The sequence below is a fragment of the Athene cunicularia genome (genome assembly GCF_003259725.1).
Source record: "Athene cunicularia isolate RWA chromosome 20 unlocalized genomic scaffold, athCun1 chr20_part1, whole genome shotgun sequence".
Classification (NCBI taxonomy): Eukaryota; Metazoa; Chordata; class Aves; order Strigiformes; family Strigidae; genus Athene; species Athene cunicularia.
This window is the reverse complement of record NW_020799125.1, coordinates 1,811,470-1,883,558: the sequence shown is the minus strand read 5'-3', so window position 1 is coordinate 1,883,558 and position 72,089 is coordinate 1,811,470. Positions and strand designations below refer to the sequence as shown.

Sequence of the window (72,089 nt, the reverse complement as noted above, 5' to 3'; positions counted from 1 at the left end):
TTGCACTCAATTTAGTCCTAGGTGTTGACCACAGGGAACATCACCCCACCAAATGATGACATTTTTCAGTACTTTTGGCAGAGAGAGACATTAACTTGACATCCCAGATCCTTTATGACCTTCCTCACATCTTCAGCATTGGGAGGGCTCATTTTCTAAGGCCGCAGTCAGATCCCAACTGAATAGGTCACCCCTCTAACACCTTGGGGCTTCACTGCAAGGAGTCTCATTTCAACTGCAAGAGGTAAATAATATTACAAGTGAGTCCTTCATCCATTGTGAGGCATGATTTTGGAGGCAGAGAAAATATCTTTTCTTAAAATTGAACTGAACTAAACTGAACTGAACTGAACTGAACTGAAAAACAAGAAAGCAAACAAAAGATCTTGGTGAGTTCCAGGGCAAGCAGATCCTTTTTTGATCTCAGGAGCAGACACCTCAGTTACGTATCAGAAAATCAGAGTGTAACTTGCCTGTTAGGAGGTCAGCAAATGGGATGCAGTTTGGTCCCTGTGGTGCTAAGGTGCTGACACAAGGTAAGGACGCTGACACCCGTGGGTGCCTGGCAGCAGAGGTACATCTGGGGGGTACCCTGGTGTGCCATAAAAGCAGAATGTGTCGTGTTCCATCTTGTGTTAGTTAAAGCACGAGCAGTGGCTGTCTCAGAAGTAGGTGTTTATGCTTAAAATGAATTCCTTGGTTTGAGGGTAGGAGGGGTCACTGTGAATCTTGGGGTTTATTAGCCTTTTTGCAAACAGAAATGTTTTCGAGAAGTGAATAGTAATAGTGCTGGTTCTCCGTCCCTGCCTTATTGTTGGAGGAACAAAAAAGACTAGAGAAATTAATTGCATTTGAAAGGTATCAGATATAAAAAAAACCCAACCCTGAAGAAGTCATCAGTCACTGCGTTAAGGAGAATGTTTCATTAGGAAGTCAATTTGCCCTTTATTGAGACTGACATGTGCAGGGACTTGCCTGGCAGTACCTGTCAGCTCTTGGCTGTGAGGCTCTGAGCAGAGCCAGCCCTCTCCTCGATGTATGGGCTGATCCTGTCCCTCTTCCCATCCCACGCTGACTCACATTCTCAGGAAATTCCTCAGAGAAAAATGGAGTATCTCTGCAACATTTTGAGACAGAAATTGGCCACCAGAAAGACCCACACCAGCAACAGCAGGGGCTGGAGCATCTCACCTCTCCTGTTTCTCACCTGGGTGTCTGCCAGCGGCTGAACCTCTGCACGGGGAAGATGAACGGGGTTTGGCACATCACCCTTGAGAGGCTGCCAGTCCCCACATGAAGCAACGCAGCTCTCTCCTTCGTCACTGAAATGGTGCCAAGGAGACTGAATGAATGGGGTGGCTGAAGAAGAGCAGCAGGCGCACACCTTGCTGTGACTGCCAGAGGGCACGGGGATCCTTCCTTCACCCGGAGCCTGCTGGGTTTAACTGGGGTATTTGTGGGCAGCAAATTGTGGTATTTGCTTAGGCAGACACACCGTCACCCTGGGCACAAGCTTGGAGCCAGGGAAGGGTCAATACATACAAGTGAACTCACAGGGTAAAAGCCAGGATGTACCAAAAAGATGCTTTTTTCGCAAATCCTCGGGCAGGCATCTCTTTTTAGCAGGGATCTCGCCCGTGCCAAGCTGGGGTCTGCGCTCACAGGGACGGCATTCAGGGGGAGTCAAGCATCTTCTGTTTGTAAAACTGGGAAAGCCTAAATGCTCTGCCTGCCCGAGAGGAGAGACCAGACACAACGGTGCCGCTATGGCACAGAGCAGCGGTTTGTGCCAGCTGCCTGGAGAGCTGCTTTCATGGCTTTTGTGCTGACCTTTACTCACTTCATGCAGTAAAGGGCACGACACATGCTAAAACAATGGCAGTGCCGTCCAATAACTTCTACGTAAAAGTAGCTTTTTGCACATAGATGTGAGGAAAAAAATCAGAGGATGATTTCGCCAACAAATTTTGATCAACAGCAGCACCAAACAGAAACGTAACGTGTCAGTTCCCTGTTGGGGTAGCAAAGCCAGATGCTCTCTGTGCTCCGCATAAAAGGTGCTTAATTCCTCTGTGCTTGTTCTGGAACCAGTTTTTAGAAGTGAACTAAAAATTAAAAAAAAAAAAAAATTAAAGACTAAATACTCAATTCTTGGCTATGAATATTTATGACGATATTGGACTTGCAAATCTAAGGTAATTTAAATGTCAAAACTGGTGTAAAGTCTTTCCTTTGGAGGATAAGTCAGAGAAAATTAATCTTGATTACAAGTCATAACATTGGGAATTAGCATCTTAGGGCATCAGTGATAAACATTCCTGTACATCCCCTTTTTAAGTCATGTATTTTACAAAGATGAGAATTAATTTTAATAAAAAAATAGCCCCTTAATTAACCAGTTAGGTAATTAACAGGGAAATCCTGGTTGCACTCATGACACTGTGATTATTTAATCTTGCTAAATCACCTCCTCTTCTGTAAGGACTCTGCCTCCATTACTGTTTGGAGAGGAATGGTTTTTACCTGAGACTCAATCTTTTGTCTGGGAAGCCTGCCTGAGGGATAAAAGCAGTAATTTTTGCACTGAAATTCTTGTGCTTAAAGAAGGAAATTATTTTAGTTTAAGACATAGCAAAGGCCAGCATAAGCAAGCACCAGCAACGTCAGCTGCAATGTCTCTGTGAGCAGAGGGGGATGTTACCAGCAGCCCCACTCAGGTCCTTGAACAGGACCATGAATTACTGGGGACCCGCAGAGATTAGCTCCTGATTCTTGCATCGCAGAAGTCAGGGCATTGGAAGGTGGTTTCTGCTTCGGCTTCTTGGCCCAAGTTTTCAGCCATTCCTCCATGGACGCTTGTGGTTTTGAGAAAGGTTAAATCTGAAAAACAACCCTACTCTTAACAGGCTGCAAATTGCTATGCAGGAGTTTGAAGTGCCATGGGGAAATGGAGATTTTTCTAAACCTGCAATCAGAATCTTAATTTAAGGAATAGCAATTTATATCTTTGCGGGCAGCCACAGCTCCATACAGAATCCAGGGAGTTAATTAACCCAGCACCTCAGATTTGCCTCATCCATCAAACTTTTAGCCAATCTCAAATGCTGGCTACAGCCAGATGCTTTGGGGTGAGGTCCAAAGAAATTTATAACAGGAAAGAAACCACCCCACAGACAAAACATCTTCCTCATGCCAGTCATCTGGTAGCTGGACTGTGCCTTAAAGCAAAGTAGGTTACATAACGATTGTACTCTGTAATGTCTCCTCAGCAGCCACACCAGGAACAATTTGGCCTGACATTTGGCCTATTAGTCTCATTTGCAGTCTTATGCGATAGCGTTTGGTCCCACATGTTCACTTTGCACTTCAGTTTAAATAAAAAAAAAAAAAAAATCAAAAATTTTGAGAAATAGAAATGAGATCACGACTTGCCTTTGCTATGGTTTGCAGTAGAGAGCCATGACCTTCTTGATATGTTTTGCCTTGGGATCGTTTTCTGAAGGACTGCAGATTTGGGGTTATAGTGACTTTCCAGCTGTCCGGTTCAGCTTTGGACCTGCAGCTCACTGAGACCTGACCTGTTCAGTGCAGCGGGTTTTAACTAGCCAACGGAGACACTGTCACCAGGGTATGATGGCTCTCATAGCTGCTTCCCTCTCTATCTAGACTGGATTTGGGACTTCTCTCTCTGCCGTCACCTTCCCTTGCTCGTCACTTCAGACAAATTGTACTTTCATACTGTCCCTACTCCAGGTGTATTGACATGCAGGTTTACCTTGAGGGTTTTGTGAGGCAGCAGGTCAGCAGCCTGAAAGCAGTATATCCTCTGAGCTCCTTGGAGATGCAAATTCTCTGCCAAGCCCCTCTGTTGGTCTCATCTCCCTGGCAAAATGACTTTTCTCCAAAAACATGCCCTCCCTCCTCAGGTTGACACCTGTAATTCTACAGTAAGAGCAGCAGAGTGCATAGTATTACTGTAAAAAAAAATATTAAATAGGCCCTTTTAAGTAGTCTGGAAGTCTGTGCGTGAATAATCACCCCAGTTTCTCTTAGGGAGCTCATGGTTTCCCATCCGATAATGTTTTGAGACTGTAGGTGATGTCTGCACAGCAGCCCTGAGCGCCTCTCGCAGCAGAGGGAGACCCATCTCAGCCAGCTTTAACACCCCTGCTTGTGGAAGGTGGTACCGGCTGTGGATGGAGATGTCCAGAACGACTGTGTCCACCTCAGAACCTCTTGCAGCAGCTGCTCTTTTCCCTGAAAGCCCCACGACTGCAGTGCCAAACTAGCCAAGACAATGCTCGTTGCAGGTCTTGTGCCCATTGTGGCTCCAGCTCCTGCCTGGTTCAACCCCTGCGTCCATCTTGCGTGGAGAGTGACCTGTCAAAGCTTCAGGCGTTGAAATGGCTCACTCGAATGTAAACGCACAATTGCATCCAGTTCTCAAGGCTTCTTTGAAGAAAAAAATAGCTCCAAGCATCCCCAGCTATCATGCTTTCTTTTTTGTCTCTTTCTGCGTTTATCTGAGCCATTTGTATTTCATCCTTACAACACAGAAAAGGAAAAAAAAAAAAGTGATACACACATCGACTGAGAGTGAATGGGCTTTTTTTTTTTCCCACCCTCTGGACAGATTTCTTCCCTTTCCTTCTTGCTGTAAATATCCTTAGCAATGCATGGTCTCTGCATATGTACCAAGGAACAGAGAGTGCTGCAGAGAAACTCACAGCTACGCTCAGATCACACAGCCTGGGCTGAGACAACACCTAAAAACTGTGCAGATTGTTAAAGGTCCCACCCAGAATGAGAAGCTGTCCAAGATCTCCCAGAGGATGCTGGGGCAGGGGGGAGGACCGAGGAGCAGCCACCTTCCTGAGCAGGAGGTCTGGGAGGCGAAGAGGACACAGCTTCCTCCTGAACTCCCTGATTTTTCCCAGGACCAACCCCTTGGATTTGAACACAGCGACTACGATGGGCGCGAACAAATTTTCTGCTGGTCTCTTTATTCAGTAACAGCCACTGCAAGTAGCCTGCAGGAAAAAAGACCTTATTTCAGCTGCTCCCAAAGTCAGCGGGTACAGACCTGAAAAAAAATAATAGACTGTAATATAACGATATAATGACACATCTAGTAATTAAAGCTACCCCAGAAGGGTGGATGTACCAATGCACTCCCATCCACACTGGGAATGTGAGAGGACCAAGGTGCTCCCAATTCACGCTGCATTCCTATTTTTGTCCTGCTGGCATTCAGCTTATGAACTGGGCAATGAAATGTAATTAATGGGGGGGCACACAGCGTGGGATAAAGGAAGAAAGACAAATCTGGGTTTGCGTTCGATTTATGTCTTGCCCACAGCAAGAGTGGAAAAAAAAACCAACAGGATTTGGCCAGCATGAGAGAGGTGCTCTGTGAAATAGAAATGCGCTTTTCTCCTTCAAAAATAGAAAACTGCAGGGAAGCGATGGAAATTTTCTCAGGTTTAGTGAGATCATAGAGAACCTGAGACCTTCATGAATAGTCGCGTGACGATAAATCAGCAAAGCAAGTCTATAAACAAAAATATGCTTCATGATTTGCCTTGGTCCCGCTGCTCAAGCACGGCAGAGTGAGATAATTTTAGTCTTCCTTAAGACACTACCTAGTCAACATGTTTTCTTGGTGGCTCATCCAATCACCCTGATTAAGAGATGTGTAGTCAGGTCTCTCAGAGCAGCAGGAGAGAGATTCAGGGGAGATGAGCGCACACTCAGGGCTACTTGACCTTGCTTGTTTTCAAGGGGTCAGCTACATTTCCGAAGCAGAACATCTTGAAGAAGAGATGGAGATCTCTCCAGCCCACTTCAAAGCCTGATGAGAAGAGGGACGGGTACTGCCTCCTGGGCAGGACTGCCGTGGAAATAAGGACTTCAAAAGAGTCTTACAGCATTAACTTACTTGAGAGAAAGCTCAAACCTCGCACTGCTAAATATCACTGCTGCCCCAAGGTTCTTATGTCAGTCTACGATAGGTGCTGGTTGCTGCCCCTGGCTGTGGGGCACTACTTTGGGCTGCAATTAATTTGTGTAAATGGGGAAAAAATTAAGGACAGAAGATCCTCACTGCCACTGCTTAATAATGCAACTTGGGGAGGAACTGTAGCGTTTTCTCTGTAAATTAAGGAATGTTCCAAACTTCAGCTTTAAAGTTCAGACCCCCAGAGAGATTGTTAGATTTTAATTGCTACCTTAATCAACATTTATTAGTGCTAACCAAAGCTCCTCATAGATTTAAAATTCAATCCATTTGTCAACTACTAATTATTTTAAGCAGACAAGCTGTTATTTTACAGGCTGTATTAATGTGACTTCTCAGCATATGTGAGATATTACAAATAGCTTCAGAAAAATCTGATTGTGAAGCAGAATTCACTGGACAAATCATTCTTTGCATGATCTCACGTGTCTCTCGGACACCTGTAGCACCTCTTACCCTCATTTACCTCCACTTCACACGCCAGAACGTGCGAAACCAGAATGTGGTTTTCAACAGGAGAATGATTTGTTCTTTCCATTTGTTGTTTTGTTTGGTTTTGGTTTGGTTGTTTTTTGTTGGGTTGTTTTTTTTTTTTAAATTAACTCTCCTTTGAATCCTTCTGTAGTGTTCATGCATCAGGCTGAAGGCTTTAGTAGCTGGCTTGGTTTATAGCAAAGTCTCTATCTTAAATCTTCAGCATTGTCCTGGGGGATGGAGCTGATCTATTAATTACCCTGCACTCTAATGAGTGTGTGCTCGTCTGTCATCCAGCCGGTGGTTGCATCCCCATTTTTTGCCCCATGAGGAGCAGGAGGGGGAGGTCACTGCAGCTTTGCCCAGCCACGCTCTGGCCCCAGCGTGGGAGTCCCCCTGCCCAGACCCAGGCGGGACGCCGGCAGCAGAGGGGAGCCCAGCACCCCACTCCTGCACAGCCGGGCTTGGCTGCCATGTGGCCACGTGCCGAGAGTAAAACTGCAGTTTGATTGTCACCACGTGAGCAGAGCAGGCCCACATTTTTCTCTGTCATGATCCATCTACCAAGAGAGTGTGGGAAGAAAGAAAGCAAGCGCCACTTGTTTAACTGTTTACTGCTCTTCGCAGTTAGAAATCTTTGCTTATTATACTCCCATGCTTGTGCTTTTTGCTTTATTTTACTCCTAAAACACTGACTAGAAATCCTCACGCTGGTGTGCTCCCTGCAGGTGACTTCATACCCAAGCAGGCAAAAGCCATCCATTGCGATTATCAGGGATGAAACGATTCGGGATCACCAGAACAAGAAAAGTTGGGGAATAATTGACTGTCACCATGGTTTGATTCTTTTTTTTTGACATCATCTGTGAGAGAATATCCAAGTATAACACTCTCATTCATGACAACTATCCCAAGCATGACCCAAACTTGTACAGAATAACAAGCAGATGTTAGAGAAGCAAGGATCTGGGCACTGGCTCACAAAATCAGCTGCTGTGATTTATTTGCATGGCGATACACCCCTAAGACACACGGGTAGTCTGTGCTCTCATTAAGGCTGCGGTAGCTGCCACTCCTGCACCCGTTCCAGGCTGCAAAACCCACACAGTGGGAGCAGGAGCATAGGATATGCTGAGTGCTTGCAGTCGTGGATAACAGCGTAGGAAAGAGGTTGACTTCCTTGGTTTTGACAAGGATGTCATTATGTATCGTCAGCGGAGAGCATCAGGCTGTGCCAGGGAAAGCACCAAGCCATAAAGGCACTTTCTTTGGATGAATGTCCACCACGTGAACCCCCACAGCTTGTGCAATGCCCATGGAAGAGAAGATAGGCAAGAGGAGAGACACAAAAATACAGCAAAATCTGGATTAGGATTACTCAAATGTCAGGAGCATTAGGCACTGTATAAACATTTATTCAATTATTTAGAGAGCTGACAGGCAGCAGAACTGGAGAAAACTAAATATATTGTGATAGGCAATGGACAATATCCCTTTGGCAAAAACATGTATGAACCAAAATACCAGTAGATAGTGAGAACTATCTGCACTGGTGAATTATTTAACGCGTATTTCCAACCTGTCATTTGAAGCTGAAGTTTTATTTCCCCTTCAGTAAAATATAGCTGCCGGGGAGGGTGAGGGGGAAATAGTAACAAAAACCTGCACGTTCAAAGGGAAAATCAAGAACAATATTCACTGAGTTCTTGTTCAACCAAAAATATTGCCCTAAATAGTGCTATGATAACTAGATCTGAGGAGCAAAGCTGAGGCCAGTGAAGTGGCAGCATACAGATTGACTTTATTCTCGTTTGCAAGCAAAACCGGGTAAATTTAATTAATTTACCTTGTAGCTCAGTGTACCCAATTGCAGAAAAAAAAAAGATGGAAGATATCCTGAAGGAAAAATGGGGTAAGATTTGATGCTTTGGTTTAATGATGACAAGATGGAGGATCACCACAGTTTCTCTGTCACTTCTTCCTTCCTCCCTCACCAGGTGGAGGGAGGCAACAACCATCCAGGGCCAAAACTTTTCTATTTTAGCTTCCACATTTCCTTCTTAAATCAGTAGCAGGAGGCTCTAGATTAAGTGAGATGTACAAGACCCCAAAATCCATCATTTTCATCAAGCGTTATCCCCATGAGGATTTGGGTGTTTTGGGTTTGTTTTTTTTTTGTTTGGAGTTAGGGGGTTTTGGTAACAGGTTTACTCCTTTTTCTAAATAAACATTCTTTTATCCTTCAGTTTTATTGAGTGATAAAGCTGAATATCCAGGATGTACAACATGGCATTCTGCAACACAGTTTAAGGTGGCAAACCTTAAAATATTCCCATTTGCCCATTCTTCAGTCCATTATTTCCAGGGTTTCCTGAATTTCACAGCTTTGCTCTCTCTTTGGGCTTTGGAATCAGGTGAAGCATTCAGGTTTGAGACTTGTGCCCAAAGATCAGGAAAGGAGGAGATTTTTTTCTTCTGAATACTTATAATGAAGAATGTTCTCTGGCATTTAGCAGGGTAATGAAGAGCTCTGAGGTCCCCAGGGGGTTTGATACATAGGTGTTACCCTTACGTACAGTTACCAATCATAAGCTTTATATCAAACTCTTATGTATGAATCATACCTTTTTGCTGTTACTTATGATAAATCTGAAAATACGTCAGGCCACAGGATTGTAATTATGCACAGAAATGAGGTTAAATGATCTCTGCAAGTACCCAGTCAAGCCACCATTATTCAGTGCTCTGACATCTTTGCCAACCCATCATGAGCGAGGGACCTATTTCAGTTGTTCTGCATCAGATGTTGTTTTTTATGAACAAATGTTTTCTCCGTGGAGGGAGATTTATGAATGGGAAGGCTGGTGGAATGTTTTTGTTATAGAGATATGATGGATTTTTTTGTCAGTATGCGATTTATTTCCATCTGTTCTGTATCTGATTAAGTCCTGCAGAGTATGTGATTAACTTAACTTCTCAAGATCATTAGCTCCTCTGTGTTATAGTTCATCAATGTGGGACCACACACAGGCTTGAAAATGTTGCACATTGGTTATTCTTAATACACTAATCCGCACTGACCACTCGTTCTTTCGTGATGGTCACGGAGCTAAAGAGAGAAGGCAAGTTACCAGGAAAGCATCACTACATTGGAGCAAACACAAAATGCTAATGAAAACAGAGTTTAAGCAGATCTTCCTTCTGATCTCAGTGCTGGAGCTAAATTAAGCCTTTTGGAAGAGTTCGTGTCTGGTGTTAGCCAGTTGGAAACGACATTGGAGGCACCCAGCCAGCACAGAGGGAGGGGAGGACCACTAGCCCGCGAGTGGTCTCCGTGCATTACCAGGCTGGGCTGAACCAGTCCAGGTTTGCTGTAGGCTGCAGGTGCTCGCACCTTGCGGATGTCCAAGTACAGCGCAGACATGTAGCCCTGTAGCAACACGCATTTTCTTCTGACCGAAATATCTACCGATACAAAACCTGAAATGCTGGAATGGCAGCAAGCAGCCGGAGCTCATGCACAAGTCTTTTTAATTGTCCTCTGAGTTGCTTTTGAGGGGTTTTCCTTCAGTGAATAAGGCCAGTAAATGGATGTGTCAGTAACAGCTGCTCACATGCCATGCAATTATTTGAGTACCGGTCTCACTGGCATTAATGGCTGCAGGGCAGTGGCATCACGGGGACAGCACCTAGTCCGGCCACTTGGGAGCGTTCATCATCTCCAATCTGATAGTTTGTCTTCAGACCTGTGTGCTCTCTTTCTTCACCTAAGCAACAATACCTGCAGTCCCCTAGTCCCAGACCCTGTCCAAAACTTGAAATCTAGGACCCCTGCAGAGGTCTAAAAGACACAGGTTTGGCCAGTTCGAGCTCCTGTGACTAATGCCAGCTGAGATCAGCAAAACCTGCTGAGTTATTTAATCAGAGATGGATTGGGCAGGATGCGCCGGCGTTTGAGGCTTTTCTTTGTTTTCTTTTCCCCTGAATGACACACATTTGATGTCCTGCTTGTCTCCGTGTTTAGGTGAGGCTCACACCCGCATCACTGCCCTGACTCCCAGAGGTTTAGCTGTTGTGACTGCCGTCCATCCTCCCCGGCCCCACGCAGCTTCACCGTTTGCCTCTCTAATTCCTAACTGATCGCAACATTTTGACATCAGATACCTGTGCCTGTGAGCAATGTTTCACATCACTGTAACCTTTCCTTGAAATGTCTGGGTTTGATATTTAAGACTGAAAAGGCCTCGCTGGGCAGAGTGAAGGGGCTTCTGTCTCTCTGGTCTACCCTTATGGCTCCTAGAGGGGAACGGGGAGGCTGTTTGGGAGAGAGCAATTCCCACCACCACACTCTGTTACCTTGGATTAGATGTATGGAATCCATACTCACCTGTAGCTGGATGGAGGAGGTACAGGGCTTATAGTGTAATAACAACCAGAGGGTTTTGTTGTTATTTCTCAGAATATTTTAAAGCAAAAAAAAACACTAGTTGGGTTTTGATATCTTTTCTCTGGTTATTCATCTAGTTAATTATGAGATACAATGTCCCATCACCTGGTTCTCCATCAGATATTTACACACATGTCGTATACGGGGAGCGGCTGAGGGAACTGGGGGGGTTTAGTCTGGAGAAGAGGAGGCTGAGGGGAGACCTCATCGCCCTCTACAAATCCCTGACAGGAGGGTGCAGAGAGCTGGTTTGAGCCTCTTTAACCTAGTAGCAAGCAACAGGACAAGAGGGAATGGCCTCAAGTTGCGCCAGGGAAAGTTTAGTCTAGATGTCAGGAAGTATTTCTTTTCAGAAGGGGTTGTTGAGCTTTGGAATGGGCTGCCCAGGGAGGTGGTGGAGTCCCCACCCCTGGAGGTGTTCAAGAGTCGGGTCGATTTAGCACTTAAGGATATGCTGTAGGTGGGAACTCTCAGTGCTAGGAGAACGGTTGGACTAGATGATCTCCAGGGTCCTTTCCAACCTAGATGATTCTGTGATTCTGTGATACTGTTCCTGGTTACGAGGCAAGGCGAGGGTCGTTTGGGTCCATCAGCTGGGTGGAGTCCCAAGGCAGCATGTTTTGTGTCGTGCTGTGTGGTGGTGCAAGGGGACCCTGCGGGGATGCAGGATCCCACCATACCCACATGCAGCCGCGCAGCGAGCCTGCAGAGGACACCTAGTGCTGCCCATCCACGTCACTGCCGCCTCCATCCGAGGGTGACGGCCGTGTCACACCACGTCATGCTGTCAGGCCTGCCTAAGATAGCAGCCACCAGAAATAAAACATAACAGGCAAAGCTGCCTGAGTTAAAACTGGCGATGTGTAAAGTTTGAGCTCCGGCTCAAGTACACTGTTACAGCCCCAAATTCACACACAGGCTTACGCACTTGGCCCTATTCCTATTTATCCAGGATTTGTGTTCCTACACCAGGATGCCCTTACCTGAAAAAAAAGAACAAGCATCCATATCCTGCAGAACAGGTCCCCACTAGTTCTGGATACCCACTCGAGCATTTCAGATTCTAGTTTATTCTCCCACTTCCGTACACTTTTAAATTTCCTCCTGCACATTTGATCTAGATATTTATTAAATGAATCTGAGGGAGGAAAGTTTTTCTATTAGAATCTAATGCCAATACACTCTGAAATTAATAGAAGTCCTCAAAAATATCCAGAATTCCCTTTCTAGGCTTCAGTTTTTCAGTTTCCACGTTCCTCACTGTACCAGGTACTGGCTAACAAAACCAGTTGTTGCCTTCTTCCGTCACTCACAAACACAGACCTCTCCTGCCCTGTTGTATCTAAGGAATGGCATTTAGCTGATAACCGCTAGATACTTAGCACAGAAATTTAGAAAGCTATGCAAAACGAGGTTTAATTAGATGCTAATTTATTTTCTGGGGGGAAAAAAAAAACCTTTGGATTTCCGTCAGATACATCCTGTGAACATCAAACATGAGTGCCATTGCCAAGTGCTCCTTTTGGCATGCCGCTGACATGTGCCTTGCCCTGTCCTGCTTTGTCTTCCACAGGTTGCCATACCCAGGAATGCAGCATCATGCTTATTAAAGGTTGAAATTATCCACTGGGTGGTTAAAAAAAAATGCTAATTCCAGCTACTGAGCGAGATAACTGGTAATTTTGTAAAGTACATTTAGTCAAATAAGATTTTTTGGCAGCCGAATGTTGATGTAGCAGAATGTGCTTTTCTGATTGACATATGCTAACAATACCGCCTCCACAGTCAGGGGGAGGATAATTTACTTTTCATTTCCATTGGAAATGAGGTGAACCAGAATGTGGTAGATTGTTAAATCCCAGCTATGTGGTTTAATTGATTTGCTCAAAACCACAAATCAAACGATACCCTGCATCCTCAGTCCTTTCCGTCATCACTTCCAGGAAACCAGCAAGACTAATCTCCTCCTGAGATAGTTTTTGAGTCTCTCAACCATTTCCCCAGGCATGTCCTCAAGGGGTGGCTGGACTGGAGGAGAGTCTCTGCACTGAGAATCCTCCGTGCAGCAGAAAACGAAAAGGCTGACAGCCATTTCATCGCATTTCCCAGCCCACAGACAGGCCTGCCACGGAGAAATGAAGTATGAGAGAAGCTTAGTCGGTCCAGGTGAGGTTTTGCCGGCTCACCATCATCCACACTTCTCTCTGTTTTAACCATCCTTCTCACAATCCTGAAGAGGAAGGTGGAAAAATTGCTCTTGAGCATCCCAGCTCACTGCTGGAAGGGGCTGTGTCTCTGGAGACGTGGCACTGACAGACACCAGGAGTTTGACTCTGCTGTCACCTCAATTATCAGGGAACATCTCCGCAATGTGTCATAACCCAGGGCTAAAATTATCCCTATATCTTATCTGCTCCCCACACCCACTCTGAGGGTCTGGTTCCTGCTGCCAGGGGATTCCAGCTGCCGCTTTGTGGGACACGCCGGTGTGATGCAGCACAGGCCGTGAGGCTGTGACCGGCGTCTCATGCTTCATTTGCTTTGTGGGATTTTTCTACTTATTTAGAAAAAAAAGCGGCCTGAGGAAAAACACAATCAGCATGTTCAGAAATCTTTTACAATCGCAGTAAAGGAACATTTTCTCATCAAAACTCTTTCAATGAAAATATTATGAATAGTTCTGGTTCTTGGCTTTTTTTTTATTATAAATACTTCCAGTGGAGGTGTTCAACTTCCTACTGTACCTCCAGGAAGAGCCTTTAGCCTAATTTTTTTACTTTTAACCACTTGAGTGCTTCAAGACCTCCTAAAGCAACCTCAAACACTCAATAACAGCTCTGTACCCCTTCAGAGCCACGCACTGACCAGGGGAACAGTCAGCTGTAGGTTTTGCTGGCAGCAAAGGTGACCTGAAAATGCCTGTAACGGATGCAGTATTTCCCCTCCTCCCCTTCAGATACATAGAAGATAAAAGTCTGGGCTTGTAGGAGGGATTGAAAAACCATCTTCTTCCAAAGTGGCCTTTGAGTCTGTTGGTCCAGAAGTCACCTTGGAGCACAAAAGTATAAACCTTGGCAAACTTCTGATTTACAGGACGCATTTAAGCCCTCTGGGGAAACCCAAGGTGAAGTTTTATGCTCATCTCCTCCATCCCCGTTGCGAGCGAGCTGATGTCTGCTTTTAGTGGTAACCCAGGGAAACCACGGCAGCCCAATAACTGGAGGCACGAACTGGCAAAAGCAAATCACATCAGCATGAAGCTCAGCAGAGCTGGGGGAGCAGTTTTCCATACAGAAGATTTAGGAAGCATCGCAAGACCAAGAACTGGCTCCTGCTTTTGTGTCACTTGATTTTTCTGGTCCCTTCCCCCCGTGTCTCTCCCACGCTCCTGTTTGGAAGGAAGAAGAAAACTCACATCATGCTGAATTCTCTAGTCTCACGCAAAGTCTGATTTTTGTTGAGCTGACTGAGAGAGGCTGATAGCTGCTTTTTTTTTTTTTCCCTTCCAGAAGTGTGACTTCATTTACATAAATTTCCATTTGTCTCTCATGAGCTTGTGAAGCCCCATCCCTGCATTTGCTATGTCTTCTGTGTCCTGCAAAAACCCTGTGTGATTTTTAATGCTTCATGTTCTGGCTGGAATTAAAATCACCTTTGGCAACAGAGGGGTAAGAGAAAGCTGGGGTGAAAAGTGCATCATCTTTAGCGAGCCAGGAAGGTTTGGTGCCTGGGCAGGGCAGGACCCCCCATGGCCACCAAGATGGGGCTGGGAAGGTCAGTGTCACCCCCGTGGGGGACTGTGAAGGTGTGGTACCTCTGAGGACTGGGTGACTCACAGCGGGTGTCTCTGCCCCATCGTCCCATCCATCAGATGAGAGATATCTCAGGGATGCCCTCATGGCGATGGGGTCCAGGCAGAGATTTCTGATGGGAGCTCACGCTCCGACAGCACCTACATTGTCACCGTCCTGTACAGCACAGCCAGAGAAGAGCGATTCGGGACTCTGAGTGTTATTGCTCAGGTGGTACTGGACGGGAAGGTTGTTGTTCTGTACAAGAGGTGATTTGGCCCTGAGGACTAATCCCATCCCACAGATCCTGCCAGTCTGGTGCTTGAATGGCTTTTAGGACAGCACTGATTACAGGAGCATCAGCAGCATGGAAGTGGGTTAGTGTTTCATTCTCTCCTGCCAGTGGCAAACATTGTGGTATTGGATTTTCTTTTCTTTTTTTTTTTTTTTCATGAGGATTTAACACGCAGTCACAGGGTCTATGGTGCTGGGGTTTTTTTTTACACTAGAGAGCAGCCAGGGCTCAGCCTTTCCATGCACAGCTTTGTGCTTCTGCACTCGGCTCATGCTGCACGTCACTGTCCATCGTGGTGGGTTTACACTGATAAAACCGCATCAGTTTTAACAGAGAGGAGGATCAGACTGAACCATGCTTGGTGATAGCAGAGATGAGGCCAGACCACTTTGCTTGTGCATCCAAACAGCCCTGAATTAATTTAGACCCAGTATCACACAGGCTGTCCTTTCCACACTAAGCCAACATGAAGCCCAAGACTTTCATGTCAAAAATTAACCTGGAGACTGTCTAAATCCTCCTTCCCCAGGACAGAACGATCTGTAAAGATATATAAGGACCTAAAGGCTCCCATAGGTGTGCCCTGACAGCCGTAGCCGCTTTAGACCCGGTGATATTAGGAGTTTCAGGGATGTAAAAAATCCCATTAAACACCCTCTACCAGTCTTCCTGCTAAGATCTTTGCATATATAGTCCTGGGAGCCCAGAGCAGATCCTCTTGAAGCAGGTGGGAAACTTTCCGCTGGCTTTGAAGAGGTGTTTGTGGCATCAGCTCCAGCAGTGTGCGAAGTCACCTGTAAATAAAGTGCCGCTGAACCGACGTGCACAGTGTGCTGGGGTCTGGACTCGCACAACCCAGCAAGCAGCCGGCCAGGAAATACACCGAATACAGAGAGTTTGCGTTTTAGCTTTTCTAGCCTCGACGGTCCCCGAGAGTTTGTGTTTGCAAATAATTCTTTCCACAAATTAAAACCTTCTGCTTCTGGGGAAAATATTGACTTTATATTTTTTAAGTATATGAGAATTCTGGGATAAATCAAGACACGGGGGAAACAAAAATAATCTTTAAATATAGCCTTTCATAGAAAGCATGCAATTTTCACACTTTTACCATAACAATTCATAAAAGGGAAAGCCAGTGCTATTCTAGACAATTTCCCAAGTTCCTTAAAGACTTTGCAATACAATTATGGAATGAATCGAGGCTTTAAAGAAAGCTCAGAGAAGACTTTCTGAGTTCTGCGCAATTATATTAGGCGAGACTAATTTATAGCTAGAGTGAAGTTTTTGAACGAAAGCCAATAAACTCTGAAGCTCAGGTGACAGAGTGAAGCAGTTCCAGAGTCAAGCGTTTCCTTTTGCTGATGTGCAAACGTCGCTCAACAGCAGGCAACAAGGGCATTCAGCAGCTAAAGCCGTGGAAATGAGAGCGGGGGAACAACGGGGCTCATTTCTTAATCTGACCCAGTAAACCTGAGCAGGTCGTTTCACCCCTGTATGTGCCCGCTCAGCCCAGCTGCATCATGAAGGTTAAATAAATGAAGTCGGTTCATTACAAGCACAAATTACTCTCTCAGTGAAATGGTGTGGTTCTGCACCAGCTGAGAACTTGGGCCCTACTGCTTAATGATCTTTCTTAGCATCTCAAGACGCCTCCAAAAGATAACTCTTCTTTATATGCAGTAGCCGGTGAGATCTTTTAGAAGCTTAGAAAACTGCTATATATTTAACAAAAGAGGCCATTAACAGTTGTAACGGTGGGGCATATCTAGGAATATTTTTCGGTCCGCAGAGGAGCTCTATTATTATTACCAGCATAAACGAGAGATGTTCTCACCATGTGGGTTGCGAGAGACGAAACCCAGCTGGTACTTTCGCTAAACACATTGAGCTCTGGAGCGCAAAGCTGTACAGAGACTTGATCCATCTAAAGAAAACTTTGGCAACAACAACGCTGCCTGTCTTCACCAAAAGAGGAGTTGCATCTTTCTCAGATTTATTGAACAAAGAAACTTAAGTGCTTCTGATTGCCAGTGCACCTGTTCCCCATATGCTTTATGAGCTTCTTCTTTCTTTCTTTTATGGATCCTCTGTAGCATCTTGTGGGTGTGGTTGGATTCTGTCTTCAACTTTCCATTCATCTCTGGCAACTCTGAATCCCTCCAGAGCAAAGAGGCCACACATCTGCGCTAGATACTGGCTGTACAGCAAATACTTGTACGCTGAGGGGATGGTCCCGGGTGGGTGGGTGGGAGGGGAGGTCTCCATCCCAGCACCCCTTTGGAGATGAGGCTTCCCTGGTTGGGCGGTCTGCAGAGGGAAGCGAGGTTGGATTGGACTGCTGGGTTACTGCTGCGTTTGAGGGCACTGGGGTGTAAGATACGCGGCTATCTGAGGACAAAGTCAGCATGTCTTGTAACTCTACCGCGGGGCAGAGATCCCTACTGGCTTTAGTAGTCTGATCTTTTTGTTGTTTTAGCGCTTTTAATAAAATTGCTTCCACAGTGATTTGCAGCACACCATTTAATTCTTGTTAAAGTTATGAAATTTTTAAAATTTAAGGGGCTTCTGGTTTGTCCCACGTTCATCTCGGTGATGTGCTGAGCCTCCTCCTGAGCCGTACGGTGGAGAGGACAAGCCCCAGGGGTGCCCAGCCCCTCCGTGCTGCTCGCGCGGCGGCTTGCCACCCCACCATGGCCACAGACATGCAAGCAAATCCTACACATGCCTCTATTTCCCTAGGCTGCTCTTTGGTAAACTCAGCTCCAGCGGGGTTTCTAGACAGCCCACAAGGCCCTCACAAAGCCTTCCTGCATTTGTTTGACACAAACAGTGACTTCCACTTGATTCAATCACTGCTTAATTTGATCCTCCATTTAATTTTATCAAAACTGTAGTAATCAAATAATTTGTACTAAAACCATTACAACTTCCACTTGTTTATTCTGATCAATTTTAATCCTTTAAGGCACAAGGTTTATTGGATAATTTGGTTATGATAACAAAATGCTGTCATTAAATCGACAAGGAAAGGGCAGAACACAAAAAATAAAGTTAAAAAGATCTCAGGGAGTGCTCATAATAAAGAAAAAATACAATAACATACTGGTATTTAGAAGTCACGCTACGCACAATGAAAGGTAAGAAGCATCCTGCTGTTCACGAGATGAAAAGATCGATGGTATGTTTCGGCCAAGACATTTCTGGCAATGAACTGCACTGAAAAGGGGAAGACAACATAATTGGATGCGAATGAATTTGCCTTTTTTGAGTGTTGACCCATGTGAATGAACGTATGTCAGTGGCGGTTGAGTTTTTCCCTCCGTGCAATAAGCCTTCAAAAGCCCAAGGCAGCGGTGTAAAAAGAGGGAAAAGATTCCCGCTGCAGGCTGTTTCTCTGTTGCTTTGAGAAATAAAACACAATCTCCTGCTCCGCTGATCCATCTCATCCCTTGACCGTGCCACGTCTCTCCCCCTCCGCAGGTCAACACTTTCATCTCCTTCGTCTTCCCCATGGTCGTCATTTCTGTGCTCAACACCATCATCGCCAACCAGCTCATGGTCATGTTCAGGCAGGCTGCCCAAGAAAACCAGGTCTGCACCATCGGCGGGCAGCAGACGATGCTCAGCATGTCCATGGAGCCCAGCCGCGTGCAAGCCCTGAAGCACGGCGTCAGGGTCCTACGTAAGTATCCCCGTGTTTTGGCATGGAACCGTCTAGAGGTGTCTAAGTAAATACAATCTGAAGAGTAATAGGTTGAAATGGGTAAACGTTTTTCACTCAAAGCATACTTTAAATTAAAATTAGCTCTTTTTCGAAATGCAAATTGCCCCCAAACACTTGGACATTTGCCAACATTGTCCAGTTCTTGTCTCAAAGCTCCAGACTTTGGGAAATAAATTTGTTTGTTCTCTTGGTCTCTCTTCTTCTTGATCTATTTCTTGCTGAGTCACTAACAGTTTTGTAGGGAATTTTATCCTCTATTTCCCACCATCATCTTTTTCTCCCACTTTTCTGAGTCCTAAGCTTCCCTTCAGGTTGTTTTTTTTTTAAAAAATCTTATAGGGAAAGGAAACTAGAGGGAGATTTAAGTATTACTTAATTAATTGTGCACAATGGGATAGAAGTTGAGGAAAATAAAATTCACATTTAAATATATTTCCTATTCAGCAAAACAGAAACAACTCGATAACATCAAGCTTCCCTGATTCTTTTGACCCAGCTAATCACAATATTTAAAAAACAAAAAAAAGACATTTTTCCCCAAGACAACTTAGTATGTAGCAGAAATTTAAAAAAAAAAAAAAAAAAAAAAAAAAAAAAAAAACTAATTTTTGCGGCCCTTTGAGGGCTGGGTATCTAAGCATATTTCAGACAAATTCTCAAGCCCTGTTCTGGAAAATATCTTTGTCTATATTTCACACTCAATAAAGGGTTTATGTTTGCATGTCTCAAACAATACTGGTAGCTGGGAGGACAAGTGGCTATTTACCTTCACGGAGAAACTAGACAGAACTGTGATCTCCATGGATGAAGACAGAAAGAGATTCAATTCAGGTTTTATTGTCCCAAACTACCACATTTAGGGTAATCGCAAATAATCCTTTTTTTTTTTTTTTTTTTTTTTTCCTTTGCTTGTTGATATGTAAAGCTAAAGAACAGACCTGCTCACACAGAGAGACTCTCTGAAAAAGCAAAACTAGCCCAGCATTTTCATGATGTTTCAACAACAACTTAAGCCTTGCGTAATATCGCTCTATTCCTTTTCTTTTCCTGCAGAGCTTTGGTTCAGACAATGGTTAAATAAAAAGATACTGCACCCAGCAATTGTGCCGTACTGCAAAAATACTGGATGGCTTAATTAAATAAACTGAGGAAAAGACTAAAGAATCTGGTAGCTTAAACTGACAGATGATAAAGCAAAAGCTGATCAAAAATAGTACCTAAAAAAAAAAACCCATCTAACAAATATGGCGATGCTGGTTTTAAACTGTGAGAGTCCTCCTGCACGTTAGTGAGAGTTTGTTAGCAGCAAAGCTTTCTGACCGCTGCTTTTCATGGCAAAGCTCTTGGTCGCTGAAGCGCTTTGGCCAAGGCCCCGTTTGCAACAAGAAATCCCTAGAGGAGGCACCAAGAACCTCCATGAGATATTTTTTTTTTCCAGCTGTTTTTTTTTGGCCAGGGATGTGTCCCTCAGCGTGCTGTGCCCATGCCCTAGGCAAGCCACCACCTGCATCCCAGCTTCAAACACCACGTGGGGAAATCCCTACTGAGAAAAAGGAGAGAAAAACCTGGAAGACAAGAAATTCCCCATAATTACCTTGTTGGGGCTCCACAGGGGGATAAGGAGTGAGCCTTGTACCAGCACCGAGCCTGCGAGGATGGGGCCATGCACGTCCCTTGGTTCCCTGCTATCTTTTTCTGTTTCCTCACGCTTCTGCCCACTGCCATTAAGTGAGAAGCTGCCTTTTCTCACTTGCACTACAACATCTCACACCTCTCTCTCTCCTTTTAGTATTGTATGCTCTTTAGTAACATCAAGAAGAGAGAGTTCTTCATGAATAATAAGAGAGAGACCTAAATTTACCCTTGCCATTCCCCGGGCATTGCTTGGTGGTGGTGGAAGAGCACCCCGCACCGACATCTGCTCGGAGGCACTAAAAACCAGCCCTTCTTTCTCTGAACAATAAGCTTAATTTTCTTCTTCTACAGGCAATTTTTTTTTTTTTTCTTTTGCGATGCACTGCAAAAGCTGAGAAAAGTTAGCAAAAGTGAGGGAGCCCGAAACGGTGCAAAAGTGGGTCAGAAATGGCAGAGAATGGGCAGCAGCGCACAGATACTACGTGTAGCTCTGCGGCACCACCCCACAGCAGGACTGAGCTCCCTGCCCTGCTGGGAAGGCAGTGAGAGAGCAGCCGCTTGCTCCTTCTCTGGACTGGGGAAGATCCAGCAAATAAGAAATCCATCATCAGTTTTGTCTGTGATTCACCACATCGTGCAGAAAGGCTTTTTTATCTAGCACGTCTGAGTGAAATCTGCCTCGTTTCATTTTTCAGATGCACTTGATTACTGGAGGTGCTTGATTCACATTTACTTTTGTCACCTGTTCCTCACAACTTTTTTTTTTTTTAAACTTTTTTTTTTTTTTTTTTAAATAAGTCTGAAAAGTAGCAAAAATTAAGCAAGGATGCACATGATTTTTTTTCTGGGATCCATGGCAGCCAAAACCATGTACACGGTCTAGGCTGGTTTATGGAAGAGGATGGGAAAACAAAGATGATACTTGCCCACACTAATAAAAATGTTGGCAAAAAATCGGAGCTTCGTGGGGGGTCAAAGTATTTTCCATTTCCAAAAGTGAACTTTGGCCTGAAGTACAGAGAGCTTGATTTTGGTTTAAGGGTGAAATGTTTCAGAACTTGTAAAGCTAATGCTCAGAAAATAAATTTTTGCAGTTCATGGTGTGCAGAGCTGCTGGATGAGATCAGAGCAGCCAACACCTCCCTTCCTTCCCGCAGACCTACTGAGCTTATGTATTTATTTACACTGAAATAGGAGCTAAAAGTGGTCAGGCTAACAGCTTCATTCAAAAAATCCGCATCATTTTCCTCCTCTTTGGTAGCATTTATGTATTTTCTTGGCTCTGTCTGACTTTGGTCATGTGCAAAATAATTAGGGAGATCGGGATCAAGGAATGTGTCAGCCCTGCTGCCTGGGAGTCACCTTATTAATTCGTTAAGCATGTGATTTCTGATTGTAATTCCCTCTGCTGTCAGCGTTCACCAGGTGTGAGGATCCAAATTCTGAGTGCTCGAGGCGCTGGCATCTTCCCAGCTTTTTTTGCGAGGATAACAGGGCAACATCTGCATCAGTGCTGCTGTTAAAAATACCTCCTGCCAAGAGATTTCATACCCTCCTTCAGCCATCCAATATTCCATCCATTTCCCCAGTTATAAGCCACCTCTTTCTTTTTTTTTTCTTTTTTTTTTTTTTTTTTTTTTTTTTTTGGCTGAGTCTCTTGGGTGCTATTCTGGAAGCTGAGTCTCTTGGGCCTTGTGTGATGCTTCACAGAAGGGTGAAGCTTCTCTGAATGCATCGCCTGATATGCCAATCATTTGATAACATCCTAAATAGATCTTAAACACGCACATGCACACACCCCCCCTTCAGAATAAGCAGCCTTCAGCAGGTAAAACCTCACATAGAGCACCCAGACCATTACATACTGTATCCAGACATAGGCAGGAGAAATCTCCTCCACCTCAGTCTCACGTTTCCAGCTGCTCAAAAATCAGGGCATATTTGAGCTTGGCTCAGGCTGAAAGCACCGTTTGGCCAAAATGTCTTCTAGAAAGGGGACAGTTTTGTGACACCAGCCCCCTGAGCAGCCCTCAACACGTCCCCGACTGCCTGTCAGGATGAGTTCCCACCATGGATGGGAGTAAGGAGTTGTTGAATGACACATCGGAGCTCTGATAACAATGTTGAGACAAATTGATGGACATCAAGGGGAGGCCTTTCATGTCCCTGGGTGGACATTGGCCAAGGCTGTTAAAACATAATCAGTTCCAGGTGGCATTTGCTCATTACAGAAGTTTCTTAGTGAAAGCAATTATAAAGCACTTAGAGAGGTTTAACTAATTAAAAGAATGTCCTCCAGTGTCCCACAGCTGCCTGGATGATGCCTTGAGAAGATGCTCTTTAGGAGATGAAGTCTCCTATGTTTTTTACTGAACATCTAAGAATTTTTAAATTATTATTTTGGGCTCTCTGCATTTCTTCAAGTAATACTAGACAAAGGCCAAGTATTAATGAAGTATCCACGTGGCCTGCATTTCATTAATTTGTGCACTAACAACTTCTGAAGAGTTCATTCATTTCTCCCCATCGGTGTTCCAAGTCTGAGCTTTCTGTTTCAGGAGGAGAATATTGCGATGAGATTTAGTGTAACCAACCCACAAACAGGAATAACCAATAGCTAATAAGCTCATACTTTGCAACCACAATACACAGTAGATCACCAGTCTGAAAATCTGCTCCTTAAACAGCCGCATTTCATAATTCCTATAACCTAAGGAAATCAGATTTGTCCGTGAATCGTTTCTTTCGCAAGAAAGGGACTAAATCCACGGCAGTTGGCATTCCTAAGACAAAGTCTGAGCAACTCCAAGTGGAGTTCAGCAAAACCCCCGCGACATTAAGTGTGAGTGGAAGCCGAGTTTAACAGCTGAAGTGTCACACTGAAATCCAGGAGGATAAATTAGCTATATAACAGTTGTATATATTTCCCAGAGCTGTTTGTACGTGTAGGTTTACTTTACCGCCTGCCAAGTGACATAAAGAGAGCAGTGTCAGAGCGCTCTATAAACACCCTCAGAGGAGCAGAAAGGGATGATGGCTGCACCTCTTGGGACAGGGAGACTCTTTTTTCCTGTCTCTCAAGATGCTGTCACTTTGCTGTCACTGCAGCTCGGGCTGGCGAAGCCTTTCTGCTGGGATTCAGGCTCATGACTGCATCTCTGAAGACAACTCAAGGGCTGGTCATGCCCAGCAAGCAGATTTTCCAGGTGTTAAACCCTGTCAGTGTGAGTGTTTAAAAAAAGCTAACTGATGGGTTTTCAAACATAAAGTCTGGCCAGGGATTTAGTCACTGCAGAAGCATGTGGTAAATACAGGCCCAGGCAAGCAGAAACTGTTCCAGGAGGAACAAAGGACACGTGAAATTCAAAATCGGAGGGGAAAGAGAGGGGCTGCAGAGGATGCCAGTTTGGGCGATACCTGATTTTACCAAATAGAAAAAGCCTTGAACCTGGTGACGAGAAGATGGGAGCCTTTATTTATCCTTTAAAGGGAAAATTTTCTTTCTTTCTTCTTCCTCCTCCTCCAAACACCTGGACTCCCTAGAGGGAATGGCACGAATGAAGTTTAAATGGAATCAAGCAACTTTTTCTTTAATTTTCAAAAAAAAATAATTACCTTAGAAGGAAACTGGGGAAGAAACCCCCGTTTGCACTGAGTCAGCAGTGACGTGCTGCTTGTTGGAGCCTGTTCATGGGCTAGCTTCCACCCTCATTCTCTGCCTTGCTCCTTCTGGATGAAACCAATGCCAGTGGGTGATTTAACCACCAGCATGAGCAGGGGCAGGAATTCACATCCCTTTTCATATCTGTCAGCTGAAACCATTGAAAATCAGAACTGGAGAATATAGTCTGAGTAAAAATACATTGGTTTTGCATGCCAAAAGGTTTTTCTATTCACTCTACTGTCTCACTGCCATTAACAAAGAAGTATTTAGGGGAACATGGCTCCTTTCAAGCAAGATATCATCTCCTACCCCTTAATCCAAAAAAAAAGAGACAATCCTCCCACAGTAGTAAAAAAAAGAAGGAAAATTATACAGAAAGATAAAAAGCAGATCTCTGGCTGCTGGGAATGGAAATTAAGGAATCAAATCTAGTGTTTACACTGCTCAGTAATATGTGCAAGAGCACATGGGGATTGTATCCAGCAACCTCTGTGTGTTTTCAGTCTAAAGGAGCTCGGGGCTCCCTAAATCCATTGCTATTCCCAGTTTCTCCTCCGTTGCTCTCCTGAGTGCTACTGGTGCATACTGGTGGTCCCCAATCTCCACTGTCTGTTATTGACTTTTATGGAAATCCTGCAGCCTTGTGACCTAAATACCAGCAGAAGCAGTTTTGATTTTACTAGGCTCATACTCACCCTTGCAGCTCCTGTAAACCCTAGTTTGGGACCCGCTGGTATAAATATTGCCCGCAACCTGTCAGGTAGTGCATCGTGTTAATATAAACAGTGCCTTGAGGTTTAATGAGCGCCAGCTACAGCTGCACTTGGCCCAGCTTTTACCATCTCTCATATCAAATAATGGCACAGTGACACTTGCTCCCCTTTGTGAGAGATTCTCTTGTAAATGGCATCAACCAAATAAGTGTATAAAACCCAGGAGCTTTGAATAGACAAAACCTGTTTCTCCAGAAATCAGCATTAGTGCAAATCCCTGACAGAAGCCCCATCACACTGTCATATATGTTGTTGTTAGCAGCTGGAGGGTGTGTCCCTTGGGCAGCATTGGAGACACCTGGCTGCTGATGAGCTGAAACAGAAAAGGCTGAGAGATGTTGTTCAGATGGGTCAGTATATACTCAGACGGCTCTTGCCTTTGCTCAGAAATTATAACATGTTGCTTCCCCTGCTGTGTTTCGGTTTCCCTTGAAATGCAGAGGAAAAGAAATAAATTGGCCAAAATAATCTGAACAAAACTGTCGAGGAAGGATGGATCTGAACTTCTCTGGAAGTGTGAGCAGCAGCTGAGGTGGTTTGAAGAGGGAGTCAGAGAGGAACCTGGGGGTGTTGAGTGACAGCCGGCTGAATATGAGCCAGCAGTGTGCTCAGGTGGCCAAGAAAGCCAATGGCATCCTGGCTTGTATCAGGATTAGTGTGGCCAGCAGGGACAGGGAAGGGATCTTGCCCCTGTACTTGGCACTTGTGAGGCCGCACTTTGATTACTGTGTTCAGTTTTGGGGCCCTCACTACAAAAAGGACATAGAGTTACTTGAGCGTGTCCAGAGAAGGGCTACAAAGCTGGTGCAGGGTCTGGAGCACGTGTCCTGTGAGGAGCGGCTGAGGGAACTGGGGGTGTTTAGTCTGGAGAAGAGGAGGCTGAGGGGAGACCTCATCACCCTCTACAGCTACCTGACAGGAGGGTGCAGAGAACTGGTTTGAGCCTCTTAAGCCCAGTAGAAAGGAACAGGACAAGAGGGAATGGCCTCAAGTTGCACCAAGGAAGGTTTAGACTAGATATTAAGAAGCATTTCCTTCCAGAAGGGGCTGTTGGGCGTTGGAAGGGGCTGTTGGGCGTTGGAATGGGCTGCCCAGGGAGGTGGTGGAGTCCCCATCCCTGGAGGTGTTCAAGAGTCGGGTCGATTTGGAGCTTAAGGATATGCTGTAGGTGGGAACTGTGCTAGGAGAACGGTTGGACTAGATGACCTCCAGGGTCCTTTCCAACCTAGATGATTCTGTGATTCTTTTCTCCCTCTCCTGGAGAGAAAGGAAAGGATGGAGGGATACCCTCGCCAAGGGCCACCCCAGAGCCACAGGACTGTGACTTAGCGTGACCCCAGAGGGGATAGAAAAGCTAAAATGAGGAGGAAAATGCTTGTACTGCAGCAGATCCCCGAGGTCCCCTCTGAGCTGGCAGAAGTGGCACGTTACCCATCACTGTCCCAGTGCCCTGAGTCACTCCAAGCCTCAGAAGAGGGACAGGGGGGGCTGAAGATCCCTCCCGAGCATGGCTCTTGTGCTCAGTGAAACCAGCCACCGAGCGCTCGCTGTGGTCTTTTTACACATGATATATTGCTCCGTGCCCATGCTAACCCAACGTGAGTTTTTCGAGACGTTGGCCCTGGAGAAGGGCTGTCTCCCAGCCTCAGGCACAGGATACACACAAGGTAAAATAAAATACTCAGTGACATCTAATATAATTTAACTTCCAGGATTGCTTCCACATCCAGTTTAGTCTGAAAATCAAGACTGGCACACTTTAAATCTTCTTTTGCACAATGAAAAAGATGTCACTCAAAATTTATGTTTCCCTCTGCAGGACTTCCTGCGCGATAAACAAACAAGTGCTCGTCCTCTGCCACTCCTCCTCCCTCTCTCCCCTTCTTCCTTGGGACGCAGCTCAAACAGGCAGAGACCACAGCCCTTGTAAGACAAAATAGAAAGGCACAGGGTGCAAGAATTCAGGTTTTAATACATGTTTAAATTAAGAGTTTGGTTTAGAAGGGAAATGGAGACACAGCTTCATGGAAGGATCATTCCCCGGCATCCCTGGCACACCGGGGTGGGCTTGCTCGGGTCCCCTCTCCTCTCCTCAGCCCGGGGGTGATCTGCAGGTTTCAATCTGTTCAAATGTGGGAAATGTCAGAAATTCATGGAGCAGCCCCGCTCCTATTAAAACTGCATTGAATTAATTAGAAGTGAGGGATGGGTCTGGTTTATTTCTAGTTCAACAAATGGAGGCAGGAAATCTCCAACCTCACAAACACCATCCTGGACAGTCACCCCCCATCACGGGTTGGGTCAAATACTTCCCCTGCAGTGCTCAGCTCCAGGCTGACCTGTTCTATCTTCCCACCCCAAAGAAACCCCTGTGTGAAGCCTTTGATGATGTAGAACATGTCCTCGATGCTGATAATAATAACAAAAAAAAAAAAATTAATTTTGTCAGCCACTTTGACCAGCATTTATTTTATAATTTATCCATTTTGATAAGCATCTGCTCACAGAGGCACAAGGCAGCAGCAAAAGACACCAGGTATCTGGGAGAAAAGAACACTTGTATTCTGTATTAGACAAAATTTAACATATTCCTGCATTTCATGTTCATCCCCGGAATGCAGGATTATGTTAAATTCTGACCATGACCCAATGGGACGGGATTGCCACCCTAAATCTGCTTGATCTCTTGTATGATAAAATTGGAACATACGGATTAAGGGTGACAAATACAGGACAGGGTCTCCTAATCTGTGTGGCAGAGGCTGGCAGCACAGAGCTGCACAGCCTGCTACCCAGCTGGGTTTTCCAAATCAGACCATAAGTGTCTCCAATGCACTTAGCTATGTGTTTAATAGAGTTTTAATTGCAGAGTGATTGCATGTGATATTACAGAATTACCACAGATTACTTAATTGACTATTCGTTTGCTGAGGTTAAGCACATATTTCTCTCAATATGAGTTTTTGCTGCTGTAGATCCTTGCCTCCATACTATTTGACACAGCACTGTCTGAGCCACAGAAGCAGATATTCTTTACCAGGAGAAAACCACTTTCATTTAACCTGTTGCTAAATTTAAGAGCCGTATGTGTGAGATTTAAAATTGGCTGTAAAAATAATCCAGATCCTGCCATTCTCGAAGAGCTGCATGCAGGGGTAAGCAGCTGGGAAGTGCCAATGCATGACGGTTTCTGCAAAAATGACGATGTTCACAAATGAACTTGTGTTGGGAGCCATTTGGGAAGCTGCTTTCACAGCCGGAAAATCCAGCTAATCCTGTACAGGCACTGGGAAAGCAGATGGACTGTGATGTTGGCTCATTCCTGCTGGCCCAGTGCTGATGGATGGAGGGGGAGAGGCTGGAGAGCATCGCTTCTCCTGTGGCCGCTGGGAGGGATCTCCTGCGGAGTCATGGGTGGATGGCTTCCTCCAGGGCAAACCAAAGGTCCGTCCAAGAGAAATCAATTCCTGGAGGTGGCCAAAAGCAGGTGTTCCGAAATGTGAAAGAGCAAGGCAGGCCTCCAGCACTTCCTCCGAGCTTCCTGGGCGACCTCCCCACTTCTCCCGTGCCATGTGTCACGTAGGGGCTGTCCTCATCAAAGTCCCATCAAAGCTCCTCGGAACGGGGTCAGCCACAGGTCAAATTCATTCACTTGATGGTGTCTGAAGAGCTGCAGGCCGTCTAGTGACGCGTTACATCTGTGATCACCATGACCATGTAGCAGCCAAAAATATCCAGATTGAAATAGTGAATTCACTTGGACAAGAGAATAAAAACAGACTCTCTAGCCTTCTTTCCAAAAACATGTCCCTTCGGTTGCCTCAAACTTTATTGAATAAATGGTTTTTTTCAGCATTCCTGGAAGATGCTCTCATACACCATGCAGGCTGATGCTAGAAGAATATAACCACCTCCACTGTTAGTTGTGTGCTCAATAAAAGAGGTAACGCATGGAGTTGAAGTAAGGCCGTCAGTACAGAACTGGGCGCCAGGAATTATTTAATATCTGTACAAATTAGGCAGTGAGTCTGCTAGTGATGACATCTACAAAAACAGGGCACAGACACTTCCCTCCCCGTGATGTCACTGAAGTCTCCTCCGTGCCTCTTGGCTGAGTAACAGTGACGGGGAGATGCCACCGCAGCCAGACTTGCTCCTCCTGGACCGCGTTTTTCAAGAGAAACACATCTTCTGCATCTCTCCTCTATGAGCTATGGCATGGTCCCTGCGGGATGACAGCATCTGGGTTTGGGACATATCCACAGAAATATTTTCAATCCCAAGGCAGAAGGCAAAGCAGCCTTTGCCTCCACGTGCCAAATCTGCATTTCACAGGTGGTGCGTAGCTCGAGGAGAGCTTTGCTGCTTCCTAGCCCTTTACAGGTCACATAAAGGACAAGAGTGATGCAGCCCTTATTCTCTGTAGAACAAATTTGGGATAAAAAATTAACATAATTATTTTATTTAGCCTCGATTTTCTTCTTGTCTTTTATTGTGTTACGTTTTAACTGAGATTTCTTTATTTCCTGCTAGGATTCTGCCAGAATCCTGTCATTTCATACAGAGGTTGAAATGCGTATTACAAAAGGAAACAAATTTTTCCCTTGATTGCCTGATATATCGACTTTTTAATCTAGATTGACAAACCCACTGTACCAACGGCACTTTTATCCTTCGGAGTTGTTGCATTTTATTTTCCGTTGTTTGATCTCCCTCGGTAGGAATCTGGAAAGGAAAAAACATTGTCTTTCTCTGCTTCGCCTTTCATTAATCATTTTTATTATGCCAATATCCAGACCCAAACGTCTTGTAATGGCTGTCACAGGTATTGCACAAATGTAGAGCAAAAGGACGAGCCCTGGCACCAGAAAGCAGCTCCTGAGGCTGTTTAACAATCCCCAGCACCACAGGGACTGCGGGCAGCGGCTCCACAAACAAACGAACGGGATTAGAGTGTCCCTGGTTCCCTGCGTACCTGGATGAAAAACATACACTGACTGTCTCTGTGAGTACTTTGGACAACATACCCAGTGCCACAAGGGCACGAAACACAAGGACGGATGCAAATACAATTTAATTTAAGCCAGTGTCTGACCTAGGCATCAGCAGTCCTTTATCTGTATCACACCTTTTGTTCATGCCACTGCCCCCATGCTATTTTCTATTATTTCTGTTATGCTTGTTTTTACAGACATTTGCAGGCTAGTTGTCCCTCAGAGTTATTAATTCTTTGCATGACAGCAACAGAAGAACAAAGCGGGGATGTAGGAAAACAGTTTACAGTGATCAACACCACACAGGCAGGTCTCTGTTTCACCCCCAGTGAAGAATCGCTCACAAAAGTAATGGGCTTTTTTCATCCCTTGCAGGTGCTGTGGTGATCGCGTTCGTGGTCTGTTGGCTCCCTTATCACATACGGCGTCTCATGTTTTGCTACGTCCCCTCCAGTCACTGGACCGAGTGAGTCACGACACGGGGGACAAACTCTCCCCCATGCCAGGACGGGGTGTGGGGTCAGGCTGGAACTGGGGCTGCTGGGGCACCAGCACACTGCGGGGTGGAGGTGGGGATCTGGGATAAAAGGCACTCTCCACACAGGGAGTTAAAGCCTCAACCTCCTACTTGTTTGGGGTTTTTTTCTTTTGTATTTCTCACTGAGTCTGCCAGCAAAATTGAGAGTCCTAGTTTTATCATCTAAATCCCCCGGGCGTGGGTGAAGGAAGCATTAGCTTGAACCAAAATGCATCATCGTGCCCTTCCTCCTTCTGTGGCTGTGACCACAGAATTGCCCCCGTTAACAACAGCGATGGATATCCACCTCTGACAGCCCCTGATGAAATGACATTTGGACGAGGGGGGGTTTACACATCCGTAGGCATTTGCTGTCTCTGTGGCAGAGACATCGATCACCCGCCCCAAGATGGAGCAGCTCCTGTTAACACACCATTTAGCTCCACGATGCCACGTTTCCTTAATGACAGGAGAGATGGCACAGGTAGGGAAATAACTGTGCTGCTCATTGAGTCTGGGGCAGGGTAATTACTGGGTTTTGCAGGGAGTGGATCAAAATTAAATACTAGCAGTTGCCACTGATTAGAAAACGTCCAGCTTCTCGGAGAAATTAAGGATAATTGTACCCCTACACTGAATGCTTGCGGTTCACAGATGTGCAAGGGCACGCAGACAGCTCCATGCGGCTTTTCTGTCATGTCAGTCCAGGTTCCTCAGCAAAGCAGCCACAGAACCGATCATCCATTTTAAATACGCAATTAAGCATTAATGCCATCTCAGGATATACACGCAGGTAGCCCAAGACACTATGAGATGCGCTCAGTTCTCCCACAGTGTTACATCCCTCTTCTCTCTGGGATCAGGTCTGTTTCCTGCGATGAACAGGAAAAAAAAAAAAAAATCTACAATACCAAAACGCAGAGCAACTATGAGACATTAAAATTTCATTTGCAAGCACCAAAAAAATCGTCATTTACAATATAGCAGTCTACTGAATGGAACTGTACATCCACCCATAGTAAAAACCAAAACCTATCTTCACTCATAAAAACAGAGCTGTAGGCACATGCTGGGACAAACTGTTGTTTCTTGTTTGCTTTCCTATATGAAAAGCACTTAAAGCAGCAATCAATTATGTAACGACTGCGTTTGCTTTGAGCAAGAGGGGTAGAGAAGTCTGTCTGCAGTTAGTGTGAATTTATGCATTGTGGTTGCATTCACATATTTTTTTTCCTTCTTTTAAAAGCCATGAGGGATTTTAGGAAAACATTGAATTTACAGGCATGTTATGAATGGTGAACTATCAGTATGGTAGCTAATCAAGAGCTTGCAGCAGCTTGATGAGTTCATTTATTAATGCGTGTGCCTGCCCCTGAAGAAGAGAAATTTTTTTTTTTGCTATATTAATTCTTCACAACTATATAGAGAAATTCTGCTTGCAAGAGCTGGATGGGCCGTGCAGTCCTTGGCAGTGCTGAGGGGGTGTGGAGGGAATGGTGATGTACTCCAGAGCACGTCTATTTATCTTTTGTTAGACAGTGCTCAGACTAACAAAAAGGTCTGCAATTTCCACTGAGATAAATGATCCTGAGGAACATCTTCCTGAAAATGCGACCTACATTGTTTATAAACCCTTTACCAGACCAGAGCTGTCGATCTCAGTTGTCCAAAGGAAAGATATTTCCAAAAGAAAAAAAAATATATATAAATAACAACCTAAGCATTTTCAACCAATTCTAGTTGAAGATATGATATTGCGATGGTCAGGATATGTTTCAAAAGCATCACCTTGCCCCCAGAATAGAGACTGCTATCCCAGATTACAGACAAATCCCAACCCAGGGACACATGGAACGAGCTGATGCAGCTCTCACTGCCGGGGGGAGGAGAGAGCTGCATCTGTTACTGGATCTTGGCTCTTTTGCAGGCTCTGTAGACCAGAACTGCAGCCAGAAAGCCAAGCTAATGTATATGCATGACACAGAAACAAATTTCCATCTGGCTTCTCAGTTTCACGCATGTCTATTTTTGAAGACGAAATGAATGCACATGGTAAATATCACATCCAGACCCGGGACATACATACATTTCTAACTGCTAGTGGTTGGGGCAAGACCTTTGCAGAGGTATTCGACCTACGTTTGGCCAGTCTCAGTTGAAAACGTAGATGTTTTCCTGGTGGCTCATGCACTGACTCCCAAGAGTAAGCCCACATCCCCAGCCAAGAAAGGTTAGCTGAAAAAAACAGCTCATATTTTCTCACCCCCTTGTGACTTTGAATTCTATCAGTTCTCCACACTCTACTTAGATTTTTTTTTTTTCTTTCATCTGTTCTTCCAGTTTCCTTTTCAACTTCTACCACTACTTCTACATGTTGACAAACGTCCTCTTCTACGTCAGTTCGGCAATCAACCCCATCCTCTACAACTTGGTGTCTGCAAACTTCCGACAGATCTTCCTCTCTACACTCACACTCCTGTGCCTGCCATGGAGGAAGAAGAAGAAACGACTGGCCTTCACCAGGAAATCCAACAGCATCTCCAGCAACCACACATTTTCCAGCCAGGTCACAAGGGAAACTACATACTGAAGCCAAAGGAGGAAGGGAAATGCATTTCATCGTGGAGTCAAACCTTGAGAGAGGCCTCTGTGACTTTCATGCATGGTCTCCAAATTCACGTAACACAAATGTGTTTAGCAAAGTCGTTTTTGTTGGAAAAATAGGCTTCATTCTGCTGGTAACTTTGAGGTTATTTTAAAGCATTGGCTTTGCCTCTTGTGAGTAATGTCTACACGTTTTGTAACTTCAGTCTGGCGTAAATCCAGTTGCAGTGTTAATTGGGAAGCCAAAATATGTTAAACTTAGGCAAAATCATAGCGCATTTCATCCTTTTCTCAATGCAGAGATGCCATGTCCACATCCAAGGGTCTGAGATCATGTCTCTTGGTAGCACCAAGCAGAGAGTCTGATGAAGAGAAATCAATTTTGAACAGAAAGGGATGTTTTTTGGAGAATGGACATGCTCGTCTATGGGATGTTCTATGAACGAAGAGTGAAAACTCAGGGAGCCAGGTGGTCATCTTAGAAATATATCTAAATTATGATTAATATGACCTAGGTGCTCAAGAGAGCCACTCTGGCTTCTTGGAATTAAATGACAGATGATGCCTTACCTAGATTGGGGTGGCTGTGCCTGGGGGTGGGGTAGGGGGACATCTTTCACTTTAGGGCATATATAGTGCCTGGCACAGTGAACCCCCTCTCTCGCTGGTTTGGTACTGCCACACCAATAGATAACAAAGTCTCTGGCAGAGTCAAAAATGCAGAAACTGTGCCCAGCTGGAGTGCTGAAAGCAAACATAAGTGGAAGACCTTACTGTTGCCATACAGCCAAATCCTATTTTTTACCGCGGAGAACAGTTATCTGGCCTGCATTAAGAGGTGAGAAAACTCCAGGCTGATGAGGGCCCCAGGCTGCTGAGATAAGAGCAAACTGCCCCAATTCTGTGGGACCTTCAGATTTTCCCAATTCTTACTCCAGTTTTAATTTTCCCTCACCATTTTCACGAGGCTGACATAGGTTATATCAGTTGTAGGCAGCAGGGCCTCTAGTTCTACATTTTCCTTCATTTCTTTTTTGCTACCAGACCTTTTGGCACACTGATCTGCACACACAAATCTTCAGACAGTGCAAATGAAGAACACAAGAAGCTCTAAACTGGGGAGTCTTAGCTCTAAAACAACTTCCTTTTAACAAGCCAGAGGAACAGAAACAAGACCTGAAAAGTCTCTTTAAAGTTTCTCAGCTGGCCATGATAGGTAGCGTGAGCTTTTCTCCCACGTGGTTCCACCTCTAACAGCCCACTATGTGATGCAGTAAATTGCTTCAGAGCCTTCAGCACCAGAAATCACAGGCCTCTGGGACAATCTAAAGGACTTTCCCTGCTGTCACATCACCATATGGTGACCTGCATGAACCTGGAACCAGCCGAGCATCCTGTGCAACCTCTGCTGTGATTTTGGTGGTGGTGACCTTGCGTCCCCTTTCACACCGCACTTCATTAGAGCAGAAGTTGCCTGGTTTATGATGACAAACTAGAAGACTCACTTGTCTCAATTCAGCTTTCTGGGCTTTGCCCACACCCTGTCACTCTTCAACTAACGGGCACCCTTGGTACGTAACAGAAGTCTCAATGCTGGAGATGTGGATCTGGCCCCGGTGAACTGTCATACAACGATGGAGACCAGTTACTGATCCACTGGGTACCAGTGACTTCTCCTGCTACAGATGTGGCAACCCACGCGTTTGGTCCTGTTGGGCTCAGGACACAGAGAAAACACCTGTGGGGCATTTACTGCGAGTTGTGGGTGATGGCTAACTGCTTCCAAGGCGTTTGTAACCTGGCTGTTGTACAGAGCTAACTACCATGGTAGACCTGGCTACCATCAGCCATGACCTCCAACCACACCTACCAGGGTTTATTTTAGTGTGTAATACAGAACCACTGCAAAAGAAAGGGCTCAAAATAGAAATCAGTGGGGCTTTAGTTTCCCCCGATCCAGACAAACTGCAAGTTTTGTTCTGACACACCTTTTAATTTCTTGCCCTGGTTGTACCAGAGGGCAGAGATATATTTGACAAAGCGCTTCTGTTGTTCATGCACAGTTGATTCTTGATTCTCTTTGGCAAGCAAAACAGGTAATGGCTCACACACACACACACACACACATGATAAGAGAGACTGGTCTCTTTGGAAGGAAAGTGGTGAGAAACCAGCAAAAGTTATCTCTGTGTGTGTTAGAAATGGTTTGGGCATGTTGGAAGAGGAAGACTTGTAATAATGCCTTGTAGGAAAGTCCAGGTATGATGAGCAGAAGAAGAGGAGTTTTAATGTCACACACTTAACACTGGCCTTCCAAGCAAGACACTTTAAATGTTTCTAGAGAGGATCTAAAATTTTTAACTTCACCTCTAAATAGAGTCAACAGCTGGGAGGTGGTTTCTCGCACAGAAGCTGTAACTGTGTCATGCTTTGACTTTCATCTCCTGCGTGTCTCAGTTGCTTTTGAAATGTTAAACATTATTAATACACTTGTTCAACCCCAACCTGCTGAAATGCGCTTAATTACCTTAGAAACACTGTACAAAAAAAATTTGTTGTTTCACATAAAACGCTTGGCTTAGATTTTCATTACTGAGATACGCTGGCAGTTTACAGAGTATTTGATCACAGCTCAGAAAACCTGGTAGGTTTATTTTTGGTTTGACAGGAAAACGGGAACAAGCTGGAGTAAAAATGAATTTATCATAAACTCTTTCTGCAATGTTTGTTGGGCCACTGGAGTCCTGAAGATCTGGCTGTTTGAGCAGATTTATCCAAGTGGTTTGCTGGCTTCTACAGGTCTGTCCCTGCAGTTTAACATGGGAGACAACCTGAGTCTATGGCCTTAATCTGAGATTGCAGCTCAAAGCTACCTCTACCACTGGCCAAATCTGACTATCTTGAGCTGAGAAGTGTAAGTTACAGCTGATTTCATCCTCTCTCCCCTCCTCACCTAGTTTTACTATATTCAACCTAGAGATTTAGTTCCCTTGAGCTCAAAGAAGTGAGGATAACTCACTGCAAGACCTCACAGTTTTGTAAATGAAAGCATGATACCGTAGAGAAGAAAAAGAGAACAAACTGCCCAGTATATACCAGAAAAAATGGTTCTTTCCAAACCTTTTAATAAAGGTTGAACTACTAACCCAACAGGGTTTAACTTTAAACCTAATCAAGTATCAATAGCTTTTACGATTAGACAAAACACCTAGTCCCATCCTTGGTATTCGTCTTGTCTGAACTCTCCGCTGAGGCTGAGAGGTGAGCGTTGGTGCAGCATGCTGTTAATCTATGCAAATTTCCTACAAGTGTTTTGAATAGTTTGTCTCGACTGAAAAAAAAAAAAAAAAAAAAAAAAAAAAAATCTGTTGAACCCACAGATGTGAAGTGCTGCCAGATGGATTCTGAGAAATTCCCATCTGAAGAAAGTCTATCAAGTGACCTCTTCAAATACTATTTTGAGGTTTCGTTCCTCTTCACAGTGTTCTTGACAGGGCCATCCACTTGGCAGCGTGTGAAATCAAATTTACAAAGTCATTATGCTATGAGGAAATTTCCCCCAGACAGGACTTTCTCACCAAAGGCCCAGTAGACATGAGTGTTTGAACACTCGGCTGAGCTTGTCTTTTTATAAAGTACATGAGACCTCGCTTCGGCGACGGCGTCCGTAAAGGAGGAAAAACTAACGGAAAAGTCGGTGAGGAGGGTCAGCAGGACCCGTGCTCTAAACACGACAATAGAGGGACCTTTGTGTTTATAGCATCAAACATTTATTCAAATGAAAACCAAGGTGTTCTGTTGCTGCAGATGGCTCGTGTTGCAGGTTTGAACCCATCATCTGTGCAGCGGCCATCAGCACCCGCCCTCGCGTGAGCGCGCAGAGGTTTCCCACGCGGCGCCTTGAGTGTCAGTCTGGTATCTTCCCGGTGGTGTTGTCTGGTAGCTGGTTAAACAAAGCTGTGTCTGCTAGAGCTCTGCCTGGTTCTTACCATTACAGCTCACCAAGTTCTTCTGTTCTCAGTCTGGAGTCATTTAGTACAAAACCAGAAATTGCCAAAAAAATTCATGATGCTGTGTCCTGGCTTTGTGATCGAGAGTCCTTCCCCAGCCGTGCCACCTGATAGTCCTGCACATATTGTATTTATGGCAAATATTTTTTAAAGTGCACCTTTGTTTTTTTTTTTCTAAAAGACAAAACTTTGATGTGCTTTACTTTCTGTGGCCTGTTGCGCAATGGGAAAAAAAAAAAATGTTACAAGTGTGTCAGCATCTCCTTTGTAATGTTTTCTGTGACAAAGGGAAGGAAGAGGGTGTGAAATCCTTTTGTGTAGCAATGGGAAGCACTCTTTCAATGTAACGTGCTATTATTGACACTGTATTTACTGATCAAACTGTAACGAAATGGTTATGTCCTGATATAGCCTTTGTACTGTACGGTATTTTATTTTATTTTATTTTGTCATTTATTGATTCTAAGAAATAAATATCCAAATTTAAGGCTTTGGGCTGGTTATGCTTGAAATGGCAGCTGTGCCTTTATCATGCAGCCTGCTTTCCAGCATAGGCTGTGTGGCTGTGGTCCAAACCAGTGAGATCCCATCGACCTTGAACTGACCTTTGCATCTCCTCTGCGGAAGGGCCCTGAGTGCTCCCTTCGCTTGAGTCCCTGGGCTTTGAGCATGTGGCATGCACAAGCCTGAAGTATGGAAGTGGAGATCTTCCGGGCTTCAAGAAAGACCTGTGCTTCAAGGAAGAGCCTTTTTCAAGGGCATCTGCTCTTGGTGGTGTCACTGCAGGAGTCCGTTTGCTGAACTCCTGCCTTGCTTGTCTTGCCTGCTTGCATTCCCCTGTTGCAGGGCAAATGTTAATGATGTTGTATCTTGATCATTATTTCTCCGGCAGCTTTGCTCAGAAAAGTGAGCAGATCAGGGCTTTATTGCACTAGGACCTGTAGGTACACAGTGAAGGAGACAGGTCTCACCCCAGAGAATTTGTTGCTGAAAAATAAAGCAGGTTTACTGTGCCTTAGCGGTGAGATTTCCCTTCCTATCTTCCCCTCTTTGCATGACCCACATCCTCCCTGGCATTCATTTTTCTAACACATATAATTTTGTGGGAACAGAATACTTGGGTATCTCCCACAATATTAAAGTGTCTTTACACTTAATGAGCAAAAATCAGTCACCGCTGTGCTCCCTGCAGCTCCCAGTTAAGGTCCTGTTGTGAAATAGCACAGCTGAGCACTAGGAAAATCCACAAAATCTTCATAGTTTTTAGCCATTCAACTGTATTGTTTTGATTTCTGGCAAAGAGAGAGGTTGCTTGGAAAGCAGCAACCAAATAAAATATAAATATTTGGAATCATTTGTGCCTGGAAAATTCATCTTCCAAAACCTAGCTGAAATGCACCACCTCTACGAAAGCATTTTGGTGCTGCTTCCAGATGAGAAGAGCAGGAGCTTCTATTGTCCCTACACTATTTATTATTAACGAATCAAATAATTTATTTTATGCATCCTTTTATTTGGTATTCATCCATGCTCTATTAAAAGGTGTATTTTCAGTCTGCTGCCTAACGACCTGCAGTTCGTCTCTTCAGCAGTGAAAATCCACAACACACGGCAACGGCCTTGTTTTCTGGCTGCAGGAGATATTTTTTTGAATGCTCCCGGTGGAACCTCCATTGTTTATGCAGAAATCCAGACCACGTTTCAAGCTGGAGTGAAAAATGTTGCCCTCTGCTTGTGACTTCTCTATGTCAAGGGTTGACTCCTTGAAAAAGCAAAATTCCCCGGAACCAGAGCTCCTCGCTCCTCCCATGCAACCCTCCCACCCGATGTCATGCAACTGGGCATCACATCATGCCCCATCAATGCGAAGGAAGACAAAAGGCTGAGGAGAATCAGTGATTTTTTTTTTTTTTCTGTTAGAAAGGCACAAGCAATGAGGAATGCTTTCAATTTGCCCCGTATTTCTCATTTCAATTATAAAAGTAATTTCCACAGTTCACAAGAGGAAAATTTCAGGCGCCTTTTGAAACAAATGTTACATTTTAGTAAATGGCTTCATAAAACTTAATAAACATCCACCCAGAAGTTAATTTATTTAAAATGTCTTTAAATCCTCCTCTGCCTTATTGAATTTGTTTGAACTGTAGATCAGGTTGGAGTATATTCAGGAGGGTATTCAAGCAATAAGGCAGCGCATCCTGGTTATTGTTACAGGTCTCCTGTGGGCTGTGCAGTGTGGAGCGGAGCGTGACATGACTTTGGGCACTCAAGTGCAAAACCCCTCCACAAGAACCCTGAGTGCTGCGGGGTGGCTGAACCAGAGTGCTGGGGTTGGTTCCACGGCAGTCAAACCAGTCCTGGGCTCACTCAGCCAAATTACAGGGGGGAAAGGATGGTGGCAGGAAGCTTAGTACAAGCCAGCTGAGCCTACCAGGGACTGTAGCTCCTAAAGAGAGAGAAAACATCGTTGTTTTATTCTTGAAGAAAGACTTACTGAAAGCAGAATAAGTGGGAAGAGTCAAAAAATCTGAATTGACACTTAAACATCTCAGATGTTGCCAGAATATCATCACCTGTGTGAGCGCAACAGCCACACACTTACCTGTGCATACACTCCCTATAAATTTTTGCTCTTTCCAGAGGGGACCTCTTCCTCTTGCTTGAAAGTACTGGTGGGCTTGGCTGGTTTGTATCACCAGTGACATGACCTTTAATTACACTTGGCTGTTTCTCTATGAAATCCTGAAGGAATGGGAAGCAATATCCTTCACCGATTTAACGCAAAAAATGTAAAACCATCTTGTAGAGCAGGAAAGAGTCCACTCTGCTTTCACACTGCTGCTGCTCCTCTGTGCACTGCTGAGATGCCTCAAGTTTGTTGTAAATTGAAATTACATAAAGGAATTACTCTGAATGCATAGCCTCGAAGATCTGCTTCAAGATCTGCAAAGGTACGGAGAGAAAAAAGAACTCTTCTCTTGCAAGTACCATTAGTATCTTGGATGGACCATTTCCTCCTCCTTCATCTTGATGAACTGCAGCATGAAGATGAAAGGACAGACACCCCATATTTTGCCACTGCATTAGCTTCAGTCGCATTAAGGGCTGAACCAGTCAGCCTGGGATTTCTTTGTTCCTTTCTTCTGCTTCTCTTTTCGCCCATCCTTGGAAGCTGTTCAGTAGGTACGTTCAACACTTCTGCCATACAGCTTTCAGCCTCAGGCACCACTAAAACACATCATAATTAATCAGGATGTCTGATTGCTCTGTATCTCACCACTACTCCTTAACTATGTAATCTCCAATGAAAATATTCGCATAGCATTTTTTCTTTATAAATGTCTCAGGGCTGAGCAGATACTGGGTCACACAGGTCTGTGGTTCATCTCCCTAACAAAGACCAACATGCAAGGGAAGAGTCCCAGGGCCAGAGCTCTGAATAACTGGAGTGTGGGTTGTACAACGTGATACTCACTCTTCTGAAATCCCATTTGCTGTGGAATAGACCCTCTGGGCTCATCTGGAGAGCAAACTTGGCCACTTCTGCCATCCTGTACCTCCATGCTGTATACAGACACTCCCGGACTCTCCAGCACCCCAACATCTCATGAACATCATCAAGATGTAATTGCAATCGTTATCAAGATTTAATAGTGCCAGCGCACTGCTATCACCTAGCAGACTCCGTACCTTCATGGCTGCAAGGGGGCTCTGGTTTTGTGATATGAATTTCACACACAGAGAACTTAAGGGATTCACCCAAGGCCTAATGAAATCTTCTTGTAGACCGAGGATTCAAACCCCAATTAATTCTGACAGTGGACTCATTCATCTTCCCCTTCATTCAGGATAAGCAGGTAGCCCATGAGCTATTTTAAGCCTCCCTTCCAGGACATATATTAGCAAAACATGCCAATGTTCAGCCATTTCAAAGCAACTTCTCTCTGGTTGTCAGCAACAGCAACAACCTTGGCACAGCACTCGGCAGCTTTCAAAGCGTTCTTGACGGTGCTGTTATCCTTGGTGTCTGCTTCTGTATAGAAAACATACAGATTGCAGGAGGTAAAGCATTGTGTTTCTGAATTTAAAAAATACCCAAACAGGAACAAACTCCATTAAATGGGAATGACCTTAGTGGTGCCATGGAGAACTATAATGAAATCTGTGACACCTGACATTTTCAATGTTCTAGTTCTTCCGTCCGCTTGAAAAGCAGCTACGACTGTCAACAGCATTTTTAGTACAGCTCCCACACAAAGCATGCACTCTTACAACGTTCCACATTACTGCGATAAATCTTTTTTTTTTTTTTTTGTCTTCCTTCTGACTGGCAATTGAGATAAGATTAATTTCTCTTTACCATCATCACAAGCATGAAATTACATTTTTCGTGACCATCCTAGAAAAATGCCTTCTGTAGCCAATGGTGTTTCCTGACTCAGAACTTGAGACTTACCCCGCTCCTGCCTCTGGGCTTGGGGCGAGCAAAAGGTACAGGGATTTTAAAGCTGGTCACCACTGACACGACCGCATGGCAGCCTGACGGGTTAATTTTCTTGCCCACAGAAGTGAGCTTCCCTTCTGAGGAGGCTGATCTAGCAAGACATGTAAACAGAAGCCCATAGGCTTTAGAAATGAAAAAAAAAAAAAACCAAATTTGGGGGGCATTTGTGAGCCTAGATGAAGGCCCACAAGCACAGCTGGTATAAATCAATTTGCATCTGCAGAGAAACCCAGTTTGTGTTTTGAAGTGACCTAGTCTAGCTTTGTTTGTTTCTCTTTTCTGAGGCTTTTTTTTTTTTTTTTTTTTTTTTTTTTTATTAGAAGTATCATTTAGCAGGGGAAAAATGAAGCAGTTCATTATGTTCGCAGCTCCACAGCCAATCTTAAATGCCAGAGGCGCTGATCAGATTAAAACAGAAATCACAGTTCATGGCTCGTGTCTGGAAGGAACAAAGACTCCAGTCCTGATTTTGATTGAATACAGGACAATATCTCTTGCTTATTGTATATATTACAACAGTGAGGAGGGAGAGTGTTTATCACAGCATGCTTCAGTGCTTTTTAATATACTGTTTATCATATGGAGCTCACTGGCATTCACAGAACACCCTGGCAGACTTCACTTTGTATCTTAATAAGTTTTCATGGACTTTGCGAGACAGAAAAATACATGCTCCCGTGTTGACAGCCTCACTCCATTTATACACCATTAAAACCAGCATCTCATCAAAAAGCAACATGCCCGGCTTAGTGTAGCTACCTGATAGAACTCCCTCTCCCCCTTGCCCTAGGGTGATATGATCTCTGTGAGATCAGCCACGTTGTTATATGCTGATTCCTGGGGCGGAAGAGTTTGTTGTCTTCTGCTGGGTGAACATTTCATCAGTAAGCTTGGGAAAGAATAGGTGTAAGTGTGAGTGGCAGCTTCGTGCCTGTGGTGAACAGGAAAGTCAAAGCCACCCATAGACAAGCGCTCAAATAGAAATTGTGGAGGGCTATCTCTGCTCCACTCATCAGTCTGGAAGGCAAATGCAATATCAATGAACCTCTTACAGGGAGACAGAAGTAGAAAAGGTTTCTGCAGAGAGAAGACCTCACTTTGTTTGCCCCCCCCCCATTGAAATGCATGCCAACACAAAAGCTACTGACTTTTCAGCGCTCAGTTTTGAGGAAGATTGTGCCGTATCAGCTTAAGATGTAGGATAAAAGGTACAAAGGACTCCAAATGTCTTCAGAAAGTGTGGGCAAAATAAGTGCATGATGATAATTCTATTTGCTTTCTCTGCTTCCATATACATCATGTCATCAAAAGGCTTTGCAGACTTTTTCCAGAGAGGAGATAGTTGTGTTAGCAACACCAGCATGTAAAAAAAAAAAAACACCAGAAAATGGAAAATAAAATAAATAAATAAATAAATTCTGCTCCTGTCTGGTTTTCACATCTTCACAGATCAGTCAAAAGCTTTTCTCTTCAGCCAAAATCTCACTTCCACTTGTTTACGACAATTCATCCCCCTGTGCTATTCATTTTCCTTGCAGATTGCCTCCGGGGCTCAGGGTCTGCCTATTTTTTATATCCATCTCTCCAGAAAGCACCATAGGGTTTGAAGATTGGTTGTCTTGATCGACACAAAAAGGCTGTTTTATGTAAGAAGGGGTTGTGAGTCACAGCAAGACTTTGATGAACCCAATAGACCTCCTTAGCTGTTGGCACCAGACTACTGGAGAATTAGGAGCTGTAGGACTGAAAGGAAATACTGAATCAGATGATAGGATGGGAAAGATGTTTTGTTGGGGCAACAATCGATAAAGCTGAGGATAGTGCAGATTTATTTGAAGTTGAGTCCACTTCTTGTAAGGCACAAAATGGAGTTTCTCAAGAAGCTGTTTAATTGTGCACAGAGAAATACAGAATAGGACCGTGATCAAAATGAACTGGAGGGGAAAGACAATGGCTGGTCAGACAATGCACCCGAGGCAGTGGGATGAAGGGCGGGCACGGGCACAACTGCATTAACCTGCCCAGTAAACACCCCCTCACCGAGCATCACAGCAAAGCAGAGAGCAAAGAGTTTGCTCATGTCTCCCAGCAAATGCCTGTTCCCACAATTGCTGTCTCTTTTTGGCCAGAGTTCTGTATTTTTTAACTGTTCTTAACTCTCTCTTAGAGCAATTATTACAAAGTGCAACTGAGGACATTTTCCCTTCTGCTCAGATTTAATTTGCTTCTATTCAGTCTGGTGGCAGCTCCGTGGACCACGTAAAAGCATCACGTTTCTTTTGTTTCTAATCTGGTCGTGCCCAGCTACAGGGAGAGCTGCTGAGACATTTGGGAAGTCAATGGGAGAAGAGAGCAGAAGGGGAGAAAGTTCTGAGCTAATGCTGCAGAGGCTGAGGAATGGGAGACTCACCTGACTTACAGGAGAAAGAGACAAGTGGGATAACAAGGAAGCAGCTAAAAACTCAAATTTGGGGAGATTTTTAGAATTATCTGCTGCCAAATACAGTTCCAGAGCATGTCAGGTTGCATCTTTACCAGTATGCCCTTCCCACATCCATCTTTTCAATCCCAGATGTTTTCACAGTCATCCATATTCTCCAAAAGTTAAATCTGGAAAAAAATGGTCAGCCCCAGACCCTTAAAATGAGTGTGTGTTTGGTTTGATTTATTTCATCTCCACTGCAAATATTCCCATCTTTCCAACCAGTTCCTTTTATTTAAGATTAACAAGTAGAAGTTTCACTTGAGCAGCTGTGGTTATGCCTCATGAATGTTTAAATTGAGGACAATTTGTGTTTCTGTTCATATCAAAGTATCTGCTCTATAAAATGGCTTGAGTCAATTCTACATTTTTGCTGTTTGTCAGCAGAAATATTTCTGCTTATTGGCATTGTGGACAGATTTATTCCTAGCTTTGTTTTCTTTAATAAGACTGTAACTTGAATAAGATTTAAATACTGAGACTCACAGTGTACAGATTTCAGATAAATTTGTTCACCGGTCAATGCACAAAACAGAAAATATTGCAATTAAATTGAATGTTAGCTTCTATCTACTATTCTACCAGCAATAATGAATTGCAATCTGAAATACAATTCAGTTCTAGCCATAAATATTCATTTCCCTTACTTTCCCTTAAACTGTTCTGTGCTACCAGAAAATTGAATGTTTCAAAAGTCAAAACACTGCGACCTCATCATAACCAGATGTACCCAGAGAAACTGTGATGCAGAAAAGTGGATTTCATCTCAAATAAAGCGTGAACTGTGGTGGGAGCAATGCTATATACTGAGAGTTGATGCCTGAAATTTGCACAGACACCTAGAAAGCAAATCTGAGACATGCAGAACTGGGATTGCACAACCAGGATTAGGTGAAAATACTGAGATAGCGTAGACAGATATTCTAGCCCCATCGTGGGGATCATAATCTGAAGGAAAGCACTCCGGTAAGCAGAGATCAACTTCTTTTTAAGCATTGTTTTGGAAAAGGAGCTCACTTTTCAGGTGAAAAGGTTGCCTTCTCTAACAGCCTCTAATCCTGGGTTCCCATCCAAGACCTGACTCTGGCAGACACTGTTTAGTTTCACAGTGTCACAACCTCCTCCTCCCAAGTAGCTTTACTAGAGAATACAATGGTCATAGAAAACCGGGGTAGATGCACCAGAGATTTCTGAGAAGCAGAAGAGAAGTTGAAAGTTAACGTTCACACACGGGTATGTGAGCAGCCCAGAGGTGCTTGTGCCAAAAAAGTGTTTCAGCCCTGTCGATAAACAAGCACCAACCTCACAAACATTACATTTACCACCAGCTTCTTTGCAGAAAAGGGGACTAAGCTGCCAACAGCCAGGTTTTCAACCAGTGTACCCAAGGCTGAACCAAACCTCCACCACTGGAAACCACGAGCTGTTCCTGTCTGTGGCTGAGGGCAGCACAAGCTCACACCCCCTGCAGCATCCCCGGCCCATCCCTGCTTGCTCTCTTCATGCTCTCTGACCGTGGGGAGGTGTGGGGCCAAGCAAGAGAGCAAACCCTGTCTGTGTGGAGCCCAAGTGATGGAAAAATAACTAGAAAAAGCCACATCTAGCTTGGTATCTCAGTCCTGCCAAACTTCAGTAAGTGATCTAGGGTCCTGGTGCACAGACCTTATATTTTCTCCTATCTGCTCCCATCCCCTTGGCTGGCAGGTCTCCATCCCTCTCAGACCGCACCAGGAGTTTGCAGTTTGACATCCCCAGGAAGCAGGTAGCTGGGGACTGAGATATCTTGAAACAACACTCCCATCCTTAGATGCAGAGACAGAGGCACATTAGACTATCTGCTAAGAGTGTTCGTGCACACAGCTGCACAGGGAGGGGGGAAAGGAAGAAAGGGTGTCTTATAAACCCCACGACAAATGGGAAGACAAAGGTAATTCAATTACTCTGCACAATGATGTTACCAAAAAGGATGAAGAACTTAAGTAGATAATTGTTTATCCTTTGTTTTCATTGTTGATTCAAAACTAATACAATTATTTGTGCAGGTGATGTCTCGTTCTGATTCACATGGAGGAACAGTACTTCTTGTGCCTATGAACTGTTGATTCAACATGACAGGTTTGACCTGAGAACACTAATAATGTTGTCATCTCAGTTGTCTGTTGGCACAAAGCTGGACTGATCCATTCTCTCACTAGTTCAGGCAACTCTGTGAATTTTGTGAAAGCAGAGATCTCTCGGGTGACAACTGCATACAAGGGGAATTTCTTTCCTTCCCTCCCCCCTTTTCTTTTTTTTTTTTTTAACAAAATCACTTTCCCCATAACTTAAAGTTGTGGTCTTCTTTCACTTTGGTTTCACCACCCAAGTCTTTGCTATATTACAGCTCCAGTAAAGGCAGAGATATGAGCAGGGAGAGCAGACTTTGGAGTACAGTTAGCAACGTGGCTGTGGCTGGGTTGTTCACTCCTCTGCCTTCTACTGTCAGCAGAAGGGAATGGTTTCCTTTCTCCCCTAATTATCCCTGACACTCAAATGGCAAAATCCCCACTCACACATGTTTTCCATTTGCGCCTTCCCATGAGAAGAAGCAGGGACTCTCCTCTTCGAGCAGTCTCAGCTGAAGTTCCCAAATACTCCCACACAGCCCCTGTCAGGGGGTCCCCTTGTACATAAGGTGCCGTCCAGCCACAGCCACAGCCACCTGTGCTCCGTGTTTCTGTGGTCCAGAAACCAAAAGAACTTTCCAGGAGCCTGAGCAAGACTCCAAGCTTGCATGACCTTGAAGATATGATCCCTCAGGGAGAGGGAGGTTCAGCTCTTCCTTTCCCATGTCCTCCTGTGATTTGATGTGATTTTACCCTTCCATGAGAAGTTTCCCAGTTGTCTGCTATATCCTTCCACCAGAGAGACCCGCAGTGAAGAGAGATGATTGTAGCAGAGCTGCTGCGGGATGCAGTGCTGAACTCGCTGAGATACGCATCTTCAACCTCCTCCAGGAACACAGAACTGCTGCAGGGGCCACATTCAAGCTGTGATGGGTCTCTGAGAGGAGGCTGGAGGTAACAAATGTTGGGTGTTATCAGTTGCTGGGTGTCTTCAGAAAACAACTCCTTTGCCTTATTCATCTCAGTATCAGCTTTTTCTTCTTGGGCTCAATCACTCCATTTAGCACTAGGAGCCTTTATTTAAATTAATATTTTTTTAAAAGGAAGGAAAACAGGGAAGAGAGACTCTACTTTCAGACCTCTGTCTTGAAACCTTTTCTTGGTAATCCTCCTCACCAGCTGAGTGTACACTTGCTTCTGAAGTTATCAAGGAGAGGACAAAAGCTCTGGGTGCTATGGCTGTTGCCTCATGATCCTCACTGCTGGGAACACCTTCGGTTATCACATCAGGTTCCCCATTTCCCCTTGTTGCCCCTGTCTGAAGTCATTATTGTGTCACTGGAAGAAATGAATAAAAAGCAAAAAATACATACACATGTAGTGGGTATTCATTATTGTGGTAAGCACCTTGAGTGATTCTCTTTTCCTGCTGGTGACTATCCCCCACAGGCCAATATCGTGGTACCTGGGGCTTTCTGAAGATGGACAGATGATCCTGATCCTCTCACCCTGTCTGTGCAGACCTCCAAAGCTGTTGTTAAAGCACTGGCACATCTCAGAAGCTACTTGAGCCTGAAGTCTAGGGCATGGATCACAACAGATTCTCAACAGCATCTGAAGGAAATGATTCCCAAACACAGATCAGACACAAAATATCCGCTAGGAACCAGAGCCGTGGGATGTCTCTTCTCACAAACTCCTCCACTCCTGCTGACAGCGGATGCTGAAATAAACTTGCTCAGATGTCACATTGGAGCCTGGAGACAGGCCAGTGGGAAGGGAGGAGGTGTGGGGGCGGATGAGGGGGAAGGATTTCTTTCTCTTTGCAAACATCCAATTTCACCACTGACAAGTCTGACAGGTGGAAACCAATTAAAAAAAAAAATAAATCCTACTCACAGGTGCCCAGTTTCTTTGGAAAAGTTCCTCAGCTCTCCCCACTCCTTTGTAGTAACTTCTGGGTGCTGAGACAAAGCAGCCCTGCCTCTCTGGTGTCACAGCTCTCCGGCTTAAACAGGGACTGTGCTGAGGTCTGGGTAGAGCGAACGGGGCAACACAGCCACAGTCCCTCCGCCTGCACTCTTGGTGGGACCATGCATCAACTCTGCTGCCCACCCTGCGTGCAACAACGCTGCAGAAAGGTTGGTTGCGGTCTTCTGCTCTCATTTTCCCATGAGATGTTAATGAAACATCTCAGAAAGACAGCAGCTATTTCAGTTTGACGCTTAGCAAAGCAAGGGCAAGGACTAGGCCATTAAGGTGGGTCATTCAGCTTCAGAATTTTCATTTTCTGTCACATACTAAAAAAGATCTAAGTGAAAATATCTATGTCAGAAAGGCAGGTCCTGCTAATTCGTCATCAGACAGGCTTGACACAAAAGCAGAAGCACAAATTCTTCCCCTCCCAAGGTCGTTTGAATTTAAACACACGTATTCCTGGGAATCTGCATCAAAGATCCTAAGCAGCTTATAACAGAAAGAGAAGATGGGCAAACAATGTTATTTTGTTATTTATATATATTTATTTTTGTTATATTATTCAGCTGTATTTACAAAATCCCCATGCAAAATAAATCTGCATTAAATTACTGCTGCAGCGTCTATGAATTACAGGCACCTTCATGTTTTAAAATTCCCTGATGAGCTCTGCTCTGCAAGATACTAAGCAAGCTTCCCCCTGCACCCTGAAGTCAGTAAGGGTGGTGAGCTGCCGAGGCTTTGTAGGATAAAGCGTTTTCTGAGACAGGAAAGCTTTCCCAGAAAAAAACTTCCTCTTTGTCACTTGCATTTCAAAAAAAAAAAACAAAAACAAAAACAAAACCAAAACCATGAGATCTGACTGAACCCTGCAGGTCCAGGTAGAAGCAGTCTGGGTTTACTGTTCCCTGTACAGACCGCACAGCAAGAGGATGGGCTCCTCTGCAGCTTGAGGAAATGTGTCACCTCTGACTCTCTGCTTATGCTGCATTTCCAAGCTGCCCCCAAGACAGGCTACACACTGAAATGCAACAACCGCTCATCCCTTTCCCAGGAAGCTTTCTCACAAACAGTTTGATAACAAACAGCTGGGTAACATCAGCAAACACGGCCAGCTGGCCACAGCGAGGTCAAAAGGCTTGGTTTCTCAGTACTTAAAATGATGGACTGAAATCCTTTGATGTCAGGAGAAATCAAGTCACCGTTTTAATTTCTCTTAACTTCAGGACAAGAAGGACAATAGTTCTGGGTGTGGCAGCAGCAACAACATTTTGAGTTACTCCTCCTTAGGAAAATATTAATATTAGCTGTGGAGACCCTGCTAATAGCAACAAAAGAGGCTTTCCTTGGCCCACAATAGAGATCTCACCTCAGTGAAGTCACAGCAAAGCGAAGGAGGCCCTTTCTATCCATCCAATGGCCTTTTCAGAAGCTCTTTTTTAGTTAGTGCTTGTTCAAGGATGCTCACCTCTGAGGATGCTGCCCACACATCCCCGCTCCCATGTGAATCCGTGAGAGATCTTACGCTGTGAAACCTTTCAAAAGGTTTCTCTCTTAATGAGCCACTTCTGTCCAAGGAGCCATTGTGGTCTGGTGATCAGTCAACATTCATCATCAGACAGAGCTGTATTGTTGTTGTAACCCAACTTGGTGCAGAGCAAAGCTCATTAATACAACTTGCATTCATCGCTGGTCATTACATGTAGGGTTGACATTTTGAAACGCTTGGCAAATCACACAGCCAGGTCCCCTAACCCTAGCTTACTCATTCCCTCCCTAAAAAAGGATCTTGTGAGTAATGACTGACAGAAGGTCCTATTCACCAATGTCTCAGTCTGCATCATGAATTTTCATCCTGTTGCCTTCCTCATAGGACTTTCAGAAAGCCAAACTGATTTTATTGAATGTAACAGGAGATACCAGTGCCTTAGAATACTTGTGGGTTTTTTTCCATCATGAAAACTGTATAACATAGCAACCTCAAGCTCGCTGATGAGCAAAGTGATGCCTCCTAAGTAGCAGGCTATAATGTAAGCAGCTTGATCTCTACTTACTTTCATTATATCCCACATAAAGAGGATGACCCAGGAGGTTAACACTGATGTCCAAAGCATCTTATGATTAAGTGAGTCCCCTTATGAACAACAAAGGAGAAATTAGGGTAGGAATAGAAACACACCGGAGTGCATCTCCCTTCTGAAGGACAACCTGCTAAGAGAAGGAATTAATAAAACGGCTTGCTTTACCTTGTTATTCTATTTTATTCCTGGAGATGGGCAGTTAACTGTTGGATAAGGCCAACAAAGGAGTCTTCTCTCACGGCCAAGAAAAAGTCTGCCTTCATTTGCGAGACTCAAAGGAATCAGTTGCTGAAAAATTATCCAAGGCCAAAGAGAAGACTTCTGCCTGCAGCATCGACCTCTCTGAGATGGGCATCACTTACCATGTATCAAAAGGACGGGAGGTGTAACGGGTTGGAACATGGAAGGCTTGAGAGCAGAGGAACCAGCCCCACGTGTGCTTGAGCTGTGTGTCCAGTTGCATGTGTTGCTCAGGCACTTGGCTGCACAGTGGCCCCCAGGAGTGTCTGCAATTGGTGCTACAAGCACAGAAAAGAATGGCTGCACTTTTTTTTTTTTTAGAAGAAAATCAGGCAGTTTGGTGAAGATTAGAGCAAGAGCAGGGAGCGGTATTACTCCTGAGTTCTGCTTTTAGCACAAAACCACTTGTGCGGAGATATTGGTATCCTAAAAGAATGCTCACATACTTCATTTCTTCCTTTCAGCCCCATCATTCTCTAGTGACTCTCAAGTTTGCTCCACTCGTAATATTTTTCCTCCAACAATAATGGAATTTATGCTATTTTCATTATCCTTCAATTTGCTGCACATACTAAATAGCACTCCTGAAAACTCATACAGGGAGTGCGCTGCTGTCATTTCAAAACAAGAAATGAATCAGGGGCCTACAGCCAGCCCTCAGATCCGCTCCTTGGCTTAGCACAGCCCAAATGTTAACAACAGAAGGATTACATTTGCAAAAGGGAACGAAAAAAATCACCCCTACAACCTGTGACACCAAGCTCCAAAAAGATCATCAGACGTTTCCATATGTGTGCACACTGGAACATGCCCCAGGTTGTACAGGCATACACTGTGCGAGATCATGGTAAGGGTGACATGCACACTTCAAAAAATACGCATGGATTCTTGCTAAGGCATGTGGTAGCTTGGCTTTCTGACTTGTCACCCACGCCAGAGCTTCGCTCTCCTTGCACTTCCCACTTTACCGTTCTTTGCTTACCACGGTGGAATTTCACCTTGATCTCAGAAGGGACGGGTGAGCTATGATGTTCTCTCCTCATGACAGCTCTCCTCATCAGGTCGACAACAATAAGCCAGAGCAAAAGAGGTGTGAAAAGTTCCTGAAAGCACAGCTCATTTTACGTGCACTCATTCAGCAAAACATTTTATGATGCTGCATGTGAAGGACATTGTGTGAAATTAATTGTACTATATTTAATTAGCTCTCTGTCTCTTTTTCAGGTCTGCTACACGCATATTTCCTTTCTTCCCATTCAATTATCCCACACTATTCTCTTTCAACTTTTTTTTTTTTTTTTATTTAGCACTGAAGCTAATTCTGTAGCTGGTTGTTTACCTAGGGAACTGGAACTGAGGTAATTTGTACAGGAAAAAACCCTTTCTGTGCTACAGTATGCATTACTAGTGGCCGTGACCAGACACAGACTCTTTCTGCATCCCCCTGTAGACCCCAAACAGCTAAAATGACCCCTGGCTGCACTGTATGAAGCAGGGCTGCAGCCTAGCTTAGATCTGTGCAAACCCTACCTCCCTGGCAGCATTTTGAGATCAGGGGGAGCGGATGTCAGTGGCCTTCCATTAAAGTAACATAAGTACATCAAAGTCCACACCTTTGGATAGAGAATATGTCTGATTAATTTTCAGCTAAATCCCCTACTCAGTGGATCTGTGTTAATCCAACTGCTTGGGCACCGCATCCTTGTTTGGATTAGTAGAAGTTCATATTCCTGTGCTGGAGTGATTACTATTCTCAGCACTCATTTTTCAGCTGTAACGTGATGTCTTTCACCAGACAGAAAGATACCTTGGCAGAAGCAGGAACAGAAACAGAAGAAGCGATGGCATTAACACGAATATACCACATCCACAAACTGATGCAGAAACTCTTGGTAGCAGAAGGACCAGAGGAGGAATAATGCAATGAGCACTCACCAGTCGAGGGGTTTGGATGAACAAGCTCCAGGAAGGAGGCTGATGAGATGATGCATGCTATGAAGTCAAGGACACATTAACTTCTACCATCACAGGCAAATACTGGTTAGCAAGCATATCTCAGTGTCTATTATTATACCCCTAGAAGCAGCCCAATGTGCAACCAGCACTATTGGATGATGGTGACCTTGAAGATAGACAGTAATATACTGTCTAATGAACTGGTGGCAACAAAACCTGTGCGGCTTTATTTTGCATCCACAGCAGAACAGATGTCTGCCCCCCCTCCCAGCTCTCACTCTTTGAAAAATGAGCTTTGATGGGATCTTGCCTGTTTCTCTCTTCTCTCAGTTTTGCTAGAATTTCTTTGGGATGCAGATCTACCATAACAACCAGCTGAAGTGACCCTCAGTGAGCTCAGATGTAAAGCCAGGCTTCCAAAGTTAGAATTTATGCAGAAAGGGAACAGGTATTCTGAATTAATTTTGCCAGAATCTTAACTTTGATGCACACAAATACACAAGTGTAGCAGTTGATGAAGAGAAGTGAGTCAAGGTAGCAGTACATGAAATTGCATTAATGCTCTCTGCCAACAAGAATTAAAGCTTCAGGGCAAAGGTCTGTTCTTCACCCGATTTTATTATGTGGCCTGGATTTAATTGTGAGCATCCTTTATCAGCTCTGTTCATTCTCTTCATCAGACTCCAGATGCACACGTAAGAACACACATTAGTTTTCCACTGCTATTTCAGCTGTCCCTGAAATACTGAAGCATCAGTTTTCAGGGCAGCATCAGTGGCTCCTGGGATGCCAGAGGGCAGCTTAAATGAAGCTGGGCCAAAACATCTAACCAGTTAAAAAACTGCCGCGTTATAGCCACATTAAATAAATGTTGATGTGGCTGGATGAAGAGCATGTCCTAACACCAGGGTGTAGTAGAGTGAGGATTTAAAAACATGAGGAAAGGATCTGTTGCTGAGAAGTCAGCCCGGGGAAATGATCACCTATTTTGTTCACCCAGTTTTGCCTACAGATCTGCTTTTTCTTTGCTTATTTTTCACTCAGCTCCATTATGTATTTCCTTAGTCTTGCCGCCCATGCACTATCCAATTGTTTGGGGTTTTTCCTCTCTCTGTGCCCTTACGACCCTCCTTCTGAATTTCCAATCACAGACTGGGACCTAACAATACTGACAATGTGATTTTGTAACACAAGAATTCATAACGAGCTCCTTTTCCTTCACCATTTCAAGCATATTAATTCAGAAGTGGAAGCCTCAAAATAGTACTGCTGCCACAAGTTTGTACTGAAAACTGAGGTCAAATACACAAGGAGTCTTTACTTACAACTTCCAGTAAGTGTTAGTAAGCACAGCCTAAACCTCGAATCCAGAATGTAAAGAGAGCATTTGTAATACACAAATACTCTTGGTCAGTGACACTGAATGTGGTATGAACGTTACTGTAAGAGACCAGCTTGTAATTTTGGGTCAGAGCCAACGTAATTCAGCGGATGATTTCCTATCATCTCTGATAGGCTTTGGGATCAGGCCCAATTTGCCTTAAATCAGGCATCTGGCACTTAAATAAACTAAAAGTTTTCTTAGTTTGTGGGTTTCCAGACAGGCTAACAGCAATATGTTGTGCAAAGAAAAGCTCTCACGTAATATTCCTTCCTGGTTATAGCTTTGTCCCAAGATGACAAATTGTTTTCAAATAGACTCACATGATGTAATTCTATTATAGATGCTCTGTGCATGTTTCATGATGGGCCTTTCTACTCCTTTAAAGTCCTTCAGGAAGCATATTTTCTCTTAAGTGTATTGATAGATAGATAGATAGATAGATAGATAGATAGATAGATAGATAGATAGATAGATAGATAGATATGTATCTCAAAAGCCATATTTTTAAAGGAAAAGGACAAAATAAGTTCACTTCTTTAAGGAAAAAGAAGCAGGACATAACAGAAAATTACACAACTTGTAGTATGTTAGAGCAATTATCCGGTGAAGGAAGAGATAAAACCTGTCCTAAAGCAAGTTCAGGTAGGTGGGAACAGATCACCACAGCATCAAACTAGCCCTTGTTTTATTTACAGAAGTGTCCTGTCAGAGATTTGTTTGTTCAGTTGAAATCTGCTTTGTGCTCAACCCTTGGAAAACTGGCCAAGCATTTGCGTGACCTGACGGGCACAGACGAGATGTCTTGTCAGCTGTGCTGCACTATACGTGGTCTTGGCTGACTTGATAATCAGACACTCCTACACGTTGAAAGGATCTTGACAAGACCCTCCTGACACTGCTCTTCCATCATGCCGTGCCAGCTTCAGGGGTTGGTTATTTCAGTTCCTCTACACATTGGACAGTCAAACAGTTCCTCAACTACTGCTGTTTTAGTAGGAATAATAAAGCCCAGCTTTGGTACGGGAGGGATCAAGCCCTCTACTGCCAAGAGGCTCTCATCTTAGTTTGTGTATCACTAATCTGCATTTCCACTTTTTTATACTGGAATGATCATGCATAGAAATAAATGTATGCGTAAACCCCCTGGCACTCAATACGTAGAGGATCCGCTTTTGGTCAAGAATATTGTGCAAGGAATTTCATGTGTTAAATTCTCTGGATCCTAGTTAGAAAAGGTAGTCCCTAATATTTATTCCGTTTCATGCATATCTTTGGCTTTCACAGCCTCTTCATTCTCAATGACCCAAATAGTTTCTGTCGTGTCTTGTTGATAATCTGACTGTGATAAAACCTCTCTTAGTGTTATTAATCTCTCATGCGGAACCATGTGAGCAGAGCCCTCAGACTTACCAAAGCCTGTTTCGAGAGTCTTTGAAACCAATTCCCCTGTTACACAGATGAGGCTTCAAACACAAGAGCAAAACATCAAGTTCATGTTAATATGCATAAGGGCTCACTGCAAATTACATATACTAATGTTAGGTGTATGATTAACAACTATTATTATATCAAAGACACCCTAACTACCTCAGCTTTAATTATATTGATTAAACAACACAGGTGCAAAGCAAAAGGAGTTAATCGATCTCTGAGCACAGCGCGGGGCTCTTCCTTCATCTCCCTAAGTTCCCTAGACGTAATCACAACGATGCAGGTTGGTCCGTAGTGCCCAGACTGTGTTAGGGCAACGGGCTGCTCTTTGCAATTTCTATCATCCATCAGGCTTGTCTCCCCACGTTCTCGTCTCTCCCAGATTTGCAGTGACATCCACAGCAAGAGCTGCTGAACCCTTGAGCTTTCTGCCATTCACTTGCTTCTTCTGACGTGAGTTGGATGTGTTGGGCAATCCTGGGGGAGGGCAGGGAAGCAATTAGCAATCAACCCACTGCAAGGATGAAATCATTTAATCTCAAGCAGCTGCTGGAGGCAGCTGGAAGGGGCACTTTCTGGAATGAGGCTCCTTCTTAGTGCTCTCTTGTGGGAGGAGGACTGGACTGTAAGGGCGAATTGGGATATTTCTGGGGGGTTTTTTGTTGTTCTTCTTCTGTTTCATCAGCCTCTCTCTTCACTGATGACAGGATGCACGATGTGCAGCAAGGGTAGAAATGTGTGAAATGATATAAATGGGAAAAGAGGTCGAGCCAAAGCGTTTTTTGGAAGAAACGAAATCTCTCCGAGTCGTGTCTTTTCTCAGCATCTTTCTTTGCTTGAATCTTTTAGCTAAATGGCCACGTCTCCTGGCACCATTTCTCTTTCCCTGCTCCTGGAGAGGGTGTTTCCTCTAGTAGTGGGCTGTTTTCTGGGGTTCGTATGGGCTCTGTTCAGTGTAAAACTGGTGTTGGCCTTGGGGGTGGAAGCACTACTGGTGCCTTTGGGGAGCAGAGACATGAAATGTGTGTGAGCCATGCACATATGATGATTCTACTCTGGCACACCCAGTTAATAAGAAAAGCTGGAAATATATTGATGCTATAGACATGTGCCTGCTGGTAGAAGCTATTCTTCACAAGTGTTATTTATTTATTATAGCACCTAGAGACAACAGCAAAGCCAGAGTGCCTCTAACTTGGACAGTCCCTTGCCTACATTTGGTTTTCATTGTCCCCAGGATGTAGAGATCCAGGAGCATTCGATCAAAAGTTTCATTTTTGGACTCATTACCGTGACAGGCTGCTGAGTTTACTCATTCAATGGTTTGAAGACAAGTCATTTTTTTTTTCCTCGTGTATCAGCATAACTTCACAATAAAGACTCTATTGTTTAGTCGGTGTTATTGTTTCTAGAAGAGGAATGATTGTCAGTGCTGCTGTGGACTGGTATTTTCTCTGGATTTGAATTGAATGAAAAGCCTAAATTAACAGTCTGCTATAAAAATGAAGAGACGGCAGCAGCTGTCATAAATCTGTCTCTCCGTGGAAAGAAAAGTGAAGTTTGCTGCTGATTTGCAGACGGTAGATCTGGGTCTCAGACCGGTGTACAGTATGCCAAACGGAGTTACACTGAGGTCCAATAAATGAAACGCCCGTAACTGCATTGGCGAGAGGATAAAAATCCTCTATTAAAATTAAAAAAACAAACAAACAAACAAACAAACAAAAACCAGCCTCAAATTATTTCCACCTTGCTGTTTCTTCTGGCTCATGGTATGGCCTTATTCCTAGGAAAAAAAAAAAAACAGGATGAAAGACAACAGTCTCTATGAGTCTCGGAGAATGTTTGGAACCATTTCCCAGACATAGCGCATCATTTTGCAATGGTTTCTCCCTCAGTAGATCCAAGGCAGATGGGGGAAATTCCCCCATCATAGAGGGATGTAATGATGCTATTTCAGTAATGACTTGAAGTGACCTGCAAGATAGGGAGCAGAAAGTGGCCAAAACTTAGCAATCTTTTACTGTGAGCACCCTGAGGAGACAGGGGTAATGCAGAGTCTGTCCCAGACAGAGATATGCTTTGGGGAAGGTGCACTGATGAGCACTCCAGACTTTGCAATTCTAAATTCAGTGGGACATGTGAGGACAGAAGACAGAGGCAGGGTCAAAGCACTCAAATTTTCCAGGTAGAGTTGTATCTCCACCTTAAACTTTATCTCTAGAGAAAAAGGGAATATGGAATTGAAAGGGCTATTGACAGACCTTAGATCCAGAAGAGACATGCAGTGTGTCAGTGTTTTCTACCACAACTGCAACATAAAAAGTTCATCTTCCTCTCCTTGCCTGCAATGTGAGTTTGTCATTTCCTCTGCTTAGGAGAAAAAAAAAAGACAGAAAGATAGAAGTGCTGTTCTGCTGTCATAGCCCATCTCATAAAACATCACATCTGATGAGATAGCTGGGAGTGAAAGTGGGTCACTCTGCTACAGCAAGTGACTTTAATTAAACTTCTTGGTAGGATCCATGAAGGCACTGTCTTCGCACCTCTAATTTAATCTTTTTTGGGTGGTTGCATATGGCCACAGGATCTCCCTTTCTTCTTATCCTCTGCTGACATCCTCCGTGCCTTCCACTCCCTCTGACCCAGCCAGCCCATTTTCATATGTAAAATGTTTCACTCTGTAAAGAGTAAGGGTGATCGAGCTCACTGGTAAGGGGCTGGATTTTGAAGCTTCCCCTCTGACAGCCCGACTTCCCTTGCTGATCTTCTCATAGCTGGGCAGGAGGGGACAGGGTGGCCCAGAAGCAAGCAGCCCCCCAGCTGATACCAGCAGGTGCCTATATCAGATCTGCAGGCAACAAACAGCCTCTATACATTGGCTCAAGAGATTTTGGTGGAGAATGAAAGCTTCTAAGTAAGCCCGCTGCAAAATTCTGCAAGATAATGTAACCTGGTATAAAATACTGAGTTGTGTCATGGTGCCTCCTACATCACGTTGTATTAGATTAAGCTCAGGAGCAGGACAGTGTATTACACAGCATCGTGGTGTATTAACTTGAATTTGTACTCAGTGTATGTGCATCATATGATAATGGTTTGCTGTCAGCCAAGGTTGTTGGAAAAAGGAAGACTATTAATACAGACATAATGAAAACAGAGAGAGTGGGAATAATTACATTTCCTAGTTCTTGTTAGAGGTCTACTGGGGCTCAGGGAGTGGCATGCACAGCCTGAACATGGCAGGAAAGAAGCAATTAAAGGAATTCAGAATGGGGGAAAAAAAAAAGTATTCTCACAGAAGTTGAGGCCGGATGAACAATTCCTCGTCTTTTTAAATTAGGAAGCATCCTACTTCTTTTGTCTGAAACTACATGCTGCCGAGCAAATACCTATTCATGGAGACGCTTTTCAGAAATAGCCTCATTTAGAAGTTCTGTTCCTGATAACAGACGAGCATTTATTGGGTTGATAGGGAGGAACAAGGTGTTTCTTGGGAAAGATCTAAAATTTCAGCCACCTTATTTCTGTCTTCCAGGCTTCTCATCAAAGGAATAAAGCTTGATTTAGGACTGGATCATTGTCTATAAGTTGCCTGTAATTTAGCCATCATTGATTTAGAGAGACATCAAGCATAAATGGACATGGAGTAAAAGCCAACGTACAACTGGTATTTTTCTGTCAGAGATAATAATTTAGAATACCAAAAACAGGACACAGCCGATTTTAAAAGGATCTCACTCTTGGACAAACAGTGAAAAACTTGTTAAACTCTATCTTCTGTAGATATATTTTCAACATATATACTCAGAAGACCCTGAAGAAACAGGTTAAACAGAACAGGTTTTTAGGATGCTACCTGACAACTGAGTCTTGCGGTCAAAATATTAGACTGTGAGTTAGAAGCATATGCTTTGGTTCCCGGCTCTGCAAGAAATGCTCCCTGTGACCTTTAACTTCTCATTTATTCTTCTGCTGCCTCCAGAATAAATAAAATAAGAAAAATCTTAATATTGCTGCCCAATCGCTGAAGGGTACTACAGTGATAAATGCATTCATGCCTCTAAGGCACCCGAGCAACGCCACGACTGCAGCCTTATTAGAACCAAGACAGATGCTTCATGCTTTGGCCCATCACTCACCCGGGGTCACGAAGTCAATCCATATCCTATAAATGGAAGTGACAGTCACACGACAAATTGCAGGGCTGTGGGAGAAATGGATCTGTCACGCGCTGCTGACCCCATCACCTGCCCTCTGCCCACAAATGCATTTACTCCATCCTTCCCCATCTTTGCAAGCTCCCACCTGCCAGCATTTGACAACTGAATCTCAGCTTTGATGAGAAATATTTAGGGAACTGCTTTGTGATAGCTGCAAGATGAGCACTAATTCTAATTCAGCAGTGCTCAGATATCAGTGTAGCAGGGTGGGAAGTGTCTCCCATCTTGCCTTTAACTCTGTCTAAATTATTGCTTTGCATTTAAAGAATATTCAAGTGAAAACCATTCAGTCAGCAACAACCAATTTCATTTCCAGTGTCATGGAATAGGTTTCCATACATTATCAACAAATAGAGGGAGAATGTAATAATTCTAGAGAGGAATGTTGTTCAAAATGATCTCAAGTGGACTTGAATGGAATAATAGAGCACAAAAAGATCACTGCGTCTACCCTTATCACCAGTTATCTGTAGCAAGCACAGCATCAGCCATATTACCCCAAGGCAGTCCTGTCAGAATCAATGACATCTTTAATTAATCCAGCCAAGACAAAAACAAAGGAAAGAAATCCTTGCGTTCAATATTTTCTTTGCACTTTGTATGTCCCACAAAAATAAACTTTGGGGAAGGGAGTGTACTAGGGCATTTCTGTACCCAGACATCCATCCGCACTCCCTGCACTTCCCTTCCAACCGCTTTGCAAGCTAGGCTGAGATGGGAAACAGTTGTCTACACCAAAAAAAAAAAAAAAAAAAAAAAAGGTGTATTCGTGCCCTTTCAGGGATCTCACACTTTTAGGCTCTAGCCTTTTGAGAGCCTCATTAGTCACAAAAATTTTATCATGGCCAACCTCCATGGAATCTGGGGTGCTGTTCCCTTCTCATGATACTTGCTTGTGCACCCTGTCTCTGCCTCAGTTTCTCTGAAGCAATGGAATGAAATACATCAACCTCTCAGTCTCTACTCCCTAGTTTCTATTTTTAATTATCTTCTGCTGCATTGCACATAGAAGGCTTGAGAAGCTAAGCCGCCAGGGGCCAGAATTTAATTTGGGTAGATCACGCACCTAAACAGACCTGATAAGCCAGTGTACTGGCAACACTACCAGCCTGGAGACAATGCTGCAGATGGCTGCATGACCTCAGGTAGACCAGATTGTTATTAAACATGATCCCAGAGCAGCTAATGCTTTAGAAACGAGAAGTTTATTAGGCTCTGTATTGACATTCCAATCTCCAGTAGTTTACAGACCAAGCACAAATTCATCTTCTGGCTGACTGGGCAACCCTCTGCTCCTCTCATGTTGACAGATCTCAGCTGAAGCACATATTCAGTTTTCTTGGCACATAAGTCAAGGACTTTTGCCATGTGAGCTGTCTCAGGACAAATTAATTCACTGCCACATACACGCATGCCCAGCTTAGGACACTGGGCACATTATCTCGGTGCCAGGAAGCACATGCTAACTGATGGGTAAAAGAGGACACCTCAGAACCAAGGTGACCCCATTACACACCTCCAGAGTCACGGTGTGGTTCCAGTCCTGTCCAGCTGTGGGGAGTGAAAAATTAAAGAATTTTATTCAATGTTGGTTATGCACGTACACATCTGTGTAAAATTACACTCCAGCACACACGTGCACACATACAGGTGCTTGTGTGTGTGTTTGTGTGCGTGTGTTGGAGTACATCCATCCAAACCCCCTAAGCAAAAGACAGAGCTCTACATGAGAGGATTGGTTTATAAGGAAACACTTGACAGCACGTGCATCTGAAAGAAAAAAAAAAATAATCGAACGCATTTGCCCAACAGATCCCACCTCCCCAAACTCCTTTCCCTTTATTCAAAAGACTCTTTTATATTATATTTGGAATTGTTGATGATGTCTAATGAATTTCTGCATGACCATGAAGACTACGGATGGACCCTGTGCTCCTGTACCATGGACCTTCATGAATGGTGCAACCAAGACCTTTCAGATACCTCAGATGGCTACAGATAACAAACCAGTTACCAAGGGTAATGGCAATTCAGAGAGTCTGAGGGGCTTAAGGAGTTCCTCTACTTTTAAACATGATAATCTTTTGCCAGAAGTAGCACCCTGTCCTTGTGGTGAAGCACAGTTTAACAAAGTGTATCTCCAAAAACTTCTTGTTACTGCCACTTCACACCTCATTTCCATATTGTACAGGGTCACTGTATGAATCCTCAGACTCCTTGGGTTTCTGCAATTCCTCAGTCGTAGGCAGAAAGGCAGATCTCACCAGAGGGAGCACACACAGGAGGTCCAGACAAGGATTTTCTCATCAAGGGAACTGCCTGCTGTGCTTCTGCGTTGTTCACTGGAAATTTGTGTATATTCTTCATCAATTAATGTCAAAGAAGATACAAGTCAGATGTCAACCACTTCTCATCCTAATGGAAAGAGCTTTAAAAAGCTGTGAATATTGGCTAATCACACAAGTGAAAAGGGCAGCAATTCAATTAGCCAACCCATTAATTATTAACACACTGTTTGTTTCTTCACTTTTCTAAGGAAATGCAGCAAAACACTAAGATAAAAATAATAGAATCACAGAATGGTTTGGGTTGGAAGGAACCTTAAAGATCACCTAGTTGCCATTCCCCTACCCTGGACAGGGACACCTCCCACTAGTCCAGGTTGCCCAAAGCCCCGTCCAACCTGGCCTTGAACCCTTCCAGGGAGGGGACAGCCACATCTTCTCTGGGCAGCCTGTGCCAGGGCCTCACCCTCCTCACAGGGAAGAATTTCTTCCTTACACCTAATCTAAATCTCCCCTCTTTCAGTTTAAAGCCATTACCCCTCATCCTATCCCTACACTCCCTGATCAAGAGTCCTTCCCCACCTTTCCTGTACCCCCTTTCAGCCCTGGGAGGCCGCTCTCACCCCAGAGATTTCTCTTCTCCAGCTGAACCCCCCAACTCTCTCAGCCTGTCCTCACAAGGGGGTGCACCATCCCCCTCATCATCTTCGTGGCCTCTTCTGGAACCACTCATCTTATATTCTTCTTATAGTCCTTCTTATATTGGGGACCCCAGAGGTGGACACAGCACTGCAAGGGGGGGGTCTCACGAGAGTGGAGTAGAGGGGGAGAATCCCCTCCCTCAACCTGGATATAGTCGGCTTTCTGGGCTGCAAGCACACGTTGCTGGCTCACAGGCAGTTTTCCATCCACTAACACCCCCAAGTCCTTCTCAGGGCTGCTCTCCATCCACTCCTCGCCCAGTCTGTGTTTGTGCTGGGGATTGCCCCGACCCATGGGCAGGACCTTGCCCTTGGCCTTGTTGAACTCCATGAGGCCTGCCCGTCCCACCTCTCCAGCCTGTCCAGGTCCCTCTGGATGGCACATCCCTTCCCTCAGCGTGTCACCGCCCCACACAGCTCGGTGTTGTCAGTGAACTTGCTGAGGGTGCCTCGATCCCACTGCCCATGTCACCAACAAAGATGTTAACCAGCGCTGGTCCCAACCCCGACCCCTGAGGAACGTCACTCGTCGCTGCTCTCCACTGGGACATCGAGACATTGTCCACAACTCTTTGAGAACAACCATCCGGCCAACTCCTTACCCACCGAGGGGTGCATCCATCAATTGGTCCATCCATCAGTGGTCCATCTGCCCAATTTAAAAACAAGGATGTCATGCAGGACAATGTCAAATGCTTTGCACAAAATCAAAATGCATGATAAATACAGTCCCCAAGAGTATATTGACACTTTTTCATTTGCATGGAGCCACCACCTATAAGAAATAAAGTCCTTGTTGGAATCTCATTTCCATAAAAGCCACACGATGTGCAGAGGGACACCCATCTTGCTGAATGCGGGTGTCTGGCAGCCACTGAAGCTGGTTCCACTTCTGAACACCTGCTGGTGATTGCAACAGCTTCATCTGCAGGATTCTTGGCTGGCTGTTTGACTGGGTTTTTGTAACTTGTCAACCCTGTGAGATGAGGATGGTCCCATCCTGCTATCCCATCTGTCTGAGGCTCCAAGACTCGGCTGTCCATTCTTCTGCTTCTCACAGCACAAATTTGTGCAACTCTGTCAATCTGCATCTTTCTTGCGTTCCCCATGTGAGTCCCATAGTAACAGTCACTGCACAAACTTCTGCTGAGAGGCAGGACCTGCTGAAAACACACTGCAAGCTAAGGGAGGTGGTAGCTAGGAAGAACCATTATCTTAATTTTGTGAGTGGACAACCGAGGTAGTGAAACAGTGTCTACGATATCACTCAAGTTTAGGAATTCAGCTTAATGCCAGCCCATTCCTTGAATCCTAGCCCAGGGTCTTACCCAAAACCCATTTTCTGAGCTGTGGTTGTGAAGGGCTAACTGTAAAACTGTTTTTTTGTTAACTTCATCACTGTGGATCCATTCTGTTACCTTTCCCTACACGGGACAACATTTAGCTCTGCAATTCGTCTCACTTAAACCCAGGAACTCTATGGAAAGAGCAAGTCACTAATCAACCCGAGAGCAGACAGAATCTGGCCTTTAGAAGGGGATGGAATGAAAATGGGAACGCAGAGGATCTCTAGGGAGTTTAAAGTGTCTGTCAAACACACACCAAAGCTCCAGTTAAGTGGGCTGTGGAAAGTTTAATCGAATGGCATTATCCCAAACTGAATTCATTTGCTAGTGTATAATGTTAATGAACCTCGGCTGCTCTTGCTGAAAATAGAGAATGAATGTGCATTATTTTGAGTGCGTGCATTAGCCACCGCTAGTTCCTTAATTAGTTTTTCAAAGACTGTGTCTGAGTGGAAAGGTTATGGAATAATAAGTGATAATGGACTCTTGTTTTATTTGGTGCTCTTTCCTAATTTACAGGACTTTAGAAGAATGGTAAAGAGAAATAATTTCTTTTCATCACAGGTATCCATGTTGCAGGCAAAATGAAACATGTATGTTTTCCACAAATTATCTGAAACTCAGATCCAGACAAGTTTGGCTTTGATGGAACTCCTTTTTCAAGGGACAATTTGCCTGCCAAAAAGGAGTGTATTTTTCACACAGCTTTTGGAACCTGCCAGCTTTGCTGTAATCCACTTGACTGATGCTTCAGTTCTCTTTCAAGAGCAGATCTGCATCTAAACTGCTTCAGATGCAAGGACAAAGGAAACAGTGAAATTCCAGGAACTGAAAGCCATCAAGGCACTGGCAAATGCATTGACATCCATGAAAAGAAATGGATCTGGAGCTACAGGGCAGGCTTTCATGGAGAAAGAGGGCTGATTGATGGAAACATTAAAAAAAAAAAGGCCAGGGTCTTAGACAAAGACCGTGTCAGATTTCCTGTAGAAAATGGGAACAGTTCCTGAAATAAACTTTTTTTTTTTTTTTTTACTAGCAAAGACCTTTGCATTTTTTAAACCAGATTATATAGCACTGCTCAGAAAAGCAGAGACGAGAGACTCCTGAAACAGTAGACCCAAAATCTTACCACGGAGCAATCTCCTGACAAAAGGACTGAACGACACAACTCTTCTTCCTGTCTCCTAATAGGGAACTCCATTATGTCCTTTATACCCACAGTCGATCACCCTTACCCTGACATGGGTGAGCAATGAATTCCCCCACCATCTTTCTCGTGCCCCTTGCTGAAGGCTCTGTGTTGCTTTAGGGTTTGCTAAGGAGGGAGCAAGGAGCACTGAGCAAGTGTTGTTTTCTTTACCCAAGAGCCATCCATCCTCCACAGCCAACATTTCAGGGTGGAAGCCAACAGCAAAATCTGATTACAGGCTGTGACGGCATGGCCTGGAGTATGGGGACCGTAGTGCAATGGGGCCCGTCCATGCACAGAAGTAGAGCTGAACTGATCTCAGTCACTATCAAAAATAGTTTCCCTACACGCGTTCAGAATGCAGATGCCCATATACCATCTTTAATCTAGTTTGTAGTGATTTTTGCTGTCCCCAGATGTTGGAGAATGGCTTGCAGAGAGCAAGGCCATAGCTCCCTGCAGAAGTCGGTCGCAGCCACCTGAGGTAAACAGAGGAAAAAACCCAGCGTACATTGATGATAACAAGGACTGTTGTGAGAACAAAGAGATAAGTTGGGGCGCATTATGACCTTGGGGGTGAAGGGAAAACAGCCCTGGGAGGAAATGTTTATGCATACCAGAAATACCACAGGGGGCTGGGATATTATAATGTGACCTTTTAGATGTACCCAATGGCTGAGATATTATAATGTAGTTTCTTAAATGTATCCAAGAGAGTTACAAGTAGTGTATTGTAGAATGCTTATATAAGGTGTGATTACTTGCAATAAAGTTGAAGCTTGCTCTATCATTTACATTGAATCGGCTGCTTGCTTCCTCCGCCCGCCGCACCCAGAAAATTAGAGGCAAGAACAACACCCACAGAAAGGTTTGTATGGATGTCCATGCATGCTCCACTTTCACCAAGGCATGTTTAAATCACACAGTTAGTTAAATAAGCCCAGCTTTGTGCATCAGGCAGGCATTAATCAGATGGCAGGGCTCTGCTGAGATCTGGCAGGAGGGCTGTGCTTCAGCCCATGCATGTGGCATGGAAGGATTTGCTTAAAACTCTTCCAAGAAATCACTCATTTCCTCTCTGAAGATCTCACAGAGGCAGGCTGGGGTTGTCTCCATGGGCTATTGATTCCTTTGATGGAAAAGTTCAGATTAACATTTTTGAAAATATTTTTGATAGTTTAAAAAAAAAAAAAAACCACAAACCCAAAACCCAACAACTCCCAGGCTGTGTCTCAGATTCAAGCGAAGTTTAATGGTACCATAGAAAACAACATGGTGACCATCAGTTTCCACTGACACGGCTTATGGCTCGATAATAAATGACTTAATAAAATAGTAGTAGCCACTTCTGTTTGTATGAACCTCTTTTCTGCATGAGAGATCCTTGAGGACATTCTCATGCTAGAAATACATGAAATTCAGGCCCATTCCCTCTGGCATGTTATAGCTGTTCTGTTCACATCCATTTCCTTCACCCTCATAATAACCCCTTTTACCTCCATTCCTTTTGCTCTCAGTTCCTCACTATGAACTCTTGATGAAGTAAACTGTGTTTTGACTGAACATATACCAAAAAATGTAAATTTCTATGTTTATTCCACATAATTGTGCCTCGACATAATTGTTCAAGGCTTGATTTTGCTTGTAAGGGATCCATTTGTTAGCAAAGACTCTCTGTGCCATAGCTATTTTCCTTTGCTTTACTGCTTAGAATAAAATGTAAACACCACAGTCCCTGCACGGTTGTGCATTTCATTGTGTCTCATTTCCATACTTCTGGCTTACTAGCAAGTTATACTCTGTGATTTGTATCAAAAGAAAAATATGAGACTAATCTGTCAGCCCTGTCATTGAAAAACTGACATATTATAATGTCTAGAGAATTGCCCCTAATCAAACAATTAGTTAAATTGCAGTGTATTTAATTATTGGTAAACTTACCAGAAACTGTAGCACAGAGCAGTCAAAACCCCTTCAGAAATCTTTTTTTCCTTGGAAAGCTCTTTTCTTGTGGCAGGATAATATTTGCCATGTTCAAACTTCTCACCCTGGATTAGTAGAGTCTTTAATGTAGACAAGGATTACTGCATTATTTGCAAACTTATTCAACGAGTGCTGATGCCATGATGAATAGAAGTAGTATTTTTCTGAAAGTCTGGGATATAAAATAAACCCTGAGGGAACCTAATATCATTCCAGGCTGTTCTAAAGATCATGAAGGGACAGTGAGGCTTATTTAGATGCTCTTTGATTTCACCCAGAAATTTAATTTTTCAGAACACTAGAACCAATCTCTAAGAAAAGCTTTATACAAACTGTTTATTTCTGGTCCTGTGCAGGATTCCTTTCCAAAGAACCTGTTTTTTCCACTAAAAATGTTCTGATCAGCTCCTGCTTGCCGTCATGTCCCAAACATATTTAAAGAAGGGAGGGGATGTAAAGTATCGGCCACAAGAGAAAGAAACATCTGCAGCTGTATGTGCTGGGCAGATGCGGAGCACCCTGAAATGCCCCTTGCTATTCAAGAGTTTAAAGATGAATCATGGCCACCTGCAGCTGGCAAAGAGGGAGAGTGAAACTACCAGATTTAAGCACGAAGAGCCCTGCCTCAGGCTTGCATCCTTGCTCTCGTGATTAGAAGAGAAGCCTTTTTATCTGCTGCCACAAGATGAGTTTATTACTCCAGAGAGAAGCTCATGAGCCTTTCACTCCTAATTCAGAACTTTAATAGAAGAGGGGAGAAGAAGGGCTGGAAAAGGGAGATAAAAAGAAAATCCTTTCTTAAATTCAAGTGATTAATAGATCACATTTTACTGAGGAATTTCCTGCTCCCACCTGTCAAGTAAAATGCCAGTGGGTGGCATCAGACAGAAGATAGTTTCTTTCTCCCAGTGTAAGGGCTGAGAACTGGGATACACAGATTTAGTACTTGTTCATATCTGGCTACAGAACTCCTGTGCTACACTTCTTTTGTCTTCTTTTACCACACAGTAGGGAATTACTGGCACAGGAAAAGTGGAATTGCCCAAAACCCTCTTTGAGGGTGACCATGATGGGCCATCTGAGCCATCTCTGGTACCTGATGCATACTTGGTTCTGGGTTGCCGTCCCAGAGCCACAACAAGACCCAGCACCTAAAAGCTGAAGCCAGACACTGCAGTAGAGTAAATAAGATCTTGTTATCTTCAGATATCATCACTGGGTGTCTTCCTAGCCACGTATCAGTCAAACATAAGTAGGTCAAATGCAAGGAAAATGGGTGAAATTTCATGTCTGTGACATGTCTGAAGTAAAACTATAGGGTTTGATGTCCCTTCTGGCTTTAAGCTCAATAGGGTTGTACTGCAATACTAAAGTAGTCCTTGGTCAGAGATTTTTTATTATTTCATGTAGTATCATGGTGGTGCCCAAAGGACATGGGGAATTTGTCTTGACAGAGGACTTCAGTCCCTCAGGATCCTGTCTTTTAGTCCTTTCATCAATATTTCCTTTCTGGAAAACAAATTTCGTATTTTAAAAACTAACTGCTGTAGCTTTTTGGTGTGCAATGCTGAGAAGGAAGGAAACATCTGGAAATAACATTTAACAAACTTAAGAAATAAGACTGTTTTTTGGGGCTGTGTGTTCTCACTGGAAGATCTCCAACTCCTTACTCAAGGCTCTCTTTGCCTCCTCAGGGGAAACATTACAGCAGTACTGATGTCCTGATGGATTAGACAATTTCTTAATAATTAATGACAGTTTCCCTGTGCAGCTTGGTCAGCATCCCTCTAAACAGCACAAAACAAATGAGGTAACAACAAAATAGTTCACCGGTAGGTAACACAGGGCAAGAGCTCTGAGTCTTCTTTAATTTTGCCGTGTACCTTCACATCCCTAGTGTGCAAAGCCTGTTTAGGGTGGCATTTTTTTAAAAATAGGTCATTAAAGACCATCAGGAAATGAGCTCAAAATTTTGCTCTTAATAATATCCCCTGAAGTACTGTAATTTATGTTCCTTGTGTGCAATGTACTGTAACAACTCTGTAGAGACTCCATCACTGCAGTGCACTACCCACTTTGAAGATGTGTAGATGGGGTAGGGCTGACTGCCCACAAGGGAAGAATTAATCCTCTCCAGAGGACAAGTCAAAGGAGAAGTCTAACCTAAGTTACCCTACGGATAAACCTCTCCACTTCTCTCAGCTGAGTATACGGAGACATAAGTTTCACCTTCTAACTGAAGAGCTGTTTGCGGATGCCTGAAGTGACTGTATCCCCAGTATCCACAGCCTGTAAAAGGCAAAGCACAGTCATCCTGCCCACACTGTGCTCAGGCCACATCGCCCGGGTTTCTGATCTCCTTCAGCAGCATCAAGGACTGACATGCAGATGAAGAGACATAATGTTGCCATCAGAGTGGCACTGCCTTATTAAATTATTAATGTGCTGCTGTTTTCCTGAATGTTACTGGGAAAATATTATTTGAAGAAATAATAAAGTATATTCATATATACGTATATGTATATGTATATGTAAGGATAAAGTATTAGGAAAAATTTTCAGAAGCATCAGGTGTCGGTTTCCATAGACTTCAGTTATACATTTTCACTCTTGCATTTAATTATTTGAAAATATTATTCCATTCTTTATCATAAAGAACAGTAGCCATATGGGATAACCAAGCACTGAGAAGTGTGGATCTGTTACTGCAAATGAAGAGCAAATTATAGATGAAATGGAAAATGGTTGAAACATAAAAACGGTGGTGATAATTTATTCTATTGGACCTTACAGCCTCGTTCTTTACTTGTACAAAAAATCAGTACTGTCTCGGCAGAAATCAAAAGTCTTCTAAACCTGGGAACAAATTCTGTGCTGAGTGAAAATTTTTACCCCCAAAAATTTCAGTTACCCCAGAGAAGCATGCAGCTGGAAACCAGCGCAGATTTGAAGCAGATCTCAAACCAGAGCGCATATAAAACTTCTTATGTTGTGATCAAGTTCAGTCCCAGTTCAGGATTAAGGTTATGAAATGCTAAAATTATGTAATCAGAAGTGACGAAAACAGTTTATTGAGTTGTTAAGGAAACAGGGCTGTTCCAGCTAAATCAGATGTGCTTTTATTTTAAATATTCTCCAAAGAGAACTGAAGGATCTTTGAATAGAACAACAACCAAAAATTGAAGCTGCTAATAAAAAATCATAGACTGAATCCTCAAGTATGACTTAGCAGAATGCTGCTCTGCACGGAGTAAAACACCAGCAAGTGTGTCTCATCTCCTGTATGTGAGAATATTCACCCAGAGCCAGGGCAGACTCCGTGACACCCAGCAACACCCAGCGCCAGAACATCTGTAAGGGCATGGGCAAAGCAACCTCTGGAAACATTTTCCAGCAGCATTAAGGCTGCCTACCCTTCTCCAGCCCTGGACCCTGTGTGGACAGTAGCTCAGCCAGACCAGCAGATCTCCCAAAGAGCTTTTAGCAGCTTTTATTGCCCATATGGATTGCAATTCTAGCTAGAAACTCGCTCATCTTTCTGTCCATGAGTAACCCACTACTAGGTGCTGGTGGGTGACATACAGTCCCAGGTCTGTGGGCTGTAGGAGGATGTCTGTCAGCAAGACAGACAACGCAACCAAGCTCGTCACAGAAGGGAACAGGGGCCCTCCAGAGCTGTCATCACCCTGTGACTGCAAACCAGGGCTGGGGCTCTCGGTTCTCAGAGACATGTCACATCGGTCTCATGACTCAGCCCCTTGCACCTTTTGCTGTGTGATCACTAGAGCAGAAGGTTTGGCGACCCTTTACCAGTATCTCAGTGGGTGGGGGATTTCCAATGGAAACGTCTTTTTGCCTCTAAAAAGATTTCTCAGATTCCCTTGTATCACAGGTGCCTACATTGAAATCTCATGAATAAGCAAATACAATCACTGATTAGACACTGTAAGAATTGCACACTATTGTTCTAGCAAAATCTAGTGCTGCCAAAGTTGTGAAGGTGTCAGGATGTTGTAAGCTTGGTAGGAGTTTGATTAAACTGTCAGTGGAAGTGCTGAGCACTACCACCAAAAATCTCGCTGCAGCTGTAGCCCCAAGGAGCACTCAGTCACCTGCAGGTATTCTCGTTAATCAGAATTACAGGATTTCTCAATCAGAATCCCTTGTTGCCCAAGCAATATTCTGACTGACAGTCTTCAAACACAGGAGACGGAGAAGAGGCGGATCACTCTGCGGATGGATGGATGGATGGATGGATGGATGGATGGATGGATGGATGGATGGATGGATGGACGGACCACTGACGATAGGTCCCATTTGTGGCTGTGACTGTAAATAGGCTTGATGTGGCTTTAAACCACTCAAGTACCATGAGCATTATAGAACTCAATGGGGGCTGGGAAACCCCCTGTGGAAATTAAGCACACATTGCAGCTGTCAAGTAAATTATATATTGGGCAATGCCTCCAATTATTCCTGATTTAGCTAGTTAAAAAGTAATCTGGGTAGAACTGTGTGACCTGACAATTTTTGTAGTCTAAATATAATTAGGCGTAATTAGGAAAAGATGCCAGCTGGTAGATATGATTTAAACACGGGTATCGGTTAAACCCATTCTGTATAAGAGGGCAGTTCATATCTCTCCTTCACGGCTGCTGTTTGCTCTCTGTTCCACATTCATTTCTGCAGTGCGATGAAATTTCATACTCCAGTTCATCCAGTGCTTACCTTTCAAGTCTTGCCAGTTGTAGTGTAGCTAACTAAATTCACTGTTTCTGGGGACTGTGCTTAGTGTATTCCTGTTCTGGAGATGAATCCTGGTTGGTAGGTGCTGTCTCAGTATAGAAAAGAAGACGAAGCACTAAACTAACCAGCACTGCCCCAACCTTTGCAATTTGCTGTAGCCTTCTTGTAATTGCCATGCACTGTCTTTGAAGAGTTGCCAGCACTGCTCTTGTGCTTTGCCCTGATTGATGGCTCTTGTGCTCTGCTCTCTGGGGTAGGAGATTCAGGGACACGTGCCCAGCACTAAATAAAGGAGTTAATTCACCTCACTTAACAGCCTTGCCCTTGGCTGACTCGGGAGCAATGCTGAGAGGTTCGTAACGTGGCTCTGCCCAGCCATCCCAAGCCTGAAAGATGTCAGTTCTTGGGAAAAGATTTGAAACCAGGGCCATGGATTATAGCTGGGGGACGTTCCCAGGTTCCAGAGCCCTGCGGCAGATCCTAGAGGAGCAGGGAGAAAAGGGAAG

The 72,089-nt window shown here is 44.1% G+C and overlaps 1 protein-coding gene across 1 annotated transcript; it reads left to right on the top strand.

Moving 5' to 3' along the window:
- Positions 1-18,156: 18,156 nt before the first annotated feature.
- On the top strand, positions 18,157-37,434 carry NTSR1 (neurotensin receptor 1). The gene is made up of 4 exons (XM_026862300.1): positions 18,157-18,204; positions 18,507-18,708; positions 30,192-30,282; positions 32,674-37,434. Exons 1-4 carry the CDS (start codon positions 18,157-18,159, stop codon positions 32,921-32,923), a joined length of 591 nt encoding a protein of 196 aa, XP_026718101.1. The 3' UTR covers positions 32,924-37,434.
- Positions 37,435-72,089: the final 34,655 nt, after the last annotated feature.

Bases quoted from the DNA above. Each gene is read 5' to 3' on its own strand.
- NTSR1 (XM_026862300.1), top strand. From the start codon at position 18,157: ATGAAAGGTAAGAAGCATCCTGCTGTTCACGAGATGAAAAGATCGATG. The intron at 18,205-18,506 runs GTATGTTTCGGC...CCCCCTCCGCAG, and splicing joins ACGAGATGAAAAGATCGATG to GTCAACACTTTCATCTCCTT. The intron at 30,283-32,673 runs GTGAGTCACGAC...CTGTTCTTCCAG, and splicing joins CCCTCCAGTCACTGGACCGA to TTTCCTTTTCAACTTCTACC.